Genomic DNA, 71,570 nt, shown 5'->3' with positions numbered 1-71,570 from the left:
GGTGCCATGCAGAGTGGACTCTCAATGGATGCTTTTTGAATGAATGAAGGGAGCCCAGATCTATCAGAAATGGAGCGATAGCTCCTTCTTGTTTCCTCACATCACACATGGGCATCAGCTGACCTTTGTGGCAGGAAGTGGAGTTGCTGGATGGAACTTGCTATAATAAGCAACTACTCAGTTAAGTGCTATCTCAAGAAGCACTTTGAATTGATCTGCCTGGAATTCTAGCATTAAGAAGGATGAACACACATTGGCCCTGACTTGACTTAACCCCTTGGTTCCAGGCAATCCACACATTCCTGAGTTTATCTTTCAGTAATCTGAGATGTAGAGCCTATGGCAATGGTCTTGAATGAATGAGTAACGCAAGAAGTTACAAAGTTCTTAAAAGAAAGTTTGAGGATATGTCCTTATTCTCTTGGGCTTCTCCAGCCTCTATTCATTGCATATGGTGGGGGGCGGGGGGGGAGGAAGGATTTATATAAAGCAATAATCAATTATTCTTTTTTTCCTTTGTTCCTACCCCTCTCACTTTATTTTTTGAGAGAAAGAATGAAGAGCATAGGACTGGAAAGGTGGCAGATTTCTAATGAAATCACAATATTTTTCTAAAAGAAAATGATAACACTACAACCATAAGGCAAACCAGTAGGGGGTATTAAAGATAAAATTACCACTCAGAAGTCAATGGAAATGTAGTTATAGGCAATTATTGCATGTTCTCTGTGTCCTTTGTAAGTGAATTGACCTTTAAAAACAAAATTGCTCTTGATTGTGTTTTATAAATCTCATTTTCTGTGCTTCTGAGATTGTTTCCAACTGTTATCTGTATATTTTTTAAATCTCCAAATATACTGTTATAAATAATAGTAACCAAAATTTCTTGGATTATTAACTTTCCCTTATATTTTTAAAATATTCATGTTGTATATCTCACCATGAATAAGCAAATCATGCTATTGCCATAAAATGGAATATTATGCAGCCATTAAATAGTATTTTTAAAGAAAATTTTAAGATTATGGTAATATAATCTTATATTAAAAATCAGGATAGAAAACTGCATATAGAGAATGTTCTTCAATTGTGTTTTGTTTAAAATAGTGATTGTGGGATTATGAGTGTGATTATGGGTAAGTTTTATTTTCTTAATTATATAAATATTTCTCTGTAATTTCCATATTCTGTTCAATAATTGTCACTTTTTTTTTTTTTTGCAGTACGCGGGCCTCTCACTGTTGTGGCCTCTCCCATTGCGGAGCACAGGCTCCGGATGCGCAGGCTCAGTGGCCATGGCTCACGGGCCCAGCCGTTCCATGGCATGTGGGATCTTCCCAGACCGGGGCACGAACCTGTGTCCCCTGCATCAGCAGGCGGACTCTCAACCACTGTGCCACCAGTGAAGCCCAAATGTCACTCTTATAATCAGAAAAAAAATTATTAAAATGCTCAGATATCTTTTCAATAGAATTTAATTTGTCTTTAAAGTATCTTTAGAGGTAGGTAGGGAATAGATACAATTTTTCTATTTTAAAGTGGATATACTGAGGTGTCATGAAGTGCCCTGCTTCAAATCATATAATTCATGACAGAGAACTGGAATCTAAAAGAGAAGCCAGGACTTCCCTGGTGGCGCAGTGTTTAAGAATCTGCCTGCCAATGCAGGGGACACAGGATTGATCCCTTGTCCAGGAGGATTCCACATGCCGCAGAGCAGCTAAGCCTGTGTGCCACAACTACTGAAGCCCACGCGCTCTAGGGCCCATGTTCTGCAACTACTGAGCCCATGTGCTGCAGCTACTGAAGCCTGCACGCCTAGAGCCCGAGCTCCAAAAAAAGAGAAGCCACCACAAATGAGAAGCTCACTCACCGCAGTGAACTGTAGCCCCCACTCCCTGCAACTAGAGAAAGCCTGCATGCAGCAATGAAGACCCAACGCAGCCACAAAAAATTTTTTAATTAAAAAAATAACAGAGAAGCCAATCTCTTGAGTTTGTATAAGCTCCAGGGCTGGTCTCTCCTCGGAGACTCTTGGTGGCTGGCTCTCGGGGACTGCCTTCCTCTCAGCACTGACAGCACCTGGAGGAGACCCCAAGGCTGAGCAGAGGCTCCCCTTCCCTGGGTCAGCCCTCTCCAGCCTTTTGCCAAGGGAAGGGAAGAATCCTGAAATGTATCTCTGGGTTACCACAATTTCCAAATAACTGGATCTACCTGGTTGAGGTCATTTCAGATATAAATGCTATCATCAGCAAAGGCCAACATTCCATGTTTTAAATTACTGGAAGCCTAACTTTAGAATCATTGTGCTCTTCTCACCTTGACCACCTCTTAAGAACGAGACTGTATGTATTATTTTCCAGAGTCTCCTAGGCAAATTCCTCATACAGTGATATTACACTTGCCGTGGAATCTTTCTAAATACTCATTAACTCATTGACCATCAGCCTTAGAACATTGTACTTTGAGGGCACTAGATCGCATTCAGACTTGGTGGACAGTAGGTGCAATATGCAATGTCTTATTACCATGTGCGATGACTCATTCATCAGTGTGGCATCTCTAAATTTCCACTTGGAGAAGCAATAAATCTTATGATTTGCTCTCAGGTGACTCTTTTTTTTTTCTGAAGTGCCAAATGACAGCTATTTCTTTCCTATGGTTATGGATCTTGACAAACAAACAAAATATATTGATTACCTGGGCTCACCTATAAAGATTTGGCTTCAACTGGGTGCCAGTGGGGCCCAGGCACTGGTTTGTTTGTTTGCTTGTTTTTTAAAACTTCCTTGATAATTCTAATGCTCATCCAGGGTTGAGCACTACTAATTTAAACTCTGAATCTTTGCCTCTATGATATATTTAGTATCTCTGATTTATCTGATGCCAAGTCTTTGGTCAAGAATGCAACATCCAATTAGAACACAGATTCCATGGGTAAGATCAGATTTAGGACTTTCCATGTGGTTTCCAGAAATGTACTGCAGCAACAACCAAGTAATTTTGGATATTTTATATTTGTCTAACACCCCAGTACCTTCAAAAGAAGCACCTAGGAGAGGCGTGTTTTCTTAAATCTATAGCTCAGTTTAGGGAGAATGACTTCTTTGCAATAGTGAGTCTTCCAATCCATGAACATTATTTATTCCTGCATTTATTTAGGTCTTGTATCAGTCAGGGTCCAGCGAATTGCTGAAAACCAGACCAGTACTTTGAACAGAAAAATTTTAATATAAAAAATCTTTTACAGCTAGTAAAAAGGTGAATAACTACTCAAAACGGTAGAAGATGCCTCTAAGGGGTACAGAAGGAGCCACTGCAGAGAGTAGCTGTGACCTCTGGGGCAGAGGGATAGCGAATGTGAAGATACTTGGAAACTTAAAAGGACCCCCTTAAGGGCTTCCCTGGTGGCACAGTGTTTGAGGGTCTGCCTGCCGATGCTGGGGACGTGGGTTCGTGCCCCGGTCCGGGAGGATCTCACATGCCGCGGAGTGGCTGGGCCCGTGAGCCATGGCTGCTGAGCCTGCGGGTCCGGAGCCTGTGCTCCGCAACGGGAGAGGCCACAACAGTGAGAGGCCCGTGTACCGCAAAAAAAAAAAAAAAAAAAAAAAAGACCCCCGTAAAAGGGGCTGAGATTCAGACTTCTTTGGAGGTGTGGCTGCCATAGAAACATGCAGTCCACCAGTGATGGAAAAACAGGAGGGTGTGAGCTACAGCTGAGTTGTAGGAATAGCCTGCCACTGAGTGGAGGGGAAAGTTGCTAGAGGCATTGGCCTGAACAGCTGGGCTCAGGACTTCTGTTATGATGGTAGAAGTGGTGGTAACGGGTAAGTCACTCATTCCCAACCTTAGGGTGAAAATGTTCAATATTTCTCCAGACCTGTTTTCTTAATGTTTTTTAGAGGCTGTGGGCAACACCCAGGCAATATCACAATATGGTTCTACCACAAAAAGGCAACCTTTTATTATCAGTGGGGTGTGATTTATGGTAAGAAGGGCAGCTTTAAATAGGAAAATAAGGTTACCAGAGAAATCTCTGATCCCTGCGTTGAAAAAGGTAGGAATTTTGCTGCTATACCAGCAACTCTTGCCCCCAGGGCACTGGGGCTTATAGGTCCCACCAGCCCCCTTTGCAAAAGGATCTAGAATCAGTACTTCACCATCCACCACCACTATTCCAAAGTGTGGGGATCTGATTTTCTGTACATTAAGCATGATCCAGATGCGGGTAGATGGAGTTCTGCTGATTAGAATTTTCAGAGGAGCCAGGAGGAGAGGCTGCTCTGTGGAAAGGCAGGGCTGTGGGTAGCTGGCTGTTGTAGCAGCAGAGAGAGAAACAAGAGTGGGCGAAGGAACAAGGAGATCTGAGACACTGTCCATTTGGCAAGAAACAGGAGAGTAAAGAGACAATAATGCCTTAGAGGCTATAAAATATTAGTGATTCTAGATCAATATCAAAAGAGCCCTATCAGACAGAAACTAGTTTTGAAGAGGAAATTGGAGCTTAACTGCTTCAGGACAGGATATGGTGGATGAAATAATCTTATGGCACCTTTTCAAATTTAAGCAAGTGCCCCTTTATTGGATTAAGAAAAGAGATCTGAGCCAGGCCAAGGGAGCAGAAGGGAGCCTGCTGGGAGTTGGACCAGGCTACTGGAGGCTGCTCTGGCTGCCTCGGACTCCCCCCCTCAGCCTCCACTATCTGCCCAAGCCTTACCCCAGCTCCACTCCCAGGCCCTTGCCCCCATGCTACTGCCCTCCATGTTCTCTTCAGCATGCTCCTCCATCAGTTGGCAGAAGGAAGAGAAAAGTCTGTGGATGTTGGAGCCAAGAGGGCCATGGAGTGGAGCTGGTCACCCAGCAGCTCGAGGAAACCCCATACAGGTGTGTTGCAGAGTCCAGGAAACTGTCATTGGACAGAGAGCAGGCTTCCCAGGAAAGGAGTTAGAGGAGTCTCGTCCTGAGCCTGGGACCCCTGCAAGAGATTTTAATTTAATTTTACCTTCAAGGAATTCAAGGCTTCCTTGAATTCTCTCAAATTCAAAACAGCAGTGTGTGTATTTGTCTCTGTGTGTGTGTGTGTGTGTATTCAGACGTAGCTCCATTGAGACATGAGTGAAAAGAGGTCGAGCGAGATTTTTAAGATGAACCTATATGAGTACCCAGAGGAACGTGGAAGATTCTATTATCAAAAAGTTGATCCTTTAAATTGCATGTTTTGGATAACCCTCAGTTCTTGGTTTGGAAGCAAAACATCTCTGTCCTTAAGTAGATGTTTCCGAGTTGTCCTAAAGCTAAGGAAACAGCATGGTGTAGTGGAAAGAGAAGGGGCTGGGGTCTCGATTTGACATTAAGCAGGTGGTTTGTGACCCTGGGAAAAGCACATGCAGCCTCACAGACTCAATTCCTCTGTAAAAGAGGAGAGCAGACCAGGTTATCTGTGGTGTAGAATTCTCATTTCATAAGCTCAGTGTCCCTTGTAAAACCCAAACTGCCTGCGAGTGAGATTTCTGTCCAATGCAGAGCTCCTCTCCCAACTCAAGCATCCCATGTTGCCTAAGCACGGTTCCTAATTGTACTCAGTTCTAGACGTTTCAGATACAGGGAAACAGACTTGAAGGAAAGTACAAGGACTCGCTCAAGACCACCCAAGGTCCCAGCATTCTGCTTCCTTTTATATCTTGTCCTCGCCAACCGTCCTGCTTGACACCAGCTCTGCTGTGCACGAAAACAGAAGGTGAGGCTGCGAGTTGTATGCAAAGCTAGTGACTCTCTTCCTGGCATGCGGGCATCTCAGGTCAGGGAACGGGACTGCAACCCCATTCGTGCTGCTTGATGGTGCCTCCCTTTGGGGAACAGGAGTGGCTGGCAACCGTGAAGCCTGCTGAGAAGGGCAGGGCATGGCATCCAACCCATAGATGGACACCTGATATTCCTCCCAGGCTGCCCACCCCTCTTTCCACTATTTGAGGAGCTGGACACACTCAGACTCCTGAATCCTCTAAGAGAGCAAGGTGATTTCAGTCATACATATTTCTATCACACGGATGTCCAAACAGGAAGACAAAGAAAACTGGCTTTTCATTTTTTGTTTTTTTAAGGCAGCATATGACCAGGAATGGATGAGACCAACATGACTGCTTTCACTCTAAATGTCTGCATTTAGAATCTACCTAAGAAATCGACCATGCATTGAGGTAACCTGATAGAAAACCGCTTTCCCTATTCAGGAATTAAGGTTTCTGTATTGTGCATGGACCATGAGCTTGCGTTTAGAAGTCAATGCAAGACTTCAGCTGACACTTCCATACCTGTCAGGAGCCACTGATGAGAACCAGGTGGGCTGCTTCAAGCAGAATTCAATTACCCAGATGGCAACTGTTTCTTAATTCAAAACTTTAACATCACTTTTTTTTTCTTCCATTATGAAAAAAGCAAAGGGGAAAGAGAATACATTGAATTTGAGCACTCTGGTTGATAAGGTTAAAGGCGTGAGAGGGAAGTGGATCCCTGGGCCCACCTAGCTCCCTGCAGCTCCAGTCTGAGCATGGTGCCTGGCAGACTTAGCTGCTTTTTCCAGGATCGGGAGTGATGGTCCCGAAACACAGCATTCTCTTGGGCCTGTTCTTAGGAAGAGGAAGAACTCTCCCTTGCCGATTAGCAACTGCATTAGCAGATGGTATCTTTCTTTCTTTCTTTCTTTTGTTTTGTTTTTTGTTTTTTTAAGTAAAAAGGAAAAAATAAGAAAAGGCTTTGATGGTTTTAAGTTGCACTTCCAAGTGCTTTCTTAAATGCTTTCTTTTTCCCAAGGAGGTTGTGCTGTATCAACCCCTGCAGTCCAGAACATGGATAGTCAAGCTTCTTATTCTTTTTTTTTTTTTTTTTTTTTTGCGGTACGCCGGCCTCTCACCGTTGTGGCCTCTCCCGCTGCGGAGCACAGGCTCCGGATGCGCAGGCTCAGTGGCCATGGCTCACGGGCCCAGCCGCTCTGCGGCATGTGGGATCTTCCCAGACTGGGGCACGAACCCGTGTCCCCTGCATCGGCAGGTGGACCCTGAACCACTGCGCCACCAGGAAAGCCCAAGCTTCTTATTCTGAAAGTGAAAATTTCTCCCTGAGGCCAGTGCTGCAATGCTTTAGTGCAGGGCTTATTTCCCTGGTCCTCACCTGTGGTTTGGTGATAACTAGACCAATTCATATAGGTGGAGTGTTGCCCTACCCTTGCTCACGTAGCTCCTGCACTCTGTACTCTGCTTTCTGCTACAAGCTGGCTGTGTCCCCGCAGACAGGCCCGCTGTTGGATACAGGAGGTTGGTGGGGGGAGAGGAAAGCCAGCAAAAAGCAGATTCTGTTCTCACTCCCTCCTCCTCTAGACAAATTTTCATGGATGCCTTCATCCTTCCTTGAACCTTGTTTCTCCCAGGCTGAGTAGGAATTTGAAATCAAGACAAGATCATTCCTTACACTTTTTGAACAGTTACTATGCGACAGGCCCGATGTTTCCTTAAGAGTATCATGTCAATTGACTCTCACGGCAGCCCGCTGATATGGTTACAGATAAAATAGACTCAAAAGCTTCATGTGAGGAGGAAGATGCAATTGCTTGAAGGAGTTATTCGATTGGGAGCCTGTTATTGGATCAGCTGTTTTGGGTCTTCCCCCTTTAGTATCATTGCCTCCCCTCCCCACCGCCTCCGTCATCACCACCCCACCAGCATCTCCACCCTGCCTCTATTGCCATGCCCACTACCAGACGCGAAGTGTCAAAGCGACAGAGTTGTCAAAGAAATAAAGAGCTGAAATTTGTTGACACTGGGACACCTGAACTGTCTCGACCACGGAAGCCAAATTATTCATTCATTTGGCCTCTTACTCTATCGTCACTATCCTTTAGATTGCTGGTCCTTATATGTGAGATGGGGAGCCAGGCAGCTTAAATTTTCTTTAATCAGTGGAACTGCATCAAGAACTGGTCTCTGAGGGAGACGCAAGAGGGAAGAGATATGGGAACATATGTATATGTATAACTGATTCACTTTGTTATAAAGCAGAAACTAACACACCATTGTAAAGCAATTATACTCCAATAAAGATGTTAAAAAAAAAAAAAAGAACTGTTCTCTGGGAGAAGTGGAAGCCAACCAAGTCCTTGGTCTATTTGGAATTCGGCATAGCAAAAAAACATTAGGAAAACTGGGTAAACTGCTGGTACCGTCCCTGCAAATTGAACCATCTTCCAAGGTCAGAGACTTGTATACTAACAGATTGTTAAAATTATGTCCAAATCCCAGTTTTCCACTGTGTCCAGCAACTTGAAATCCTCTGTTTGGGAGAAGTGGTGAATGATTGGGATTATAATGGGGGATCAAGACATGCATGTGTGTACACAAAAAAGGAAGAAAATAAACTTAACATGCCATCTCAAAGCTATATGGGGAAACGTGGATGTCTTGAGATTCTGAGTTCAGTAATACCATCAAAAGAGCTTTGGTAAATGCACTGATTGTGAAAGCTTATCCCACGGTTCTGGTACTACCAGCGGAATATTTCCAAAGCACAAATCTGATCATGCCACCCCCCTGCTTAAGATCCTGCAGTGTCTCCCCGTGGCCTACAGGATAAAGTCCAAGCCCTTAGAATGGGCATCCAAGTCCTCCACAATCTGGACCCTGCTCACCTCTCCAGGCTTATCTCCTGCTGCATTCTCTCTCACAGCCTACGCTCTAGCGATTTTAAACTACCTGCCAGTCTTCCAACAGACTAAGTTTGTTTAGGTGCTGAGGGTCTTACCCATGCTGCTGCTTTTGCTTGCAACCAACCCCTGCTACACAAACACATACACACATGCACCCACACGAGGCTCCACTTAGTGAACTCCCACCCATCTTTCAAGATCCAGCCAAGGGAGCCTTTCCAGCTCCGCAGGCAGAACTGACCACTTCTTCCTTTATGCCTCCATGATACGCTGCATAGATATAGCACCTCTCACTGTGTTGCTAAGATCTCTTTGCATGTCTTTCTCTATGCCAAATGGTGAACTCTTTAAGGGTAGAGAATGCGTCTTAGTTGTCGTTTTATGCCAGCACCAAACACCATGTCAGGCTCAGAGTAGATGCCCAGTAATGGCTATTCTTGGGGTTTCTCTGTTTTGTTTTGTTTTTTGTTTTCTTTGTTTTTTTTGCATGAACTAGCTCTTACTTCTGTTAAACAGTGTAGAGTGCCAGAGGTAGGCGTTGGAGAAGGGAAGAAAGAGAGGGGACTTTCTTAGGGGCTTATCAGTAAGAGTTCACATGTAGAGGTTACCCATCAACCAAACGGCAGACTCCAGAGTAAAACCTAAGCTGTTAAAAATGAATTGAGCTGGTTACTATTTTCGTACCTGACCTATTTTGGGGTTACTTTCTACAAAAAACTCCCAGACTCCTGTAAATGAACCAAACCACTTTTGGATGGTTTTGTATTCTCTCCTATTATGGTGGCTTTTCACTCCGCTGAAGGGAAACTGCACAGTCCCTGAAACCCAATTTTAGTGCAAAGTCATCTATGGAAGAGTGCTGTTCTCAGTGGAACCAGCTTTCACGGAACTTTCTCGATCATTTTTCCATGCAAGATTTAAAGGCCAAGAATAGCAAATCTATCTACCCCGATGGTAGCACTCATTTCCTTAGTGCTCATGCTGTATTCCCCTGAGAACAAGAAGGGTTCGATGACAGTTATCTGCTGCCTCTTCCCTGCCTTCAGCTTGCCCATGCTGGCTTGTAAGCCTGCCTGAAGCCACATCTCTACTGCCTGGGCGCAGATAGGACTCTGGCAATAGACTATTTTAAGTTCCAGATCCCTTGTTTGTTGCCATTTAATTTTTGTTTGCAATGCCCCAGTGGTTGTTGATTTATAGAGAACAAGGGATGAGTTTTTACATTGAGTTTTACGAGGGATGAGTTTTTACATTCCAGGATATTGTAAAATTTAATAATGTTTTCCACTGGGGTGAGGGGAGTAGCAGTGTACTGTGGGGAGAGTGCTAGAAAAGAAGAGTCAACCTGACTCTGAATTTCAGGACTCAGTGTAGAACACCTGGGGAACAACTTTATAATTGTTTCATTTACAAAGACTGCTATTAATAAGAGCAAATTATTTAAGTGGCAGTTGTGTTAAAGGAATGCTGAGGAAAAGACTGAGGACTTGACGTGTTTAATAACAGCCTCCAAGACAGGGACCAAGAAAACGTTGACTTTTCTAAACGTCCAGAGGCAAAACCTAAGGGCTTCAAAAATCATTAACAGAAGAAAATATGTTTACAAGCGTACTAAAGAGCTTTTATAGGGAGTTAAGAGATGACTGGAAAACGGAGTCAGGGAGGAAAAGTTTCAGGGGTCAGAATTCTTTAGCTGACAGATTTCTGATGGTCAGTGGTCTGCCTAGAACTGTGCTTTTAAAGCAGGAGGTAAAATGTCTGCTGCTAGACAGGAAAAAAGAGATTTGCAATGGCGGAATAGACATTGGCTAGGAGGAACTTTGGAATGGTGACAAGGGGTGGCTTTAATACAGTGATAGTGGCAGCTAAGTGGCTTTCTGGGGTACCAAGGGAATGGTAAGAGATAAAGATGCACGCTTAAGATTGTTTCCATGCAACCTTTAGTGCAAGCTGGGCCAAAGAGACTTCTGTCCTTCCAGATCCCTAGCTCATTGATCTCGCAAATGTTTGCTTCCAGTGGAAGATGCTAACTTCACGTAGTTTCCAACTCTTATTCTAAAGCCCTTAATTGCAATGGCATGTTTATTCATTTCAGCAAGTACTTACTCAAAGTGCTAGCACACTTGGCTCAAAATACTGACTTGCATCATATTTTTCAGACATCTGCTGACTATTCACAATGACTGGGCCAACCCTCCATGGTGTGTCAAATCCTCCTCAAAGCCATCCACACTTGGCAGCCTTGAGGGCTGTAAATGCTGAGTCTCTGGACCAATCAGTTTAATTGTTTCCCAAGCTAGGAGCTTAATAAGAGCTGATAGAATAAGAGGTAGATAGAATAGAGAGGCAGAATTTGCCCCACCTTCTCTTCTGGAAGTTTCTTTTATCCTCAGCATTGCTCTGGGAGCTTGAAAAGATGCACAATAGTTCTGCCAGTGTCCTGGGACTATCCAGTGCCAATCACTCCCTGGGCCTCAGTTTCTTCATGTAAAATAAGGGGAATGTTTGCTCTCCAAGGTTCCATTCAGAAACCTCTCCCAAGAGGAGGAAAGAAGCCTGTCCCCCCAAAAGGATATTTCCCCCTTTGGTCACCTATGTCCCAAAGCATCTCTCTCGCATCTGAGACTTCTGCACCTCAATTCTGGCCACAGTGTCCCTTTTTCTTAATTTTATAGGCGTGTTCAGGGCTCCATAGTACCACCTGGCAGGCGTTCTTTACATCATTCTTTCCCATAAAAAGTTTTCAGCTCCTGCTTCCTTATCATGTTTTTTCCCTTCACCTCTTAAAATTTGTCCTCAACACCTGGCAATAAATTTTACACCTAAAAGCACCCCTGAAAATTGCCCAGAAGTACCTAGACCATAACACTTGGCTGTAGCATTTGTAGAAACATCAACTTTAGAGGAGTAATAGCAAGGCCCTTTCTGATATTCTGACCCGTTTTTGTCGAATTATGTTTCTTTCAACAGGACTGCAATGAAAAATGCATTATCAAATGACTTGAAAATGGAATGGGATTTGCCTCTAGAGGTGGGATCAGGTGGGTCAGAACAGTGGTGGAGTGTTTGTTGATCTGTATCAGTCATTTTTATGAAAGAAATGGTTCTCTGCCTCACGATGATGCACACAGTAGACTGATGAAGAGTAGGAGTAGGCAGAAGAGGCTCTTGCCGAGAGGAGAGGCACGTGGAAACCCTCTCTCTGTGAGGACAGCCATGTTGAAAGCAATTAGTATTCTTTCACCAAAACTTCCCTGGTGCTATGCTCAGAGACCACATTTTACAAGCAGGAAGATGGGTTCCCATCTTGCAATTTTGAGGCCAGGCTCCCCCATTGCTAGCTGAGTGGCCTTGTTAGAAGAAAGTCCTCAAACCTCCAGTTTCCCATGCTGGAAAATGCGGCTAAAGCCCTTTACCTTTTGGACTTGTGAGAATTCTGGTGGATTTTATATGTAAGAGTGCTATGTGGAGGTGAAGACAAATTTTGGATTTTAATATTTCTGATTTTTATGCCTTTTCCCCTCTCTGGCATATAGCCAGAACTGTGAGGTCCTCCTGAAAGGACCTTCAGTAATCTTCAGCTACCAAATGAACAGCTGTAGAGACCAAGGGAAATGCCTTGATTTACCAGGTTTATGTTGTTGAGTGGGGAAAAAAATGATAATTTTACTCATGAAGGGAGGAAAAGGTGATCCGCTAGCAGGAGGAACCTACATTGTTCAGACTCCTCTGCTCTCCACATTTTGTTGTTGTTCCTGCTGTGCTTTTTCCATTCAGACCAGGGCCCAAGGGATAATGAATCTCAAACAAGCCGAGAGATCTTTAGCAAGCAAGAGCCTCCTACAGGTTAGCGGTAATGGTGGATGTAGGGCAAGTAAATAAAGCATTTCCTAGACCCTTGGAGACAGAGCCCTGATAACTCTTCATAAATTCTTTCTGTTGAATTAGCAGCATTGGGAACTCTGTTCTGGATTTGGGGGTTCTTTCCCCAGCAGTCACGAATTTGAATTCAGTTGGCAATTCCTCTGCTCTTCAGGGCCCGCACTGATTTCACCAAGCTTGAAGGTCGCTGGAGGAGGCACCAGCCCTTAATGCATTCTTGGGCAAGAGGAAAGAAACAGATTCTTCTAAGGAGAAACAAGACTTAGGCTAATGGTCTAACTGATAACACAGTTGCTACTTTTTCCCCCTTTGTTTTTCTTTTCTTCCTTCCCTCCTTCCCCGTTTCTTTCAAGTTTCACATCTTTACTCATGTTAAATTAATACTTGGGAGTTGATAGGGCCGGTTTTAACTTGCTTAGGAGGTTAATGTTTTCCTTGTTTCTAGTCAGAATTCCCAGAGACATGGAGTGACTTTCTCCTGCAAATCGTGCTTTCCCAGAGTATGCTTGACTTCCCCAAAACGTTGTTAATAATACTTCGTTTTTTAACTGTAGGAGACCTTCAGCCATTGCAGCCTCTGCAGAAGCTGTAATGGGAGAAAGCCACACAGCGCAGCCAGTCCAGGGCCCTCTGGGCCCCTCTGGGGGGTTCCTGGACTCCTCACCACACTCCAGGCCCAGGTCCCTCACAGCACCAAAGGCTGCGGTGAAAGAGGCCCTGCTGTGCCAGGTGGGGGGCAAGGAGAGGCATGAGACAGGCCCTCAAACATCTCCTCCTCGGAGGAGCCCCTTTTGCTAAGGATATGCATTCCCTTAGGTTTCAGTTATTCCTTCCCCCCAAAATGAATCCCCAAAGTGGAAAAGCAGCTTTCATGAATTCACAGCAGGCCCTTTGGATTATCATTTGGGGGTTCTTGAAGCAAAGGAGGGAGAAGGCACTTGGGACCTCCGGCAAGGCCAGCTCAGGCCCTGTGGGGATATGGATAACGGGGCTACCAAGACCACAGGTGGCATTCGGGAGGGCACCAAGAGGCTGGCCGGGGAGGCCATCGCAGGTGGGCGCGAGGGCCTGGACTCGGCAGGGGGGCGCAATCCCTCCTGCGGGCGCTGGCTGCAGGCACATCCGACCCCTCACCCCCATCCCGGTACTTCCCTTAGTCCCAGAGGAGCTTTCCGATGCCCAGAAAGGCCCCTCCGCGCAAGGTTTCTGCCCCGGGTCCGCGGAGATTCGGGGACCCAGTTCCGTGGACGTCCCCGCACCCACCGAGGACCTTGCGTGCCCTCCAAAACAGGCCGGTCACGCAGGGCGGCGGGAGGGGGGCGCGGGAGCTGCATGGCCGCCGAGTCGCCGCTGCCTAGCCAGCCGGCGCGCCCGGGAGTGGCGCGGCCGCGGCCTCCCAGGACGTGGGCACGCACGCCCCAGGGCCCGGCGCCCTCCTGCCGGGAGCCCCGACCAGCCGCAGCCGGCGCGGCCCCGGCCTGGGGGGTGGGGCTTGGGGCGGGGGGCGGAGCCAGGCCCGCGGCCGGTGTCAGGTTGCTCCGGTAACGGTGACGTGCCACGGCGTGGGCGGGGCTAGCACGCAGGTTGCATATTTTAGGAAGTGAGGAGGAGGCGCGGGCTTGAGCTGCGGCTGGGTCTGGGGCGCAGAGCAGCGGCGGGAGGAGGCGGACACGTGGCAGCAGCAGCGGTAGCAGCCCCGGCAGCGGCGGCAGAAAAGGCATCGGCCCGAGCCGCCGGCCGTCTTCCCTCCTTCCCGCCCCGCGGCAGCCCTAGCTCCCTTCTCTCCGCTCCCCCGGTCGCGCTTGCTCGGCCGGGAGCCGCTCTCTTCGTTTCTCTCTGATTCTCAAGCAACAGGACCCGGCGCGGGGCACAGACCACCGCCAGTATGGGGAAGGGGGTGAGTGTCCGGGGAGCCAGGGGAGGGGCACGGGGAGCCCTGGAGGGGAGGAGGAGGAAGAGGAGGAAGTCAGGAGGGCGACCACAGCCAGCGGGAGGCGGAGGAGGAGGAAGCGGCGGGGCGCGGAATGGGTTGGCAGAGCGGCGAGGCTTAAAAGACGACGCACTTTGGAAATGGAGGAAGCGCAGTAATGAGGGGCGGGCGGGGGAAGGGAGCGCCGGGGGGACGGAGGGCGGCAGCGCCGGGCAGCGCGCACACCCTGGAGAGGGGCTGCGGGCCCTCGAGTCCGAGCGCGCCCGGGGTCCGGGCTCCTGGAGGCGGCGCTCGGGAGCCGCGGGCCCGGGAGGAGGTGGGAGGACGGCTGTTGGGCGGCCCCGGCAAGGAGCGGGCCGCCGGCGGCATCCCCAACCCGCTCCTTCCCTCCCTCCCTCCCTCCCTCCGCCCGCCCTCACCTCGCGTCTCTCGCCTTCCTTTTTTTCTCCGCCTTTCTTGCCCCGAGGAAAGGCGTGCTCCTCCCCTTCCCCTGGGCCGCTCTGGTCGGCCCCTTCCCGGGCTGCCGTTCCCGCCGCGGCTCCGGCCCGGCGCTGGGGGGCTTGCGACGCGGGGGCGGCCTTAGGGTCCCAGGCTCCTTCTGGAGGCTCCGGGCTTAGCCAGTTGCCCGCAGAGGCGGCCGCCCTCCCCTAAAGGAAAAAATTGGCTTCCCCCTTACTGTGGAGCCGGTCGGGCAGGCTGGTGCCAGAAAGGGTGTGTCTTTGCCCTAGGATGGCCTTTAAGGTATACTTTTGAGAGCTTTAATGGGCCCCTTTCCATAAACATGGGATACGCCCGGGGCCGCTGGAGCAACTGGAATGGTTATCTTAATGGTGGGGAGGGTGTATGTAGATTTTTTGGAGGGATGATCCAGGAAGGAGCACAGGCTGATCCACCAGGGTCTCCGGGCACTATAAACACGAAAAAGGACGGGAAGCCGGGGCAGTACGCGGTAGGAGTGCCGACCTGCGGAAGAGGGGTGTTCCCGAAGGAACGAGGGGGTCCCCTGGGCAGGAGAGGCGAGCGCTGTGGGGATACCAGAACGACGGCTGGTTCTTGCATTTCTGTAACTTGGAGCTGTGATAACCCGTAGCCACGGCAAGGGACTGGGTGCCAGACCCCAACGGGGCCAAAGTCCAGTTGAGAAAAGTTTATACAAAAGAACAATCAGAAGTATCAGTTGATGGGATAAAATGACCAGGTCAAGAGAATACTGGTAGGAGAGAATCCGCTCCATTGTGTCCAGGACTTGCACAGTGTCTTGGCGGTTAGTAGGTCTTTGAAGGTTCTGAGGGCTCCTCGGTGTGGAGTGAGTGATGGGCGAAGAGGGACGGTGCATTCTTCGGGGACTCTAAATGGATTTTGAAGGAGGTCATTGAAAGGCTTGGACCTGGTCGAGAAAGTAAGGAGAAGTGGGAATGCACAACTTGCATCTTCTAAAAGCACAAAATGTGGAGGGCTGGCTCAGGTCAAGTAGCTGAAAAGAGCTGAGTGCCAGCCTCTGTACTTCCAGGATGAAAACTGGGTTAGTGGCCTGTGCTTGTACCACACTATCAAACCCTAAGTCATTGCAGTAAACAAGCTCTTTAAAGCTCATTTCTTTGTCTCTTTCCCCTCAAAAAAAGCTTATTTCTTGAGCCTCACATTACTGACTGGGGGGCCGTAGAGATCATAGATGTGTACCCGGGGCCTAGGAAGGTGAAGTGATTTGCTCAAGGTCAAATGGTTGGTTAGTGACACACCAGACATTCCTGATTCGTGAACAGCCTGTGGTCTCCCAGCCTGAATACTCACTCACTCCTTAACATTGCCTGATACGCAGAACTCTCAAGTTATTTTTCAGATGAAACTGGGGTGTTTGTGAGGCTGGATTAATGGACCAGAGTGATGTTTGAATAACTAAGTTATGTCAGTAGATCTATATGTCCCTTTCGTAACCACACACATGCACAGTGGTGGTAAAGAAAGCAACATACCTGGGTCGTGGAGGTTCAACCTAGATGTCGTATGGATTTTTAATAAAATGCCTAGTAGCTGGCAAACACAAAATTGAATTGTAACTGGTTAACACAGTCTGATACGCCGCTTATCTGCTGGGTTGTAGTTAGTATTTTGGGTACTCGGATAAATTAAACAAGGGCGGGTGGTGTGTGTGTGTGGGGGGGGTGACTCCCCTGGGATAAAGTTACCCCTTTGTCCCCAGTGACTTACCGTGATAGTCCAAATGTTCAGAAGGATATTTTATGCTCAAATGTTGGGATTTTTCCACATGGGGATTAAAATGTGGGTGGAGTGGTGACTAAAGCCCTGCTGATAATTGGTTAACTAGGAAGCCAGTGCTGGCAGCTAATTTTTAAGGTCATTGTTAATTTCTTCCCCTCCCCTTCCCATTACTGTTGGGAGCCCAGGTTTTGACGATATTTCAGGTGATTTTATTTCTCCTTAAAAATCGATCTCCTAAGCTTTTGGTAAAGAAATGGAAGAACAGCTCCTGCTGAATCATTCCTGGATGAAATAGGATTTTGTCCTTTTTTTCATAACGGGGCGTTTTTGCCAGTCACTTGGCTTAAATCCACAGCTAGGCCTACCACCCACAATCCTTTAGCTCACCAAAGGTATGCAAGAAACTTTCTTTTTTCTCAAGTTTACAAGAGATGAGGGGAGGGGAGATGTCACCTGCTCCTTCACTGCAGTTCTCCATTGTTTGAACATTAACTTAGTTACCTAGAAAAGAAACCATAGTTGACGGATAGTGATTTAAAGAGGAGCCTGGAAAAAGGTGCAGGTGAAGGTTGCACAAGGGATACAGATGTCAGCAGAAATCCTGATTGTATGGTAGCTCTATCAGCTGCCCTTTGGGAGCTCAGCTTGAAAGCGTGACTAAATTCCCTCTGGCTGCTATAAAGCTAGTACTTTAGACTGAAGACATCGCACAGCAGAGTCCTCAGAGTGGAAGGTTGCCCAGGCCTGGCCCGAGCAACTGGAGTGGTTATGGGAGGAACTGGTGACTAGCCCTAGGGACAGAGAAGAAGGTCGGGGATGCATCACACCCTTTGCCCCCGTCAAGTGTTCAGTGTATGAGTGACGAACAGCCCCCACCCCCCTCGCCTTTCTGTACCCTGCTCTGAGGGTGTATTCTCTTTGGGTAACTTACTGTTTGTTAATTTGTAGTTTTCTCTGCCAGTAAGTTTGTAACACTCTGGTGACTCACCTTTGGGTGGGAGGGTAGGAAAGGGGGAGGTCTGCATCATAAGTCGGAGAAGATTGAGAGTAGGCTAAGCCTGACAACCCCCGTCCCCAAAAGGGGGCAAGGAATTTTTTGAAATCCAGTAAAATGTTTATTCAGGTGAGGAATAAAACTTGAAATATCCAGACCCCTGGAAGTGTTATTTCTGAATTGCACTTAAAAAAAGTGAATTCAACATTATAAAGCCCAATAGACTGGATACCCATCCATTCTCCATCCCAGAACCCTTCTAAAGCATTGTTTTCTGATTATTTTAGCAACAAATGAACAGATAAGTGACTTTCTGTTCAGTCAGGCTATGTTCCTTTTTGGGGGGGGGACTGCATTGGGTCTTCGTTGCTGCGCGCGGGCTTTCTCTAGTTGCGGCGAGCAGGGGCTACTCTTTGTTGCAGTGCGTGGGCTTCTCATTGCGGTGGCTTGTCTTGTGGAGCACGGGCTCTAGGCATGCGGGCTTCGGTAGTTGTGGTGAACAGTCTCAGTAGTTGTGGCTTGCGGGCTCTATAGAGCACAGGCTCAGTTGTTGTGGCACACAGGCTTAGTTGCTCCGTGGCATGTGGGATCTTCCCGAACCAGGGCTTGAACCCGTGTCCCCAGGCAGATTCTTAACTACTGCGCCACCAGGGAAGTCCAGGCTGTGTTCTTTCACGTAGTATATCCAAACTTAAGAATGAAAGAGGCTTTAAGGAAGATAGTTTTCGAAGGATTTTGTATGGAAAAGTAAGTAAAATTAGTTTCTTTATTTAAAACAGAAAGTATTTTAAAGCCCTGAAGTGTCAGTTTCTCATCTGGCCCTTAGGTAGAATACTCACCCAAGTGAAAGTCACCTGTGTTCCGTTTAGAGGGGGTACAGGGCAAGTGTGAGTGGCAGCTGTTGTTGGGTTTTTAAAAGCATTTGGCGTTGAGAGATCTAATCTTTATAAACTATGGGTTTTTGCTGTTTGTCAGTCTTAAGTCTTTTCAAAACTAGAAAACGGTTTTTCTTTCAGCTGAAAAAAAACTACTGAAGATTGAAAAGAATGGGACATATTGAATACTATGAATTACCCTCCGAAGGGAAGCTGAGTGGAAGTGTCATTGGACACTGCTGGGATGCTGTTGAATGGCATCTTCGGTTTCTCGTTTACTTTCACTTTCCAAGTAAAAGGCTTTACATTTTTAGAGTCTTGGTCAAAGTCTTGTGAAATAAAATGGGCTTTTCAGCCCTCCGTGAGGGACAGGAGGGTGAACATTTGTGCTGTGGTGCCTTCTTCTAGTCGCCCAGGGCGCTCTGCCAGCCAGCAGGCCAGAAGAAGAAACACGAGTGTCAGATCAGATGGGCTCACAGTAATCAGAGTTGCTGCTTTTGGCCAGCAAAGCACTGGGCAGAATGTTTCCCCATCCCTGCCAGAGCTGTCCAATTTTGGATTCCGCTGAAATTACGTGTCCAGTAAGTGATAATGTGAAGGACAGAGAATTTTAAAATCCACTATTTTTTTAAAACTCTCCTTCGTTTATATATTTTTGGAAAAGGAGCCATAACCAAGTCAGGTCTGAACTTTCTCACGTTGCTATGAATCGAATGTGTGTGAGAGGAAGTGTATTCTTTGGCTGTAGTCTTAGAGAGACTGTTCTTTGCCTATGAGTCACCTCCTTAGTTGTGTTTAAATCTGTTGTCAGGAATCCACAAGCAGTTCTTCACATTTATTTGACTAATGTTTCAGATAGCAGATTGTGTCAGTGAGAATAGAAGCACCCCTCTCTACCCCCCCAACCCACCCTGCAGTTTTTCTCTCTGGTTTCATTTGGATCCTGAGCCAAGGGAATTTTGGCCAGTGGACCCCATTCCTTAGTTCCTTTGTGACTTTACAATGGATTATATCTGAACATTAATTATCTCTGTACCTGGTTTTATTCAAACCCTGTTCAGTAACAGCTGTTAGATGTTTTTGGTTAGTGATCTGAAAAGTTGATCCTTGATGGCTTGTGTTTTTGTCTTTGGGACCTGTATTGTTTGGGGGCCTGATAATCAGTGTGTTAAGGTTTTGTGGATCATTGGGACTTGGTGCTTGGTTTATCTTTCCAGTTTGTCATCATGGTGAGGGCAGGGCCTCCCGCACTTGGGGTGTTATCTTCTTGTGTTTTTCCTTTATCCTCCACATGATGCTTCCATGGTGCCATATTGATTTTATTGGTTTCAACTCAGGTGGCATTTCTCTAGGGCCTGTCACTGCCTTTGTCCTCTTCAGCCCTGCAGCTGTTTTACTTCCCACCCTAGGCTTCAAGGTACCAATTGAGGAGTGATCAGGACTTACTGGAAATTGATTCAGTCCCCTTTTAATGCTTGTGCTGGTTATTAAGCCAGGGTCTCTCAAACCAACAACTTCTTTTGAGTAGCACCAGCTAAAGAGTGGCCTGACAAAATGAAAGAAGGCATGAGGAGGGCAGCAAATGGGGGGAAACAGGCAGAACATTTTAACTCTTCATAACCTAGGCACCTAATGTAGAGGTAGAAAACCCCATTGAAAAAACAAGTTTTTTTTATTTTAAATAACTGAAAAAGCACATTTTTAAAGAGGTCGTAAATCTAAAGTATATTGATTATTTAGATGTTTTAGAATCGTTTTTTGTTTTTTTGTTGCGGTACGCGGGCCTCTCACTGTTGTGGCCTCTCCCGTTGTGGAGCACAGGCTCCGGACGCGCAGGCTCAGCGGCCATGGCTCATGGGCCCAGCCGCTCCGCAGCATGTGGGATCTTCCCGGCCCAGGGCACGAACCCGTGTCCCCTGCATCGGCAGGTGGACTCTCAACCACTGCGCCACCAGGGAAGCCCCATAGAATCGTTTTGAATGATCATGGATGTATACTAACTATTGCAGGTAGGGTGGACTGGTAGGCTCGTTGAAATTTCACATGCAGGCAGATTGGGGAGGAAGGTTAAGCCTTGTTCATTTTGGGCTGAGGGAACCCTCTGGCTAGAGCTGGAGCTGTTTTCTTTGCCCCCTGCTGGCTGATGGGCTGCAGCCCAAGTTTGGAGGGACTGAGCTGGGCTCACAAAGAGACCCACTGCTTTGGCCTGGCTACTTGATATTCCCCACCTCACGGCAGGTTTAGGTGAGTGAGAGAAGGACTGTGAAGGCCAGGTGTCCCTCGGGTCACATCCTCTTCCTTCTCTGCCCTAAACGCTGCTCTGGGCTGCAGAGCCCTGCAGTGCCGTCCTCTTTCAGCCCCAGCCATCTCCACCCTCAGCTCCCTGGCTGGAAAATCCCTTGTACATGAACTAAACTACTTAATCATTTAGGAGCCATCGGAGGTGTGATGAACTGCGATTGGTCATGTCTTATATCTTTGTAAGTTTCAATTGATGAAATAAAAAATGCCCTAAATGAGGTTTTTTTTTTTAAATTCATAAAGACTTTTCATAGTAAGTGACGAGTGGCAGTGATTTACATGTTCATTAAAACCAAGTTATAATAACCTTTGTGTAGTGCTTTGCAGAGTACTTTCACATACACATTTGTATTTGATAATGATTAATAATATATCATCCCAGGGAGACTGGAAAGCCTACCCGCGCCCCCCTTTTTACATAAAGGAAAGATGTAGCCCAGACTAGGCAGTGCCTCTAGGCAACCAGTGGAAACAGTGCTGTTTTTAGGTGTTTTGTTTTTGGATTTGATGGCAGCCCCTTGATTCATCTGACTATCAGAATGCCTGTCTAGAGTCTTTAGTAGTTACACCAAGTGTTCCCATTTTAGGCAGCGAGGAAACTGAGGCTGTCTGTTCAGGGTCGTCTAGCTGGCACATGGCAGAGCTAGAATGACTTGGGACTGACTTAAAAGTACCATCCATAGTCCTGTCCAAAGGGTGTGGACATCTCTGCTTCCAAGTACCCTCCAGACTTTATCAGCAGCAATTTCTGAAGTCTGAAGACCTCTGACCTCCTGGCTGGCCACAGGGCATTGTGCTGATGTGGTGGGAGCTGTGGCCAGACATCACACTGCACAGTTGAGAAAGCCTCTAAGGCCTGACGGGGGCCAGTTGAGATGGGTCCGAAGGCCTCGGGGCAGCTTCAGATTACGCAGACATCAAGTGACTCACCTCTAGGATGGAAGCTTGTCTCCTAAACTCATTGCAGCTTCTTTGTGTGCCTTTATAAAAATTTTTGGGATGTTTCTCTGTACCTTTCAAGTCCGCTTCCCACTCCACCCACTTTAAATTGTTAATTACTGAAGAAGAGGAAGGAGCATCTCCAGCTCTAGCAGGCCTTGCTCATTGTAAGGATTTGGTCTATGTTTTTAAAAAAGTGAACGTTGGGGCCTCAGCCCTGGGGGCTGAGGGTAGGCACCTTCCCAGCGTTGCACACCAGCCCCACTCCGTGTGTAAATTCACAGACAAACGTGAATGGATGACAACAGAGAATAGTGTTAGAATAGTGGGAATCAGCAATTTTGCACAGGAAGCTTTGGGAGATGTTTACTGACTGTGTAGTCTCCCTGAAGTTGGGACAGAATTGAACAAATGAGGAGTTTGGTGCTTTGGAAAGTGAAAAAGCTGCTAGTGAACTCTTCTCCTCTATCAGGAGAAGTCACTGAAATTAATGAAGCTCTAGCAGAAAATCCAGGACTTGTCAACAGATCTTGTTATGAAGATGGTTGGCTGATCAAGATGACACTCAGTAACCCTTCAGAACTAGATGAACTAATGAGTGAAGAAGCATCTGAGAAATGCATAAAATCCATTGAGGAGTGAAAATGGAACCCCTAAAGAAACTAGTTTGGAACAACTAAAAAAAATAAATAATAAACAAGCGCACCTTGCTCCAGGTTTCAACCTTGGTTCCTCCTGTCAAGAATTTTCTCACCCCATCTCCTGAGCACCCTTTCCCTCTACCCAGATCAACTGGTGGCAAAACTCATAGTGAACCGTCGAGAGGATGAAATCCCCAGGAAGCACAGGGCGAAGTAATGACACTTTTTATTTTAGGCTGTGTCACACTGGGCAAGCCCCTGCCCTTGTTGTGACCTCCCACTTCCTAAATTAGAATGGGAAAAACAAATGTTCACAAGTGGCCCTTTGGGGGGGGTGGTATGACAGTGGCCTTGAGCCTCCATCGTACCCTCCCCTTCCTCAGAGACCGCACAGCGGTGCCCAAGGGTGCTGTCGCAGGGAGCCCGGTCACTGCCCGTCTTCCACGGAGGAAGGAGAACTGACCTGCATTTCCTAATGGAAACAGTGGGAATTGTGTGCCCAGTGCCCAGAGGAGTGGGCAGGTCATCGCAGTAGATGTGGGAGACCATATTATCATTCCCCTTTTCATGACCTTTGTTTTTCCCAAATGCTTTTAAAAGAAATAATAAAGAAAATCCTGTCTACCCAATTTTAGGTTGTTCCCTGTCCTACCCTGCACCACCGCACCCCACCCCAAACACACACACACAGATTTTTTTTTTTTGCTTTGAAACTAGTAATTGAGATTGGTAGGGACTCGAGTAGTATTTGGTTCCCATCAAGATAAGCTAGTAGTATTGTTTTACTTGTAGGGAAGCACTGAATTGCATAAGCTGCCTGGTCTTCTGGACATTGCCTAGTGAAACAATTAAAACTTGAAGGAGAAGAAATATCACTTGTTAGCACTTCCCCTGTCTCTTTCACAGATACCCTGTTTTAAACCACCACCCCTTCTATGCCCTGAAGGGATGAAGAATGGGGAGGGTTATTAGGGAATCTTGATTTCCAGCTACCTTAACCATTGACAACTGAGAAGCTTCAGGCAGGAGATCTGTTTTGTAAATGGGGATAAAACTCTGGAACATGTCCAAGGTCTAGCTGCTCCAATAATTCTCTCCCCCTCTTTTGGAGTGGAAAATAGTGAAAGTCGGAGAATAATCAAAGCCTACAGATGGTGAGGCAGAGGGCTTTTAACTCTGATTTTCATATATTGAAATTAAATATGTTTTAATGATACTCAACTTGCTTAATGAGAATTTGTGAACTGGATTTAAGAAATCAATACAAACGGGCTACCTGAGTCTTTTAGAGATCCCTAGTCAATGTCTTTAACGTGATTTTTCAGTGTTGTGCTTCCTTATTAAATATATGAAGGAAGTCCCACTTTAGTTCCTCTCTGGTGGGAGCCCTGTCCTTTGTTTTGTTTGTCTGTTTGCTTCCAGTGTGTGTGATGATGTTCCAGTTTAACTCTGGCCCCAGGGCTCTCCCAGAGAGGCTCTCAGCAACGTGGTTGCTCCTTAGTGGAGAGAATGTGGAGAATGTTGACTATCTTTAGACTTGCTTCATTCTTAACAGATAAGATACAGAAACTAAAGAACACTCTGAAAAAGTTAATGGGCAGGGAACACTGTAAATGTGACCACACAAGTTGAGCAATGTGAATACTGTACATGTTCTCTGTGTTTTGGCAACACTAACTAACCTGGGGCCAGGATCTCTTTAGAGTCTTAAGAGGGTATTTTCAAATTCAAGTGAATATTGTATTTATTTGCAACCATAACAGCTATGACTGAAAGACACGTATATGCTTTGATTTTTTAAATTTATTTTATATTCAGCACAGTACAATTTTAATTTAGATGGTGTTTCTACTCGTTGCTCTAGTAGCTGGTGAGGTACTCCTGAAAATCAGAAATGATTAAGGGAGAGCCACAAATGAATACAAATAGCACCGCATAGCATCCACTGTAAGAAAATTGCTAATATAATTGCCTTTCTTTGCCCTTCTTAGGTGATAGTGGCAGTTTGTGGGCTGGGGGGCCTCTGGAGTGAGGGGCGTCTTCTCTCCAGGGACTGCTAGCCTTGGGGGCACCAAGTTCAGGCTTTGTATAGCTGAGCTCAGGCATTTTCAGCAGGAGGTGGGGGAGTGGAACAATCTAAATTTAAACTGTGGAATCAACGTTTTCTCTAAAAATTGTTCCAGTTTTCAAGAGGCATAGGTGGATCCTTCGAATTGTGTGATAATGCACATGCTTTTTCCTACATCCTGCTTATGTCAAAACATTTCCAGGGACTTTCATTTGGGGGCTTTATTCTCAGGCTGCAGATTGGGGTGGGGACTCCCTTTTTTTGTCTTTCACTTGAAGAATTTGAAGGATCCTTGGGCTGACTTTTTTTTTTTTTTTTTTTTGCGGTACACGGGCCTCTCACTGTTGTGGCCTCTCCCATTGCGGAGCACAGGCTCTGGATGCGCAGGCCCAGCGGCCATGGCTCACGGGCCCAGCCGCTCCGCGGCATGTGGGATCTTCCCGGACCGGGGCACGAACCCATGTCCCCTGCATCGGCAGGTGGACTCTCAACCACTGCACCACCAGGGAAGCCCTGACTTTTTTTTTAATAAGCTGAAAAGGTCAGTGCTCTTAAGGCAAACCCTAAAGATATTTAAAGTTGATCAGAAATGACTTCTTTGCAAAGGTAAGAATTTAAACATCATCATAAAAGTCATTCGCATTTAGGTGTATATATCATTTAATCCTCTCAAACCTCTAAGGAGGTAGGCGCCATTAGCTCCATTCTAGGGAAGAGAACAGAAGAATTTCAGAATTAGTGACTTGCCCAAGGACACACAGCTATTAAGTGGTGGAGCCCAGGGTATGAACCTGTCTGATTCAGAATCCAAGTGCATAAGTACTATACAGTACTCTAAGTTAGAGATGTGAAGATAGTTTCCTTGTTTCAGTGGGGAAGATGGAGGGCCACGGCATGGAAATGTTGACAGCACAACCCTCTCCCCCCATTTACTCCAAATGGAAGCAACTGGCAGGGCCATTCTGAGGCCTGACAGGACTTTCCCATTGGTCTTAATGCCCTAGGGTGCAGATGGCCTGACCTGAGCTAATGATGGCAGTATTCATCCTGGACTGCTGTTGAGTGTGCAGCATTAGAACATATATTTCCATGGATATTAGCCCAGTGACTCTTCAAAATGATGGCTCTCCTAAAACTGCTGAAAATCCTTTCTCCACAATCTTGAGTTTCGAAATGCTGTTCTGAATTCACAACCACACGTTTCCCACATTCCTCTGTAGGTTGGACGTGATAAATATGAACCCGCAGCTGTTTCAGAGCATGGCGACAAAAAGAAGGCCAAGAAAGAGAGGGATATGGATGAGCTGAAGAAAGAAGTTTCTATGGTAAAGTACTAGGAGGAAGATTGCTCTTTGTTCGTCTTAAAAATTGTGTCTTACATCCTTTGAGTGTTATGGTACCCCTCCCCCCAGTCATCCTTCAGTCAGAGACTTGCTTCGTTTTTCAAAGTAAAGAGATTACAGCAGTTGTACAGATTTTACTGAATTGTAGAGGTTGCTATGGAAACTTTTCATTATAAAAGCCATTAGAGGGTTGGACAAGTTACTCAACACTCCGGCATAACCAAAGGTCCACAGAGGAACTGTGGATGATATTATCGTGGGCCTTTGCTTTTGTGTTTCTACATCATACTGCGGAGGCGTCCACAGATGCAACCTGTCTATAATCTGCCTGGTCATCAGAGAAGGTAGATGAGGTCTCGTAGGTCTCTAAGACTGTTGGGTTTCTCTGATGATAGGTGGCAGACAGTCGGGCTCCATCACACAGCTTGGGCCATTCTCCAGTGAAGACTATTCAGTAGGTAGCTGTATGGCTGCCAAGCCATTGGGCAACAATGGTGAAAGTATACTAACTTGTGCACTGAAGAAAAACTTGTCTTCTGAGCCTAATGATAGTGAGGAGTGATGATATTGATGCTTTTTAAAATCTTTCTTCTTTTTTTTTTTTTTAATGGTACAGTGAGTGTTTAACTCTTTTCCTCTCTTTTCTCTTAGGATGACCATAAACTTAGCCTTGACGAGCTTCATCGCAAATACGGAACGGACTTGAGCCGAGTATGTTCTAATTTGTTGTATAGAATCCTGATTTTCCCTATCCTGTTTTCCCCAGTATCACAGGCCTAACCTTAGGGACTCAAGGAGAACAATGACAGCCACCATCTGAGTGTTTGCTACATGACGTGCACAAAGCTTGGGCCCTTTTTTTTTTTTTTTTTTTTTTTGTGCGGTACGCGGGCCTCTCACTGCTGTGGCCTCTCCTGTTGCGGAGCACAGGCTCCGGATGCGCAGGCTCAGCGGCCATGGCTCACGGGCCCAGCCGCTCCGCGGCATGTGGGATCTTCCCGGACCGTGGCACGAACCCGTGTCCCCTGCATCGGCAGGCGGACTCTCAACCACTGCACCACCAGGGAAGCCTTGGACCCTTTTTTTTTGTTGTTACAACATTGCTTCTGTTTTATGTTTTGGTTTTTTGGCTGCAAGGTGTGTAAGATCTTAGCTCTCTGACCAGAGCTCAAATCCATACCCCCTGCATTGGAAGGCCAAGTCTTAACCATGGGACCACTAGGGAAGTCCCAGAGTCTGGGCTCTTATATGCTGTTTACTATTTTGTTTCCCCTGAAACTTTTTGGAAGTGCATGTTATTTTCCCCATCTTGTAGCAGGTGACAGCCAATAGGTGGGAGTCCCACGATTTGAAACTGAAAAGTTCCAAAGCCATGCTCATCCCCTGACCTTGTGATGACAAATCTTCTCTTTACTCTTCTACATTTGTTAAATTGATTATTTCAACTAGTTGAATCTTGAACGATTCAGATTTTTGCACTTTTATCAGCTAGCTCATTGCTGTATGTCAGAGCCTTTGGTTTATTCTATCATTTATTTGAAACTTCTTTTTTGAACAGCTCAAAGAAACTTTTAAATAAAGTATGTATTGTGTATCCTTGTTACCGAGGGGATTTTGATATTAACTTTGCAACAAACAATATAAAAGTAAACAGGCGCAGGGGTGGAGTTTGTTATTTTCTAGACAATCACTAAAAAGTCTGAGGAATGACTAGAGTGCCAGCTAATATGTAGCTATTGTTTCAATAAATTATCAAGAAGTTCTGAGAAGTCTGAGGCCCTTAAGCTCTGAGAGGAGGCCTGACTCTTAAGACCCAGCAGGCAGTTCCTCTCTGAGCACATCACATGGGTTATCTCACTGAAGTTTTCATTAGATTCCTATGAAGTATGTTCTTTGGGACCCTAAGTTACTTATTCAAATGCTGTGGGTCTGTTTTCTTACTTGTAAAATGGGTTGTGGTGAGAATTAAACAATTGGAAGCACTGGATTGATTCAGTGCTCAACAAGTAGAGACAGCTCAGGTGGCTGGTGGTGGTGGTTATTCTGTCCAGGGGTCACATCATGAACTTGAGGCGGGGGAGGGTCCTACATAAGTCCTTGTTTTCCTTGAACCATTTGATGTTCTTTATCCCTTTCCCTATACTCCCTAGTTAACTCCAATATTAAAAATAACATGAAAACAAAATATATATACACACTTCAGGCAAAAATGTGTTTTATGTCTTTTTTTATGAGTTGGTATTCTATGATGAAAGTAATCACATTTCCCCCTCATGGCGGGAGCCTCATGTCTCTTGTCTGCTGTCATTGCATCTTGGTTTTAAGGCCCGTTAGAAAATAGCAGGGCCTCAGTACAGTGGATGCTTCTTCCAGTGAATACTTTTCAACTGACAGGTGTCCAGGGGGTTAGCTCAAATATGCACATATGTGAACCCTTCCCTGCCAGACAAGTTTTTTTTTTCCTCCGGTACACGGGCCTCTCACTGTTGTGGCCTCTCCTGTTGTGGAGCACAGGCTCCGGACGCGCAGGCTCAGCGGCCATGGCTCACGGGCCTAGCCGCTCTGCAGCATGTGGGATCTTCCCGGACCGGGCACGAACCCGTGTCCCCTGCATCGGCAGGCGGACTGTCAACCACTGCGCCACCAGGGAAGCCTCAGACAAGTATTTTAATTGCCGTCCAAAGAATAAAGTTCTATACTGAAGCTTGGCAAGTTAACCCAATAACAGGTTGGATTCTGACAGAGATTTTTTTTTCCTCCTTTGATATTTATAGAGTGATTCCTTTTTCCCCCCTTCCCTGACAGATTCAATACATAGGAAACTCTTAAGCTTTTAATTTGCAAAGCTGAATCGATTAGTTAAGATTGATATCTTTTTGGTAAAAATGCAGTTTGGCATGAATCCCTTATCTAAAACTCGGAAGAGACCGGACCAGATTCCAGTCTGTCCACGGATCAATTTTAAAATAATTTTAGTTTGGGTGTTGTAGGTTCCTCAGGAAACTTGGGCTGTTGTTTGCCTGAACCGTTGCGGACATGGACGTGGGCAGGGGTTAGGCGGGGAATCATCAGAATTTTCCAGCTTCTACATTGGCCTGGGACATTTAGTTTTCTCCTCAACTCTTTTATTGCAGCTTCCCAGCTGTCAGGTGGCTGTATTAGCTTGTAAGTCCTGACGCAGTTTGTCTTATTTACGTTCCTCTATTTCTCAGGGCTTAACAACTGCCCGAGCTGCTGAGATCCTGGCCCGAGACGGTCCCAACGCCCTCACTCCCCCTCCCACGACCCCCGAATGGGTCAAGTTCTGTCGGCAGCTGTTCGGGGGGTTCTCAATGTTACTGTGGATTGGAGCAATTCTTTGTTTCTTGGCCTATGGCATCCAAGCTGCTACAGAAGAGGAACCTCAGAATGATAATGTGAGTGCCATAGTTTCTCATTTGGATTATTAGGTATGCATAAAGTATCCTCTGTCTTTGCCACCTACTTATTTTCAGTTACCGCTGATTACTTGATGGTTTTAAACACTGGGGAAAAGTAGCATCAGCAACGATTGCCTTCAGGGCCCATCTGTTCTTCCTTCTTCGTTTCAAGTTCTCTTTCCCATCTCCTGCCCTGTGTGTAGATGTTCTTCCCAGCTGGACATCTGCCCTGCGTGTTGTTTCTGTGAACAAGCAGCTCTGCTCAGGCCCTGGCTCAGGTCTTGCTGCCACTGAGTGGCAGAGCACAGCTTTTATTTATTTTTTTAAAAATTTTATTTATTTATTTATTTATTTATGGCTGTGTTGGGTCTTCATTTCTGTGCGAGGGCTTTCTCTAGTTGTGGCAAGTGGGGGCCACTCTTCATTGCAGTGCACGGGGCCTCTCACTATCACGGCCTCTCTTGTTGCAGAGCACAGGCTCCAGACGCGCAGGCTCAGTAATTGTGGCTCACGGGCCTAGTTTCTCCGTGGCATGTGGGATCTTCCCAGACCAGGGCTCGAACCCGTGTCCCCTGCATTGGCAGGCAGATTCTCAACCACTGCGCCACCAGGGAAGCCCCACAGCTTTTAATATTGGAACATTACACACATCCAGAAATGCTTGGTAGCCATTCTTCAGAAGTCACAAGTTGTCTTGAAAATATCTTTCTTTAATAAAGCAGGAGAAACTGATTCATGTAGAATATTTCCCAAAGTCTGTCAAGCTAGTGACCAAGTGTCAGTGTGACTCCATTTCTGACACTCTTGTACACCGTCGCTCAGAAGATAAACATGAAGACATGAGTTCTGTATTTCTGAAGCCTTGATCTCTGTTAAAAGTCTGGTTTTTATTCCGTCGAAAATTAACTGAATGTTCCCAATTCTTTACTAAAAGCCATGCATCCTAACTTGTGTGTTCTGTCCCAGCTGTATCTTGGTGTGGTGCTGTCTGCCGTCGTCATCATAACTGGGTGTTTCTCCTACTATCAAGAAGCTAAAAGCTCAAAGATCATGGAGTCCTTCAAAAACATGGTTCCTCAGGTACCTGCCGCTTTGTCCTTCCCCATCAGGTGACTTGACAGCCCCAAGAATGTGAGCTGGTGTGAGGTTAAGGTTTTCCGAATATTCAGTGGCTCCATCAGAGAGAAGGGGATGCCTTCTCCCCACACCCAAAACCAGATCTGTTTTTCTTACACCCCAAAAAGTGAGTGTCTTCCCTCTGAACGTACACAGCACGATGGCAACATGCGGACTGCCTCTTAGATAACTTGAGCAAGCTTTTGTAACTTGTATAAGTAAACAGATTAATATCTTTGCTATACATTCAGATAATTAGGATTACAGATCATTTTGTAATTTTGACACTCCCTTCTTGCTGGTATTCGTTTTTATCTGATGGAATGGTGTAAACTGTATTCTCCTTCCAAAGCAAGCCCTCGTGATTCGAAATGGTGAAAAAATGAGCATAAATGCAGAAGAAGTTGTTGTTGGGGATCTGGTGGAAGTGAAAGGAGGGGATCGAATCCCTGCTGATCTCAGAATCATCTCTGCGAATGGCTGCAAGGTAGGTTTAAACAGAGTCTCCATAGTTCCGGACAGAGTGAGTTGAGTGGTCCAGTAGCCCGGGATGAGGCTTGTGTTGCTCACGTGACGCGTCTTACTTTTCTCACGGGCAGGTGGATAACTCCTCACTCACTGGAGAATCAGAACCGCAGACCAGGTCTCCGGATTTCACCAATGAAAACCCCCTGGAGACACGGAACATTGCCTTTTTTTCAACCAACTGCGTTGAAGGTAGACCATTTTCAAGCACTCTTCAGCACGGCGTGGCATTTGTCTTGGGCATTAACAACCACCACCAAAAAAACCCACGGCCACAATTTCTCTTTTTGTCTTATTGGCCCCATTCCTGGCCACTTCAGTTAGGCACAGGGCAGAAGCAATTGACTTGCTGGCAGGAAGACCCAGGAGGCCTCGGGGCTGTTTTTTACCCTCTTCCCTCCACCTCCTGCGTGCCTCTTCTGTTGGCAGTGCTAAGCTAGCATGGGGTTTGGAGCCGCTGTTCTGCTCATGGAGAGAAATCCCTCTGCCAAAGTCCCTGTAGTTTAAACCAGACGGCGTATACCACCGAGGAGCTGGCCCTTAAAAACGTGTGTTTCTGTCTCTTTTTTTTAAACCCTGCCAGGTAATTGTGCAGATTCTGCGGCTTCATTGGTAAAATTTAGTACAATTCCCCCTCCTCCTCCTTTTAAGGTACTGCACGTGGCATTGTCGTGTACACGGGGGATCGCACCGTGATGGGCAGAATCGCCACGCTCGCTTCTGGGCTGGAAGGGGGCCAGACTCCCATCGCTGCCGAAATTGAACATTTTATCCACATCATCACGGGCGTGGCCGTGTTCCTGGGCGTGTCGTTCTTCATCCTTTCTCTGATCCTTGAGTACACCTGGCTTGAGGCCGTCATCTTCCTCATCGGCATCATTGTAGCCAATGTGCCAGAAGGTTTGCTGGCCACCGTCACGGTAAGAGGCTTGGGGAAGGCGATGCTCGCTCGCTCTGACAGCCTGCCTGAGTGTGAGACTCATCTGCTACCCTTTCCTCAGGGACTGCGGGGGCTGCCGACTTAGGTTTCTTTTGCATGTGTTTGTATGTGGGTTTTCTTCAGAGCCACCTGGTAGGGTTAGACAGTGAAAAGACCTCAGCATGTTTTTATACGGAAGATAGTAACCCAGAAGCATACTTTTTTTTTCCTTGAATTTTATCACATGATCCAGAACAGTGTAGCACAGAAAGGAGAACTTGGGGGTAAGTAGGGAAAACAGACTATGGTAAATCCTGGCTATTTTCACTTTTCTCAATAGTCTGCTTTTTGGGGGGGGGTGGGGGAAGCCCCATATACACGTTACCATTATTATTTCCTCCAACTTCAGAGGAAGCTTGGAGAGATTTAGTTTTAGGCAAATTTCCCCCATGTTAGGGGGTAGCCAGAGTTAGTATGGAATGGCCGCCTGGTCGAGTTTGAAGTAACCTGGCTCCAATGCTTTAGGTGTGCCTGACCCTGACCGCTAAGCGCATGGCCAGGAAGAACTGCTTAGTGAAGAACCTGGAGGCTGTGGAGACCTTGGGGTCCACGTCCACCATCTGCTCAGACAAAACTGGAACTCTGACCCAGAACCGGATGACGGTGGCCCACATGTGGTTCGACAATCAGATCCACGAGGCCGACACGACAGAGAATCAGAGTGGTAAGACCAGGGCCTGGCCCACACCTGAGCCTGCTTGCTTGCTTTTTATCATTTGGTAAAGAGTCAGGGTTTTAGATGGTTTGGGTTTTTTTGTCTTTTGGGGTTTTGTTTGCATGTCAGTACAAACGTGGTTGGAAAATATCTAAAACCTGACTAGTTTCGTTCATTAGGAAATGAGACGAGTCACCTCACATTTCTGTGGGCCCTTAGTACAAAGCTAGTGCGTTATTTTCCTCTCTTTTTGCCTCCACCAGGTGTCTCATTCGACAAGACCTCGGCCACCTGGCTCGCTCTGTCCAGAATTGCAGGGCTTTGTAACAGGGCCGTGTTTCAGGCTAACCAGGAGAACCTGCCTATCCTGAAGGTCGGCTCAGCAGTTCTGTTAAGGTTGCCTTTGAGGTGTGCAGATGCCACCCAAGAACCACTACCTGAGGGTTCTCTTTAAATAGCACGTGATCTTTGGGGGCTGTAGAGTAACTGGGACACTTGGAATGGTCCATGGGATGCTTTGCTATGTGTAACTTGAGTTGTGTTGCCTGTAGACCCCAAACACTTTCAGTACCCTGCGGTCAGTATAGGTCAGTAAAGGGGTAATATACAGTAACAACTGACCAAGAGGAGTTGGGGGGGGTGGGAGGCAATCTTTACTGGTGAAAAACCTAATTAGTAAAATCCAGCTTTACTACTCTTGAGTTTATGTGATGATCACCTAACCTAGCAGACAGCGAGGGCTACTTTTGTGAGTTAATAACTGCATTTGCATATTAGGATACAGCAGATTCCAGTCAATCCCTTAAGCCATTTATTTTCTTAAAATAGCTCAGCTATTTCTCTTATCTTATTTGTTCTTAGCTGGCTACTAATGTTGCAGAAATAAGCTAAGCGTAGCCTCGTGGAATTTGCATGAAATTTGAAATGACTGAGAGATTTTTCTGTGTGGCTTAGTAAAGACTTGGTCCCAGAAAGGTCACGAGCTGCACAAGGTCCTTGCGGACAAGAGGAGCTGCATGGGGCCCTCTGGGCGGCTCCCTCTCCCCAAAGCTGCCTGTGGTGGTTCTGGGTCGAAACTGATTGTCGAAGAGAATGTGGCTCCGATGGAGCCGAGATGGCTTCTGTTGTGAAGATAGGATTCCTTTATTCTTTAAAGGAGATTCTCTTGGCATTGAATTGATGTTATTTTGAGGAGGATGTTGTTGATCTTGGGATAAAACTTGAGATGCCAGCTTCATCGTTTTTCTTACCTCAAAGTGGAAATTTTCTAGGGTTTGAGCACAGGGACTCATAAGTATCCAGTCTTTGCTCATTTAAAAGCTCCAGAAAAGTAGCATGAGATGTTATTTCTAAGTTATTTCAGGGGGTTGGGGCCACGTTATATGAGTGGCATTATCAAAAAAAAAAAAAAAAAGACATGCAGCCCTATTCTACTTTAGTAACTGGCGTTTATTAAAGTGATCCCACTTATTTCATGCTTCTTACCAAACCTCGCCAGATTTCTTATTAAACAGGGCTACTATATTTGTAAGTGAGCATTAACTTGCTATCTGCACACGCGGCCTGGCATGCCAAAGTTCTAAAATGTTTATCTGTGTAAAAGTTGGCTGTAGCCGAAAATGTTTTTAGTATGTCAAAATATAAGTGTTACAGTGTATCACACACAATATATGTATTACTGAAAATGTATGCATTAACTAAAATGGTGGCTGATTACATTACCGTTGGAGCTAATAATAGCTTTCAGTTTGCATCATTCAGGCCCAGACAATCCTGCACAATTGAATTAGTTTAGAATGTGAAGTCCTGTTTTGCCCTTGACACAGACAGCTTGCCCTCCATCCAGAGAACCCAAGGTGTTTTCTTTTTTAAATTGCAGGGCAGTGAAGGGGACCGTAAATATTTACATTCTCACTCTGTATTTTCAGATTCATAACTAGAAATAGGTGGTTGGGAATGGTTGGCTTTGAGACTTCTCAGCAGGCCCAGGGAAGGTAAAAAAGGCCGGAGTAGGTTGGAAGAGTGTGTTGTGCTTCTCCCAAGCGTAGGTGACACCTTCTCGTGCCGGTTTGTGGGGGGGCCTCTGGGTGGGGCAGGAGGCCGACAAGGAGGAAGTTGGAATTTAGGGGCTGTGACGCCGTGGTCACTTGCCACAGCTGTGCTCCTCCTCGCCAGCTCCCCTCTCCTCCTGACGGGTGGGAAGACATTCTGAGTCTTCTCTGGCTTTCAGGGATGCCTGGGTAGAGCGCTTTCAGGGTGACTAACAGAGGCGTCTCTGTTCACAGCGGGCCGTTGCAGGCGATGCATCCGAGTCCGCGCTCCTGAAGTGCATTGAGCTGTGCTGTGGTTCTGTGAAGGAGATGAGAGAGAGATACACCAAGATCGTCGAGATACCCTTCAACTCCACCAACAAGTACCAGGTCTGAGGGTCTGGGGACCTTGTGGGGGGCCCGAGGGGACAGAAGAGAAGGACATATGCTGGGAAAAGATCCATCATCCCTTTTGGAATTTTCCACGCTGAAATGCTTTCTAAAAATGAATGAGTCACACTCTTTATGAATGCTTTAACTTTACATCTTACCCTGACTCCGTATAGAAAATGCTAATTTATTTGAGTATTAGTAGGATAAATGAAGCCTCTTCTAATACGTTGTCCGGGCCCTTTTGAATTCTCATTTGTCGGTTGGAGTGGGTGTGGGCGTTTGGAGAGGGGGCTGGTTAGGGCTGCAGGTGCACACATGTGTGCCAGTCCCTTTTCTGAATTTTCTTCGGGAAAACTGTGTACGTGAACATGTGTCAGGGATGTATGAGCACCTCACCACGTTTGTTTCTTCTGTAGCATTCAAAGTGTGTTACAAGGTGCGAGACAGTTCAAAGTTCAGAAATAGGGGATCTTGGATATTTTTGAAAACAAGTACTAGGGACTTACCTGGTGGTCCAGTGGTTAGGACTCCACCCTTTCACTAACGAGGGCCCGGGTTCCATCCCTGGTCGGGGAACTAAGATCCCACAAGCTGCGCGACGCAGCCAAAAAAAGAAAACAATTCCCTCCCTGGGCTGCCCGGCCCAGCCATCCAACGTTTGCATCTCCACCATCCTTCACAGTTGTCCATCCACAAGAACCCCAACACAGCTGAGCCCCGGCACCTGCTGGTGATGAAAGGTGCCCCGGAAAGGATCCTGGACCGCTGCAACTCCATCCTCATCCACGGCAAGGAGCAGCCCCTGGACGAGGAGCTGAAGGACGCCTTTCAGAACGCCTACCTGGAGCTGGGTGGTCTTGGAGAGCGCGTGCTGGGTATGCAGATAGCCTGGCAACAGAGCCGCAAACAAGTCCGGGAGACGATTGCAAGTTACTGGGTTAACCTCTGTTTCTTGTTAACTTCCCTTTATTTGCCCCCTATTGTTTTGAAAACAATAAGCGCTGAAGACACTGGGCAGCAAAATGCTGCTGGTTTGCTTCTGACTCAGACTTTGACCTTTGGTCTCATGCTGGTCAGTTCTGTTTGCTCAAAAAAAGAGGGGAAAAGAATTTTATTATCTGGCTTTTGTTGCTGTGCCCATGATCTGTAAACTTAATGAAATGAAAATGAAGTCCCTAGGGCATCTAGAATAAAGCCACTTCCTGACTGCCACAGAATGGCTGTGAATTTACACGGGCACTTGTGCCGCCAGCTCATAAATTAGATGAACGGTAAACTCGGGGCCCAGGATGCCACCTGTCCTTCCTGCTCTGTCAGCCACCTCAGGTTAGAAGTACATTCACCCCCTGTGTCATTGAGAAAGTGGCATTTATAATCGTGTAGGTTGACAGATAAAAATTCATTATTGATGTAATTCTTCTGTTCTTAGTTTGGGTAACTTAGAACTGGTGCCTTACTCATGTTCTTACCTGCTCTCGTCTAACTTGAGGTGTCTTAGGTCTCTATCCAACTGAAAGGTCGCTCTTAAGTGGTTTTTGTTTCTGCACCTCCCACCCCAGAGTAGAAGCAGCCTCTCTTATATGAACTCCACTCGATACCACTTTAAAGTACACTGTAACCTTCACACAACATTGAAAGAAATATCTTGAATATCATGATTCTTGTGTGAACAATAATACTAGATATAAACCCCTTGGGCAGGACGTGTCTGATCTGCATTTATCCTCAAAGAAGCTGGCACGATGGCCCACGTGGGTGCTCAGCAGTATACTTTGGTTAGATGAACAGTGAGCAGAGATGTGGCCTTGATTTTTCCCAGAGACGGAAGTGGAGACAAATAACGACATGATGTGCCACGTCTCAGTAACTGAGTGGGCAGGTCTAGGAGCCGGAAACCCTGGTGCCAGAGTCCGTCTGCTCTACATTGAACAAAGCCTCTTCCTCTGAGGCTTAGTGATGAATTCTGTCTTTTGTGCAGTTTTTCTTCTAGGCATTCTGTGTCATTCATAAGCGATCGATAAAACTCACTTGGTTATAAAAGTAGACTTTAAAAAACCTTCCAAACTAAGTGAATAATAAGCCGTTGTCCTGCTGCTGCCTGTCACTAGAAGCCCTCACAGGCTCTCTGCCCTCCTGCAGGTTTCTGCCACCTTTCCCTGCCAGATGAACAGTTTCCCGAAGGCTTCCAGTTTGACACCGATGAGGTGAATTTCCCTGTTGATAATCTCTGCTTCGTGGGGCTCATCTCCATGATCGACCCACCACGGGCTGCTGTCCCTGATGCCGTGGGCAAATGTCGAAGTGCTGGAATTAAGGTAATGCCCCGCCCCCCTTTTTGGCATCACCTCTCAGCAGCTCGGGGCGCCCTACTTAGTGACGTTGCCTTGTGGGATCCTTGTGGCAGCTGGTGTTTCTCACCCGGAGTATCAATTTCTCACCTCCAAAGCTTTTTAGTTACCACCAGAGAAGACCAAATGGTATTAAAATGTTGGGGTAAACTGCAGATGAGGGATTGAAAAAAAAAAAATCAACTTTTTAAGGGAAATGTAATGTAGCAAATTAAAAAGAGCAGAAGACTTGGTAAGTTTTTTTTCTTTTTTAAATAAATAAAATAAATTTATTTTAAAAGTAGTATGGTTTAACGCATTCAACAAAATTACATTGGCACTTTTTTTTTTCTTTAACATCTTTATTGGAGTATAATTGCTTTACAGTGGTGTGTTAAGTTTCTGCTGTATAACAAAGTGAATCAGCTATACATATACATATATCCCCATATCCCCTCCCTCTTGCATCTCCCTATCCCACCCCGAGCTGATCTCCCTGTGCTATGCAGCTGCTTCCCACTAGCTATCTATTTTACATTGGGTAGTGTATATATGTCCATGCCACTCTCTCACTTCGTCTCAGCCTACCCTTCCCCCTCCCTGTGTCCTCAAGTCCATTCTCTACATCTGTGTCTTTATTTCTGTCCTGCCCCCCCCTTTTTTAGATTCCATATATATGTGTTAGCATACAGTATTTGTTTTTCTCTTTCTGACTTCACTCTGTATGACAGACTCTAGGTCCATCTACCTCACTACAAATAACTCAATTTCATTTCTTTTCATGGCTGAGTAATATTCCATTGTATATATGTGTCACATCTTCTTTATCTATTCAGCTGTCGATGGACACTTAGGTTGTTTCCATGACCTGGCTATTGTAAATAGAGCTGCAGTGAACATTGTGGTACATGACTCTTTTTGAATTATGGTTTTCTCAGGGTATATGCCCAGAAGTGGGATTGCTGGGTCGTATGGTAGTTCTATTTTTAGTGTTTTAAGGAACCTCCATACTGTTCTCCATAGTGGCTGTATCAATTTACATTCCCACCAGCAGTGCAAGAGGGTTCTCTTTTCTCCACACCCTCTCCAGCATTTATTGTTTGTAGATTTTTTGATGGCCATTCTGACCGGTGTGAGGTGATACCTCACTGTAGTTTTGATTTGCATTTCTCTAATGATTAGTGATGTTGAGCATCCTTTCATGTGTTTGTTGGCCATCTGTATGTCTTTGGAGAAATGTCTGTTTAGGTCTTGTGCCCATCTTTGGATTGGGTTGTTTGTTTTTTTGATATTGAGGTGCATGAGCTGCTTGTGTATTTTGGAGATTAATCCTCTGTCAGTTGCTTCGTTTGCAAATCTTTTCTCCCATCCTGAGGGTTGTCTTTTCATCTTGTTTATGATTTCCTTTGCTGTGCAAAAGCTTTTAAGTTTTATTAGGTCCCATTTGTTTATTTTTGTTTTTATTTCCCTTTCTGTAGGAGGTGGGTCAAAAAGGATCTTGCTGTGATTTATGTCATAGAGTGTTATTTTGAAATATTTGCCTTGTTCTAAATTAATACGCTTCATGCAGTGAATGGCATGTGTTCTGTGTTTTCAGTTAACTGGTTTTAGAGGAATGTTTGGCGTACTCTATTGGTCTTAAGTTGCAGAGTATTGTTCAGGTACGCTGATACAGTGTGGTTCAGTGTAGTTCGTGTAGTCTCTCTTGTTGCTGGCTGTTTGATTCTCTGCTTTCTCATTCTTATGAGTACTACTGCCCTGAAAAGCTTTGTAAAAATTATTCTCCTACCACCTCGACTGTATTCTAAATATAATCTGGGGCCAAAAAGAGCAGTGACTGATTTGAATTCTTGTTACTTACTGCTTTCCCTCCAAATTGGGCCAGTTTCAGGATGCTGACCCTTTACTCACCAGCATCAGATTTTTATCATTTTTTTTGTTGGTTTCAGTAAATTTGAGTATTTTTCTGTGATGGTGTAAAAGGACAAAGATATTGTTTATTCTGTGTGATTGTGTACCAAGATAAAAACTGGGTATTGCTTTGTGTCTTCTGTGAACTCATGTCTATATTTTGGGCTAGTTCATGTTTATCGGTTTTATATTTGCATTTCTTTCCCTTTGATATTCCAAGCCGAGTCATCCTTGACCTTTATTCTTGTGTACTTGTAAGACTTCTCAAGGTCATTTGCTTGGCAGCTGCATTCAATAAATTGTCCTCTTCCTTGTCACAGGTCATCATGGTCACCGGAGACCATCCAATCACAGCCAAAGCCATTGCCAAAGGTGTGGGCATCATCTCGGAAGGAAACGAGACTGTAGAAGACATTGCTGCCCGCCTCAACATCCCAGTGAGCCAGGTGAACCCCAGGTAAGGCAGGAAGGTCAGAGCACTGTTGCCTTGAATGTGCAGATGCTGGTAGTTGGGCGTCTTCAGCTTGGTTCTACACAGTTTTCTTCTAGGCTTGCTCTGGGTTAGGGATGCCCCTCCAGTGCCAGAAAACAGCCTTGTTGTTCCTAGGGAGGGTTTTCAATAAGAAGAGCGGTCACCATAAGCAACACTTAGATGGTGCCTACTGTTCTAAGTACTTGCTACAGTACCCACGAAGGTAGGTGATACTCCCACCTTGCAGAGCAGGGAGGCTGAGGCTGAGCCACGCAGTACACTCAGTACACTCAGCAGTCTAGCTTCTGAGTTCACACTGTTAACCACTGCGCATACTGCCCCGCACCCAGCACCTTGTCATTTTCAGGTCCACCCTAACAAAATAAAATTGGCAAGGCACAATTGTCCAGGTAGCTCAGGCCAGAAAGGGAGATTTTGGTAATAAAGTAAAATAGATAACTTGAGACAACTTTGTTTTTAATGTTTTGTTAAGGTTTAGGGCCACCCCCACTCACCCCCAGCCAAACCCTACTTTGGGTTTGGTTTTCCATCAGCTCTGTCACCGCCTAAAACTTAGTTATGTTATTTCAATGCGTCTTACAAAGATGGGGAAAGGAAGATGAGAGACAGGCCTGCCCAGTGATTACTGTGAGTCTTGAATGAGATAATATATATGAAAATGCTTTGTAACCTGTAAAACACTGCACAGATAATACATAATGGGGACAGTTCCCTCTGGCTTTGTGGTGTTCACGAAGCGATCTGCGTAGTATGGCAACATTCCTTCTTGGGGATGAGCATCGTGCTGGTGAAGTGACTTGTCTTTCGGTCCTAATGGTAGGGATGCCAAGGCCTGCGTGGTACATGGAAGTGATCTGAAGGACATGACTTCCGAGCAGCTGGATGACATTCTGAAGTACCACACGGAGATCGTGTTTGCCAGGACCTCTCCGCAGCAGAAGCTCATCATTGTGGAAGGCTGCCAGAGACAGGTCAGTGCACAGCCGGGGCCGGGCTCTTTCAGGCGCCACTGACCTCGGTGATGGCAGTTCCAGTAGAAACAAAGCAACAGTGGTGGAAACATGAGCCAGTTTCTCTCAGTCTCAGTATACACGTGCCAGTAAGATGCTCCAGGCATAGAGAGAAGGGTGGTGACTGGATCACTGTTCAGCCGAGACATGAACTCCACTGTACAGGTCTCCGCTGTGGCCCAGAGTCGGAGCTTCGGCACTCGCCTGGAATAGCAGACCAGGGTCCTAATGTGTACACTGGAGATGTGAATGTCCAGGAGACTCACATCCCATACCTGGGAAAGACCTGGGGGTGGGGGTGGGGGGCTTTCCAAAGCGCCACTCACCCAAGTCATGACTTTGAGTAGCCCTTGTGAACAAGGTGAGGGACACGTTTGCTGTCACTCCTGGATTCTGGCTGAGGTGGTTCCGCGTCTCTGTAGAGTCTCACTTGGGAAAGGAGCAGTGTCCGTCTTGAGAGGCGACTGGAGGCTGCACCTCCCTTATACCCATCGCTAGGCTACACGATTCGTAACCCGCATCCCTCCTTTTACTGGCAGGGCGCCATCGTGGCCGTAACTGGCGACGGTGTCAATGACTCTCCGGCTTTGAAGAAGGCTGACATCGGGGTTGCCATGGGAATTGCTGGCTCAGATGTGTCTAAGCAAGCCGCCGACATGATTCTCCTGGATGACAACTTTGCCTCAATTGTGACTGGAGTAGAGGAAGGTGAGAGTGCTGCACGTAAAGCGACCACCAAAACCTCATCCAGATGCTGCCGAGCCGTGTCCGTACGCCTAAGGGATGTGTGCAGTGTCTGGTCCCTCTCATTAAGCTCTACAGTAAAAACAATCTTTTGCTTTCGTAGGTCGTCTGATTTTTGATAACTTGAAGAAATCCATTGCCTACACCCTCACCAGTAACATTCCAGAGATCACCCCCTTCCTGATATTTATTATTGCCAACATTCCACTACCCCTGGGGACTGTCACCATCCTCTGCATCGACTTGGGAACAGACATGGTGAGTGACTGTCACGGCTTCCACACATCATCATAGTGTTAAGGTGTGGCATTAGCACTCACCGCTGTGCTCTCTGGGTCCCCGTGACCACTGTAAGGAAAAGAAATTCTCGGTAGTGAATTTCCAATGTGTGGCAGCCTCAGCATCAAAGATTGAGTGTTACCATTCCTCAAGACAGCTGACAACATCTATTTATCAGATAGAAATCTTCCCTTTTGTATAATTTTTCCCCTTTTTTTTTTTTGAAAGTGGGACTCATAATATCTCATGTTACGAAAAACATTTTTTAAAGGGAGGGCAAGACTTTTAAAGCAAAAGGTTCACAACATCAGCTTGCTGGTTTCTGATAACTTTAACTCCCTTCTCGCCCCTCCTCCCCAGGTTCCTGCCATCTCCCTGGCTTATGAGCAGGCTGAGAGCGACATCATGAAGAGACAGCCCAGAAACCCCCAAACGGACAAACTCGTGAATGAGCGGTTGATCAGCATGGCCTACGGACAGATTGGTGAGCCGGCAGATTTAAAGTGTCTGCAGGGGTGGTGTCTGCCTTCTGAGACTTCAAGTGTTGGGTGACTTTCAAATCTAGGATGAGCCATAACCTAGGGTGAGACTGGGGATTTTTTTTTTAGATTCCCTTCCAAGTGAGAATAAATCTTTTGCTGTCTGCCAAGAAACCATAGTTCTTTAGACTGGGCACCTGCGACTGAGCTCATCATCTGCCTTAGAACTGAGGATGCCCCTGCTCACAGAGCCTTTCCAGTGCCAGGCACAGTTCCTGGGAGCTGCACTATTAACTCAAAGGCGGCTTTTCCTGGGGAAACCTAGTATCTGTCACTCATTTGACTCTGCAAACCCTAACTTACTGTCCAGAGATTGCAGGTTTGGCTGATAGGTCACCGCCAAGTGGCTACTCTGCACGCCCTCTCTCCCCGCCCCCAGTGCTTGATTTCTGTTCCACCAGTGGCGCATGACCAGCTAACGGATGGTCTAGGTGGTGGGCAGTGAAAATACCCTTTGATCCTAAGTCCTCTGCCTTCAGGAAAACTTGGTGAAGCCACCATTAGCAACTTGTTCAGAACTTCTGGAGTAATGGGTTGCATCACTGCGAACACTTGGGTAAAATGGGACAGATTAGTGCATCATGGAAATGTGGAAAAGATTGATTTGACAGTTGCTGACAACAAAGTAATTGGCTGATGGCCAGAAAGACCTAATTTTGAGCAGAAGGAAGACCATGTCCAGAGCGTGGGATGAAATCCCACCCCAAGAAGTTGAGGGCATAGTGATTGGATTGGATCCTGGGGAGAACGATCCTGAAAGTGGGGGAGGAGAAAGATTAGGTCAGAAAGTGCCACATTCATGATTTCCACGGTGGCTGGCAAAAAGGCGATGGGTAACAATTTTGAGACATGGGAGGGGAAGTCATAATTTTTCAGAAATTAAAATGTAGGGAAATGGATTTTTACCCCCCAAGGTCGTGCCCTTATAGAAGCAGATGATCGAGTAATAGAGCTGGGTGTTTAAGAGCAAGGCCCGGGTACCGTCTTTTAAGCTCTAAAAAGTGACTCCTAGTGGAGCAGGCGTGAGCGAGGAGTGTCCCGGGTCGTCCTTCCCACCGGTCATAGCCTGTGAGTGATCAAGACCCCCTGGCATTCAAGTTGTCTTTCCAACCTCTCAGGTATGATCCAGGCCCTGGGGGGCTTCTTCACTTACTTTGTGATTATGGCTGAGAACGGCTTCCTCCCGACTCACCTGCTGGGGGTCCGAGTAGACTGGGATGACCGCTGGATCAACGACGTGGAAGATAGTTATGGGCAGCAGTGGGTGAGTGAGGGCTGCCCGCCTGACCAGTGCTGGGCGGAGCTCCTCCAGCCCCAGGGGATGGGGCCACACGGCCTCCGGACACGCATGCTCATCTGACTGCCTTATGCATTTCAGACCTACGAACAGAGGAAGATCGTGGAGTTCACCTGCCACACAGCCTTCTTTGTCAGCATCGTGGTGGTGCAGTGGGCCGACTTGGTCATCTGCAAGACCAGGAGGAATTCTGTCTTCCAGCAGGGGATGAAGTGAGTAGGGCCCAGTCAGGGGTCCTGGCTCAAAGAAGGGGTCTGGTGACGTCTAAACCCTTTGCCAAAAGCCCAGCACCTGACACACAGGGCAGAGTTTCTGGAAACTTATTTGCGGAGCAAATTGAGGAAGCAAAATGTTTTCTAGGTTTTTTCATCTGACCTCAATCAAGTTCCTAAGTACAACTAATAATACATAGACATCGACCTGCCATTTGACACGTAGCGTTAGAAGATACACTTCTGTTTGTGTTTTTTAACTTTTTCCCACTCCTTGTTTTTTTAGGAACAAGATCTTAATCTTTGGCCTCTTCGAAGAGACGGCCCTTGCTGCTTTCCTTTCCTACTGCCCTGGAATGGGTGTTGCCCTGAGGATGTATCCCCTCAAGTAAGTCCATCCTCTTCTAGCTCCAGAAAGTGGGAAATAGTAAGTGTGGCTTTTCCTGTCATGACACAACGTTAGTAGCTGTTATTTTGGGAACTCTTGGGTGATGTGTACAAGAGTTCCTCTGGATTGGAAAGTGAGGAAAGGCTGACTCAGTAATGCAGACCAGCAAATCCACAGACTGTGTTTAGGATTTGCCGTCACTAGGGCCAGCCGGGCTCTGGCCCTTGGGCTTGCTCACCAGCCAACTGCACTGAGCACTCAGGTCCCCCATGGCCACAGCCCCGTCGTCTTGAGGCCAGCGGGGGATATCCTGGAGTTTGGGGACACAGGTTCCGGTCTTGACTGGCTCACCCAGTCACTGCGTCGCATGGCAAGCCCCTCACCTCTGTGGGCCTCTGACTCTTCTGCTCTCGCAGGACAGTGGTGGAGCAGATCTGAGGTCCTTTTACTGTACAGTCGAGCACGAGTAGTGTTAGGAGATCATGGGTGGAGGATCAGAGGAGGCTGACCACTAGTCTTTGGCCAGAACCAGACTGGCCTTAAACATGGTGAATGACTGCACTTTTGATAGACCTGAGTTTTCACATACAGGATTTGCCACAAACTCCAGTAGTGTTTTGAAGCATTGAGCGTGTTTGTGGTGCCTGCTAACTGGTTGAGGTTAGGCAGCTGCAACCTATTAAAATAGCTAAACCACAGAAAATGGGACCCTACGAGTCAAGCTTTTGATCTAACTAAACATCAGTCTTCCCATGCTTGCTCAGACCCATATGGACTCTCTCGACTAGCCTGTTGCCCTTCACCTCCTCTCACTGAGCTCATCCCAGAAGTAACCAAACCCTGTTGGCTTCCCTGACTGCCCATCTGTGGTGCGAGGGGAGCCTGGCATCCAGGGTCTTGTTACTGTGCCAGCCTGTCTTCCTAGCCTTATACCCATCCAGGCTTATGTTAGGTGAATTCAGTACTTCTCTTCTGCCTACATATTTGGGAAGGCTGTTCCCTTCTCACCCCATCAATCCCGATAGTTCTTCAAGGTTGGTTTTCTCAGGGCTTGTCCCCATGTGATCTCACCCTCCTGCGCGTGTGCAGCTGCAGCCCTCCTTTGCCACTGTTGTCACTTCTGCTCGCATAGATTGTTATTTTTCAGAGCATGGACCACGCCATCTGTTTTGACTTTGTGTCTCCAGCCCCTTGCACAGAGCTGGCACACAACAGGGGCAAGTCTTATCCAAGGTGAATTCTATCATCTTGGGCCCTTGTTTGTTAAGAGGAGGCTAGGAGGATCAGAGGTCTCTAAAAGGCCAAAATGGAAAATCTCTGCAAAATCTCAGCCTACAACGGGCTGGTGGTGCCTCAGGGCATCTTTTGCTATGACTAGAGAGCTTGTTCCCAGTAGGTTCTACCCAGTGTGGAAGGTGGCTTAGTTACAAGGGTCCCCAAGTCAAACGAGGTCATCTTCTAGCATGTGGAGGACACACGAGACAGGAAGAGGAGATGCCAGAGCTCTCTCTGGGACAGTCATCCTCCAGTGGTTGCTGCGGGAAGCTGGTAGTCAAGAAAGCATCAGCCTCCTTTGGAGGCCGCCTAGGGAGCCTGTCTCCAGGCTGGAGACTGTGGCAGCAGCCCCTGGGCCCCCAAAGGCCTCGGATCTCTGCTAGGGTTCAGCTTCTTATTCCCCAGGTCTGGGACTCAACGCACTCCTGACTGTCCCAAGCCCCACTGTCAGAGACCACATTCAGGGAATGATTAAACTGGTTGTGACCCACACCGGCAGTTCTTTACCTTCAGATGCCAGGACATCAGACAGATAAACTTGAGTGAGCTTCTTAAATACTTTAGAAACAGAAGAAAATGTCCAGTTGCTCTGGAATCGTCAACAAAAAAAACCTAAGCTGACCTACAAACCAGTTCTCATGGAAAACCCAACTGAAGGTGGCAGTCCGCTTGCTTCTGTGTCTCCGGGCCCTGAGCACACAGCAGCGGGCTGTTTTTATCATGTGTTCTGTGTTAATGCTCGGCCAGCTACCCATGACTGTACTTGGCTTCTCCTTTCAGGCTGATTATTTCATTATCACTATGCTGATATGCAGTTTCTTTTTCCTTTGAGTTGTGCGTACACGTATAAATTGTCACTTGATTCTATTTGCAGACCTACCTGGTGGTTCTGTGCCTTCCCCTACTCTCTTCTCATCTTCGTGTATGACGAAGTCCGAAAGCTCATCATCAGGCGACGCCCTGGCGGTAAGAACAGGCATTTTTAGTTGGGGGTGTGGGCTGCGGAGGGGCGCCTGTGGGTCTACTGGCTTTTGCTCTGTTTCCTTTGAAGTGTTTGGGCTCCTCCACAATCAGTCTGCTTGGCTAAGTCCTTTGGAAGCCAACTGTAAACTGACTTGAGTCACAGCCCATCCTCAGAATGGAGATCTCAGTTGAGGTTTCAGAACTGACCAAATACAAACCAAATAGGATGCAGTGGGGAACTTGGTCAGAAATCTGAACCATCTTGCCCATTAACACGTTACTCTTAAAAGCATTTAAATAAATACAGTTGAGGGCCCAGATTGAATTTGGGTCAAACACCACCCCCATTGGGTTTGTTCCCCTGAGGTCCATTCTTTCTGTCTTTCCCTCTGCCCCCACCCGAGGAGGAAGACTCACTGTCGCTTATCTCTGTCTCTTTCTATGGCCCCCCCAGGCTGGGTAGAGAAGGAGACCTACTACTAGACCCCATCCTGCACGCCGGGGAGCATCACGCCACACACTCTGCACCCACCACCCACCCCCTCTTTGTGTACTTCAGTCTCGGAATTCGGAATTCTACCCTGGTAGGAAAGCACCGAAGCATGTGGGGAAGAAGCGAGATGTCCCGGAATGAAGCATGTAGCTATATGGGGGGGAGGGGGGAGGGCTGCCCGAGAAACATCCGTCTGTGGGAACAACATCGGGGAAGGTTTTTATGTGCCTTTTTGTTTTTGTAAAAAGGAAAACTCGGAAAGACTGAAAGAATACATTTTATATCTGGATTTTTACAAATAAAGATGGCTATTATAATGGAATTGGTCTCATGCCCTCATCACTTCCACGGTCCAGATTTTCTTGTGTGATCAGTCTGGAGCCGTGGTTCCCAGCGCACGAGTCCCTGGCCAGGAGCTTCATCGGCATCACTTGGAACTTGTTAGCACAGCAAAGCTGGGGCCACTGAACCAGAAGCTAACCAGCAATCTGTTTGTTTAATAAGTCTCCAGGTGATTCACATTCAAGTTTAAGGACCACAGACTAAGGGGAAACTTTCCGCCCGTGCTTTTGTGGTCAGAGTAGGTGAGCCTACCTCCCCATTTTCCCGTGGGCTACTGCGGGTGGTATGGCTGGAACTCCCCCTGCTGCCTTCACATCTGCTTCTTGACGGACACACCCGTCCGGAGAAGGATTTTCAGACCCTCAGGGGAGGGCCTCCTCCTCCCGTCCTGGTCACAGCCCCACCTGTGGTCTCTCAGATCATCACCGCCACCACGACAGCCTCAAGTTTCTCTAGACCAAGATCTGTCTCAGAAGCAGAAACCTACCTATACAGTCTGTTGGGACATCACAAAGTGCTTCCCTTGCACGTAACTTGTTCCTAATTTAGCATCGAATAGCTCCATTTCAGAGAGTGGTTATGTTCCAGAAGCTACTTAAGAAAAAAGGTGAAAGATCTGTTTCCTTCAAGGTCAAGTATACCTCCGACTTTCAAAGAGTTAGTGTAAAAGCTCCCCTCAAGTCCCATCGCTCAGTAATCCATCCTGTGTGCCGTAACTACCTGTACTTCAAAGCTGTCCTTGCTTCAAGCCAATGTGATGAGGAGTCCTTACTTCTGGCACCAATGATCATGGTCCGCCAGGTGGTCATAGATTGGGCTGGAGTATTTTTTCTCTGAAAAGCTTAATTCATTGCTCATGCCTCTTGTGCTCACTTCCAAGCTGTGCACATGGGAAGGGAATGGCTGACGCCCACATACCAGCCAGTCATTACCCCCAGCCTCTCCTGCTAGGGGCACTGGGAGGGCCAGGTGGTCTGTGCCTTTTTAGTCCAACCCACCAGTCTTCCCTTCTTTCTCGGGGCACTTTCGTCCAGGATGATCTCTATGCCTGCAGGCAAGTCATTTTTAAAGAGACACTTGTTCAGCCGAACATAAGGAAACTAGGATAAAGCTAAGAACCAACAGAGATCTCAGGCTCAGGGCTGGTGGTTACTGGGTCCTCCCTGAGGACACAGCTCTGAGGGCAAGAATGAGGCTGCCCCGCGTGCTTAGACTGGCACAGCCTTGTCAGAGGCTTGCTGGCCTCCCCTACTCCCTACACGTCTGTTCTCTGGCATGCCTGACAGCTGACCAGTGAACATACCGCTGATGAAGGTCATGGGTATTCCCTACTTAGAGGCATTTGAAGCAGCCTGAGACTGTAGACTCTGGAGGTGACCCCGGATAGCTTTCTGGCCAGGCCTCTGTGCAGCCCTGGACTTCTGGGGACACGGCGGGGAAGGCAGAGCAGGAGAAGGGCAGAGCGGAACCTCCCGCCGTCTTTCCACCGGAATACCTCTGCCCTTTCTCTGTTTGACAATCCCCTGAATAAAAAGTTTTACAAGCCAAGCGTTTGATCTAGAGACCGCAGATAAGCAGCAGGCAAAGCTGGCACCAAAGCCAGGCCTCCCAAAGGGCCAGATTTTTCCAAGCTTCCTACAGGCAGCAAGAGTAAGTGCCCGGGCCTCATCATACGCCTTTACATTCACCCACTAACTTTAGCCCTGTCCGGAGGAGCTAAAATTTGCTCCAGAACAGTGGAGACGGTCTACCCCACAAAAATGCAGCTGAGCCCCCTTGACTCCCACCTTCCCCTCCCCTGCAATGCCCTCCAGACATCCCCAGGGTAATGCCCTCTTGGTCACCCTCTGTGATGCCCTCCTGACACTTTCGACCACCTGCCCCTTTGGCCACGTCGATATCTGAGCTCTTGCCATTTTCAACGTCCTTACAGCTTCTTTATCTCTTTAGCTCTCACCCTCCTTCCTTTGATGGACAAGCTTCTAAGGAGAGTGCCCATCACTTCTTCAGCCCTCTGCCTCCTGCCGGCTCCCATTAACACTGGGCCACTGAAGTTGTCCTGGTTGAGGTCGTCACTGATCTGACTGTTAATCCACTGGGCACTCCCTGGTCCTTCCTTGGCCTCTGCAGCACCTATGACTCCATCACACGCCTCCTGAAACAGCCGCTGTGTCTTTGCAACATCACCTCTGCCCTCTCCTCCTCACTTTTCCCCTCATCTCCACCTGCCCCTTGGCTGCTCGTTTCTTCAGGGAGGTCCTCACCCACCCCCGCCTCATTCTTCCTGGGGTTTCACAACAGATCACCTACATGATGCTTTCCAACTCTCCAATCTGGTCCTCCCTCCTGAGCCCCAGACCCATAAATCCAGTTGTCTCCTGGACATGTGTATTTTTTCAGAAAGAGCACAGCACACTATAGAGTCTTAACCCCAGTGACAAGCCGGGGTCTGAGGTCCCTCACAATGAACATGCTCTAGGCAAAGACATCTGTCGCTCTGTTGCCACTTTAGAACCCTGGAAGTCATGTGAGGCTTCTCTCCCCTACCTTGCTGTGGCCCTGCAACCCTGCCAGTCACCAACCACTGCTGGTTCCACTTTGGTGGCTGAGAGCATGGGCTTTGTGTCTTAACACCCTGGACACAGTGGCCCTGTCACTGACTGACCACAGGCACAGAATTTAGTCTCTGTGCTTCATTTACTCTAGAATAAGGGTGGTGTTTCAGAGTTGTTAAAAGGATTATGTGAGATTATATGTAAAGGGATTAGCACAGTGGCTGGCACTATAAATCCTTTTCTCTGCCACCACTGCCTTTCACACCTGGGCATCAGCAACAGCTTCCTGACTGCTCTCCTTACTTTCTGCCTTCCTCTAGTTCAGCAGCTCTCAGTGTCATTTCTAGGTCAGCATCACCTGGGAACTTATTAGAAAGTGCATTCTAATTCAGACCTACTGAATCAGAAACTCTGGGGAGTGGGGAGAGAACCAGTGATCTGTTTTAATAAGCCTTCCAGGTGATTCTGATGCATGTCAAAATCTAAGAACCATTGCTCTACGCCATCTTCCAAACTCCACTTGGCTGCCTCTCACCATGCGTGTCTTCACCCTTGACCTCAGCACAGAAACCCATCTCTGCTCAGCCACCCAAACTCGTGGGCAGTACAAATGTGCTCCACCCTGCTTCCCCTGCCATCCTACAAGTCCCCTTGGCATCCCCCTTCCAACCCAACCTTGGCCCAATCTGCATTCTCCTGGCTAATCGACTCACCTTTCCAGATACTATTCAGGCCTTTGTTCCTTGGGAAAGGTTCAGTGGGCCCTCGTTTTTGCACACTTTACTGTTAGCCCCTAGGCCTCTGTTTATTGGTTTGTTCCCTTATCAGGGAACTAGAGTTCCTGAGTGTGTGGATCAGGCCACACCCACCCCAACATCTGGCACAATCAGTGCTTGTTGAATGAATCAAAGCATGCTCATTACCAGGCTTTTTTCTGCTGCCCAAGCAGCCGTATTTTTAACATTTCACCCTCATCTCTTGAGTCTCTGTTTTTGGATCAGAACTGATACCATCTAAGGGAAATCCATGCCCAGGCTTGCCAGAGATCTATGAGTTAGGGTCTCTCCCCATCTCTCAAGACTCTGAAGTTGGAAATCAGAGAGTATTAAGAACGAGTCATAGAGGGAATTAGGATGGCCAGAAATGGACTAGGACACCACGGCAAGTGACACAAGAAGGTAAACAAGGTGAGGAGATCTACACACAGACACTGAAAGAGACACAGGTCCTCGGACCTGCCTGGGTTCCAGAGCTTTCAAATCCCTGTCCTGAGCCTCAAATAATCCCACAAGAAACCCTTCCCACCCTCCAACTAGGTTGGAATCTCCTATTAGGTAGTTGATTAGTACTCTGCTTCTTCATAGAACTCACAGTTCTAACTATTTATTACTCAATTATGTAATAATCTAACATCCATTTTTGCCTGCTAACCTATAAGCCCTATGAGGTCTGGGAGCTGGTCTGTTCTTTTCCATTTTATCCCTGGTGCTCAGTTCAGTGCCTTAAAAAGAGAAGTTGGCACTTAGCACAGTGGCCAACACTCCCTATTTAAAGAGAAGGGCGGGTTCCGGCTCAAGAGGACGATGTAGGAAGATCCTGAATTCGCCTCCTCCCACAGACATGCCGAACCTACAGCTACATATGGAACAACTTCCTCTGAAAAAATACCCCTAAAAACTAGCTGAGCAACTCCTACACATCAGGCAAAGCACATTGAAGCAGAGAGGAAAGGCTGAGACACAATCTGGCCGTAAACTCTACCATCAGTGTGATGACCCACAATCAGGAAGGAATCTAAAATCCAGAGCTTCTCCCTGAGGAGCAAAGGCACCCCAACTTTAAGACCTGCATCTGAGAGACAAGCCCGCAAAACGTCTAGCTTGGAAAACCAACAGGGCTTGCGTCCACAAGACTCACAGGCTATAGTGAATGGAGAAACAGCTCTTAAAGGGCTCGTATGTTTGGACTCACTTACCCCAGAGAACAGTGTGGAGCTGATTGAGAGGCGTCCAGACCTTATGTGAAAGAGGCTTATTTGCTTGCCTTAAAGCATCAGCCTGAGGGCAGACATCTAATTTAACACACACCTAAGGGCCTGCAGGGTTCTTTCTAGGGATGAAGGCTGCTGGCAGGCACCATCTGCGCTCTTCCTCTGCCTTGCTCCAGCTTGCTAGTATCTCCCGGGAAGGAACCTGTACGCTCATCCAACACCCTGATTTTTGGGGCTGCCACCCAAGGAACACCTTTAGATCACCTGGCTCTGGTGGCCATTGAGACTTATGCTCAAGGTCCCACAAAACTGTAGCCAAGGGAGAAAGAGTTTTTAAACAGCCACCACCTCCGGGGCACGGCATGAGGCAACAGTCCAAGGAGCCCAGTCTTCCTATGAAGGAGGCCTATAGGCTGTGGCCTGAGGGTTCTAATTAGACATACATCTAAGGTCCTACAGAAATCCTTTCCAGAGATCTCAGAAGATGGGCACTGGCTTTACAGTCTCCATCTGCATACTTTAGAGCATCAGTATCTCCTGGAGGGGAGATTTTGCACATGACAGGTGCCCCAGGTTTTAGGTCTGGTGCCCAGGGGACACTCCTTGATTGCCTGGCTCTCATGGCCAGAAAGGCTTGCATCCTTGAGCTTCACAGGCCTATAACAATCAGAGAGAATGTGTTTGGCTGGCTACCACCCCATGGCACAGCACAAACAGCAGACTGAAACATACACCCAATCGCTCTGAGGAAGAGGCCTATTTTCTTGTCCTGGATCTTTAGCCTGAGGAGCAGACTTCTGGTCTGGCACACATCTAGGAGCCCACTAAGGTGCATTTGAGGGACGATGGAGGCCATCTTTGTGCTCTCCCTCTGCCTTGTTCCAGGTAACTGGTTTCTCCCAGAAAGGAACTTATACAATCATCTAGCACCCCCATTTTTGCAACGGCTACCCAGAGGACATATCCACATCGCCTGGCTCTAATGGCCAGTGGGACTTATGTTTGTAGTCCCACAGGACTGTATAGTATTTTCATACTTTAGAAGCTGCTGCCTGAGGGTCTGGCTTCCAGTCATCCTGAATCTAGGTGCTGAGATCCTTTCCTCTGGGACACTAACAGGTCTTGGCATACCTTTAACTACTGGGAGCCACTAAAAATAGACTGCTTAGGCAATCACAGAAGTTTGAGAGACAACCGAGAGCTAGGGCAAGTTTGAACAATAAGTTCATCTCCTACACGAGGCCACTCTTTCAAGACTGGGAGAGGTGGCTGTTTTATCTAATGCATAAAAGTCAACAGAAAGTCAAGGGAAATGAAGGAACAGAGGAATATGTTCCAAATGAAAGAACAAGAAAAAATCCCAGAAAAAGTTCTTAAGGAAATAAAGATAAGTGATTTACCTGAAAAGAGTTCAAAGTAATGGTCATAAAGATGTTCACCCAACTTGGGAGAAGAATGGATGAGCACAGTGGGAACTTCGACAAAGAGATATGAGAAAGTACCAGATAGAAGTCACAGAGCTGAAGGATACAATAACTGAACTGAAAAAAAAAAAACACTAGAGGGGTTCAACAGCAGACTAGATGAAGTAAAGAAAGGATCAGTGAACTCAAAGACAGGACAGTGGAACCTACCCAATCAGAGCAGCAAATAGAAAAAAACAGGAAACAAAAACAACAATGGCTTAAGGGACTTATTTAGGGACTTATTGACTTAAGGGACTTATTAGTCCACTGGAAAACATCCAGTGGACTAATATTCACATTATAGAGGTCCAAGAAGGAGAAGAGAGGGAGAAAGGGGCAGAGAATGTATCTGAAGAAATAATGGCTGAAAACTTCCCTAACCTGTGGAAGGAAATGGACGTCCAGATCCTGGAAGCCCAGAGAGTTCCAAATAAGATGAACCAAAGTGACCCACACCAAGACACATTATAATTAAAATGTCAAAATTTAAAGACAGGGAGAGAATCTTAAAAGCAGTAGGAGAAAAACAATTTGTTGGTACAAGGGAAGCTCCATAAGGCTACCAACATATTTTTCAGCAGAAACTTTGCAGGCCAGAAGGGAGTGGCATGATATATTTGAATTGCTGAAAGAAATACTTCTAAACAAGAATACTCTTATCCAGTAAAGTTGTCATTCAGAATTGAAGGAGAGATGAAGAAGAGTTCTTTAGACAAGAAAAAGCTAAAGGAGTTCATCATCACAAAACTGGCTTACAAGACATGTTAAGGGAACTTCTTTAAGCTGAAAAGGGTACTAATTATAACAGGAAAACATATAAAAGTATAAATCTCACTAGTAAAGGTAAACATATAGTAAAAGTTAGAATAATCTAATGTTGTAAAAATGGTGGATTAATCACTTATAAAGCTAGTATAACAGTTAAAAGGTAAAAGTAGTAAAAATGACTATAAATACAAAAATTAGTTAAGGGATATACAAAATAAAAATATGTAAAATGTGACATCAAAAACATAAAATACAAGAGGAGGAGACTAAAAATGTAGAGCTTTAGAATGCATTCATACTTAAATTATTATCAACTTAAAATAGACTATTATAATTTTTGTATGTAAGCTTCATGGTAACCACAAAGCAAAAATCTGTCCTAGGTACACAAAACATAAAGGACTTTAAGCACAGCACTAAAGGAAATCATCAAATTATAAAAGAAGAGAACAAAGAAGGAACAGAGAAACTACAAAACAGCCAGAAAACAATTAGCTAAATGGCAATAAGTACATACCTATAAATAACTCTTATAAATGCAAATGGACTAAATGCTCCAATCAAAAGACATTGAGTGGCTGAATGGATTTAAAACAAAAACAAGACCCATCTGTATGCTGCCTACAAGAGACTCACTTCATATGTAAGTGACTGAAAGTAAAGTGATGGAAAAATATATTCCATGCAAGTTTAGGTAGCTGTACTTGTGTCAGACAAAACAGATTTAAAAAACAAAGACTGTAATAAGAGACAAAGAAAGACATTATATAAAGAGGTCAATCCAACAAGAGGACAACACATTTGTAAATATTTATGTACCCAGCATAGGAGCACCTAAATATTAACAAACCTAAAGGGAGAAATAGACAGCAATACAGTAATAGTAAGGAAATTTAAATACCTCACTTTCATCAATGGCTAGATCATCCAGACAGAAAATCAATAAGGAAAGACTGACTTAAACAACATGTTAGATCAGATAGAGTTAACAAATACATACAGAACATTCCATCCAAAAGCAACTATCTTCTCAAGTGCACGTGGAATATTCTCCAGGATAGATCATATGTTAGGCCACGAAACAAGCCTTAATAAATTTATGAAGATTGAAGTCATATCAAGCATCTTTTTTGGCCACAATGGTATGAAACTAGAAAACAATTATAAGAAGAAAACTGGAAAATTCACAAATATGTGGAGGTTAAACAACATGCCACTGAACAACCATGGGACAAAGAAGAAATCAAGAGAAATTTAAAAATACCTGAGACAAATAAAAATGGATATACAACATACCAAAACTTATGAGATGCAGCAAAAACAGTTTTAAAAGGGAAGTTCATAGCAATAAATCACTATATCAAGAAATAAGAAAAGTCTCAAATAAATGACCTAACTCTACACCTCAAGGAACTAGAAAAAGAAGAACAGGGCTTCCCTGGTGGCACAGTGGTTAAGAATCAGCCTGCCAATGCAGGGGACAAGGGTTTGAGCCCTGGTCCAGGAAAATCCCACATGCTGCAGAGCAACTAAGTCTGCGCACCACAACTACTGAGCCCATGTGCCACGACTACTGAAGCCCTCATGCCTAGAGCCCATGCTCTGCAACAAGAGAAGCCACTGCAATGAGAAGCCTGTGCACTGCAATGAAGAATAGCCCCGCTCACTGCAACTAGAGAAAAGCCTGTGCACAGCAACAAAGATCCAATGCAGCCAAAAAAAAAAGAACAAACAAAGCCCGATGTTATTAGAAGAAAGGAAATAACAAAGATCAGAGCAGAAATAAAGGAAATAGAGCCTAAAAAAAAAAAAGATCAATGAAACTAAGAGCTGGTTATTTGAAAAGATTTAAAAAATTGGTAAACCTTTAGCTAGACTTATCAAGAGAAAAGAGAGGACTTGGATAAATAAAATCAGAAATAAAAGAGGAGATATTACAACCAATACCACAGAAATACAAAGAATCATAAAAAACATGAACAATTATACTCCAACAAATTGGACAACCTAGAAGAAATTAATAAATTCCTAAAAATATAAACCTACCAAGACTGACTCATAAAGAAATAGAAAATCTGAACAGACCGATTACTAGTAAGGACGTTGAATCAGTAATCAAACACCTCCCAATAAATATCCAAGACCAAATGGCTTCACTGGTGAATTCTACAAAACATTTAAAGAAGAATTAATACCAATCCTTCTCAAACTCTTCCAAAAAATAGAAGAGGAAGGAATACTTCCAAACATAATTTATGAGGCCAGTGTTACCATGACAACAAAACCAGACAAGGATGCCACAAGAAAAGTACAGGTCAATAACCCTGATGCACATAGATGCAAAAGTCCTCAAAAAAATTTTAGCAAACTCAATTAAACAATACTAAAATGATCATACACCATGATCAAGGACGATTTCTTCCAGGGATTCAAGGATGGTTCAACATCCACAAATCAATAAATGTGATATACCACATTAACAAAATGAGGGGTTAAAACCATACGATCATCTAAATAGATGCAGAAAAGGCATCTGACAAAATTCAACATCAATTTATGATAAAAATTCTCAGTAAAGTGGGTGTAGAGGGAACTATCTAAACATAATAAAGGCTGTATATGACAAGCCCACAGCTAACATCATACTCAACAGTGAAAAACTGAAAGCTTTTCCTCTAAGATTAGGAACAAGACAAAGATGCCCATTCTTGCCGTTTTAATTCAATATAGTATTGGAAGTTCTAGACAGAGCAACTAGGAAAAAAAAAGGTATCCAAATTGGAAAGGAAGAAGTAAACTGTCACTATTTGCAGATGACATGATACTATACATAGAAAACCCTAAATATGCCACCAAAACCTGTTAGAACTGATAAACAAATTCAATAAAGTTGCAGAATAGAAAATCAACATAAAAAATTTTGTTGTGTTTGGGCTTCCCTGGTGGCACAGTGGTTGAGAGTCTGCCTGCTGATGCAGGGGACACGGGTTCATGCCCCGGTCCGGGAAGATCCCACATGCCGCGGAGTGGCTAGGCCTGTGAGCCATGACCACTGAGCCTGTGTGTCCAGAGCCTGTGCTCCACAACAGGAGAGGCCACAACAGTGAGAGGCTCGTGTACCACCAAAAAAAAAAAAAAAAAAAAAAAAAAATTCGTTGTGTTTATATGCACTAATAAACTATCAGAAATAGAAATTAAGAAAACAGTTCCATTTACAAGGGCATCAAAAAGAATAGAATACTTAGGAATAAAATTAACTAAGAAGGTAAAAGACCTGTACATGGAAAACTATAATACACTGATGAAACAGATTGAAGAAGACACAAATAAATGAAAAAATATTCCATGCTCATGGATTGCAAGAATACTGTTAAAATGTCCATAGTATCCAAATTAATGAATAGATTCAATGCAATCCCTATCAAAATTCCAATGACATTTTTTGCAGAAATAGAACAAATAATCCTAAAATTTGCAAGAAACCACAAAAGACCTAGTATAGCCAAAGGAATCTTGAGAAATAAGAACAAAGTTGGAGGAATCATGTGTCCTGATTTCAAACTACATTACAAAGCTATAGTAATAAAAACAGTATGGTATTGTCATTAAAAACAGACATATAGATCAATGAAACAGAAGAGAGAGCCCAGAAATAAATCCATGCATATATGGTCAATTAATTTGCAACAAAGGAGCCAATAGTATACAGTAGGGAAAGGACAGTCTCTTCAACAAATGGTGTTGGGAAAACTGAATGGTCACATGCAAGAGAATGAAACTGGACTACTATTTTATACTACACACAAAAATTAATTTAAAATGGATTAAATATTTGAAAAAGACCTGAAACCATAAAACTCCTAAAAGAAAGCATAGGTGGTAAGCTCCTTTGACGTCAATCTGATTTACTGGATTTGACACCAAAAGCAGAGGCAACAAAAGCAAAAATAAACAAGTGGGACTACATCAAAGGAAAAAGCTTCTGCACAGCGAAGGAAACCATCAACAAAATGGAAAAGGGAAACTACTGAATGAGAAAATATTCACAAATCATATATCCGATAAGAAGCTAATATACAAAATAAAAAAAGAACTCAATAGCAAAACCAGAAATGATCCAATTATAAAATGGACAGAGGACTTGACTAGACGTTTTTCCAAAGAAGACATACAGATGGCCAATATGTACTATTAAATGTACTCAACATCACTGAAACATCATCAAGGAAATGCAAATCAAAACCACAATAAGTTATCACCTCACACCTGTTAGAATGGCTATTATCAAAGAGATAAGAAATAGCAAGTGTTGGCAAGGATGTGGAAAAAAGGGAACCTTTGTGCATTGTTGGTGGGAATGTAAATTAGTGCAGCCATTATGCAAAACAGTGTGGAGTTTCCTCGAAAAATTAAAAATAGAACTACCATATGATTCAGCAATTCCACTCCTGGGTATTTATCCAAAGAAAATGAAAACACTAACTTGAAAAGATAAATGCATAATCTTGTTCACTGCAGCACCACATTTGACTCTTGAACATGGGGTTTGGGGTGACAACTCTCCACACAGTTGAAAACCCAAATAAAACTTCACAATTCCTCCTCTGTATCCAAGGCTCTACGTCCATGGATTCAACCACCCACAGATGGTATAGTACTGTACACATATTTAGCAAAAATAATCCACATGTCAGTGGACCCACACAGTTTGTTCAAACCCATTTGTTCAAGGATCAACTTGTTAGGTAATATATGGAAACAACCTAAGCATCCTTTGATATACACACATACACATGCACGATCGAACACACACACACACACACACACACACACAATGGAATATGACTCCGACATAAAAAAGAGTGGAATCTTGACATCTGCAACAACATACATGGACCTCGAGGGCATTATGCTACGTGAAATGATTCAAAGACAAATGATCTCACTTAAATGTGGAATCTGCAAACCAAACCAAAACAGAGCTCATAGATAGAGAATAGATTAGTGGTTGCCAGAGGTGGGGGAAGGGAGGCAGTGAAATGGGTGAAAGAGGTCAAAAGTTACGAACTTCCAGTTATAAAAGAAATGTCATGGCAATTATAGTCAATAATATTGTAGACCACATTTGAAAGTTGCTAATCATATATCTTAAAAGTTCTCATCACAAGAAAAAAAAAATTGTAACTATGTAAGTCTAAATAAACTACTTATTGTGGTGATCATTTCACAATACATACGAATACTGAACCATTATGTTGTACACCTGAAACTAATAATATGTTTATTATACCTCAATAAAAAATAAATTAAATAAAATCATTTGATGTATCATAAATAAAGAGAAGGTCAGAGAGGCAGAGAGACTTGCCACGATCTCGTGCAGCTGAGAAGAAGGGGCAAGGCTTAGCTGGTGGGTCTCCTGCTCCCTGCCCTCCAGGAGGCCGACCCGGGCGTGCAGAGATACAGAGGTGAAGAGCCTCCTGGGTGGGCTTGCACTTGATTGTGGGGCTGCCTGGCATCTGGGCTCAGAGAGTTTCAGGAGCTGGGTTTCTTTTCTTTTTTTTCTGTTTTTTTTGGTTTTTTTAAAATTAATTAATTTTACTTTTGGCTGTGTTTGGGTCTTTGTTGCTGTGTGTAGTCTTTCTCTAGTTGCGGCGAGCAGTGGCTTCTCTTGTTGCGGAGCACGGGCTCTCGGCACGTGGGCTTCAGTAGTTGTGGCACTCGGGCTCAATAGTTGTGGCACATGGGCTCACTAGTTGTGGCTCACAGGCTCTAGAGTGCAGGTTTCAGTAGTTGTGGCGCACGGGCTTTGTTGCTCCACGGCACGTGGGATCTTCCCGGACCAGGGCTCAGACCCATGTCCCCTGCATTGGCAGGCAGATTCTTAACCACTGTGCCACCAGGGAAGCCCGGGTTTCTTTTTTATTCCTTGTCCCTCTCAGCCTGTGTGCCTAGAGAGAAGCAGTCTCAGCAATGTTTGGGAAGTCTGTTTCCTCAGCTTGTTAAATGGGAGATCTGGACAAGTAACGGACTTTCTCCAAACCTCTCTTTCTGCCTGCACAATGGAGGCAACTGCCTCCCCTACCATATGAGGGTGCTGTGAAGATTAAATGAAAAGAGCCCGGCGCTTCATCAGCGTTCATTAAAGGGTAACTCACTTCCCATACTCGCCCACCAGCGCATCTGCACTGTGCTCCAAGTGTCCTCTGAAGACAAACCTAGGAGAGCAGACTTGGTGTTCCCAGAATAGAAATAGCTACATGGGCTAGGCAATGGCCCATACTACAACCATTTTACAAATGAGAAAACTGAGGCTCAGAGAAGTGGAGTAACTTGCCTGAAGTCACACAGCTAAGAAGTGGCAGAGGTGGGCGAGTCTGCCTTGAACCCAGACAGTTGAGCTCAGAGCCCAGACTCCTAAGACTTTGTACCTGGCCCATATTTAGCAAGTGCTATGGATGTGTTGGCGTTGTGACAGAAGGCTAGTGCCGGGGCCAAGAACTGGAGAAGGGCAGTTTTTATGAAAAACAAATAATAGGGAAGGTTAGAGTTGGTGCTAAAACATAAGATCGTGGAAAGTTTCTTGGAAATTAAGCACACACTGTTGAACAGTTACTCAAATGGATTTGCCCCCAGGAGGTGCTGGGTGACTAAACCTGCAGTTTGCATAACTGGGCAGCATGAACGCAGGCAGCTCTAATCCCGGCCAGCTCTGTGCTGCCTCTCCCGTTAGGCTAGTGGCAGATCTGCTTCCCAGGCTGTGGCAGAACAGTGAGCTGAAGGATGGCGGGTCCCTTAGGTCCTGCAGGCTCTGCGTTGATGACTGCTCTTCAGCGGTCAGGAGCTGACACTGCCCTTCCCAGCTCTGCCTTCTATAGAAAGGAAGGATCCCTCCCTTCCAGCATTCCTGGCTGCCCTGGTGTGCTTAATTTGTGCGCAGGAAAGCAAAGCTATTTAAAGAGGCTGTTGAGTAACGCAAAGAATCTTTTTGTAGTATAAATAATTGCTCCCTTTAAAACTAGTTGCAGGGTTTTACTTTTTTCCTAAATTGACAGACATGTGAGGACATTATTGCCAACAAAATACTGTCCGAGAAATATAGTTTCATCCTTTACTATAATGAGTTCTGTGAGGGTTTCTCTCCCAAAGAACAGAGAGCCAGTGCTTCACTCCAACATATGCGTGTGCCGGGGGAGAGACCCAGAGTCTCGGCAGTTCACCTGTTTCAGTTCCCTTATCTCTGGTGCTAACAGGGCAGTATTTTCTAAAGGAAAGGGAACTGACGTTTATGGAACAGATACTATACACCTACAGCACTCTTTGGGCTTTATACTAATTTCACTTAATCCTCTGAAGCAGATAGATAGATACTGTTCCCACTTTACAGAGAAGGGACACGGAAGCTCGGAGAGATTTATCACTTGTAAAAGGTGGTTGAGGAAGGGAGCACAGGTCTGTAAGCCTTGACTCTTTCTACCACATCAGGCTGCCTTCCTCTAAGGACATAAAAGCACCCCATGTTGCCATTGGTAGTTTTTATCCAGACATACCCTAAAGCCAGGGACTCCTACACGCTCATGTCGGCTCACAGAGACTCGTGGATCCACATGTGTGGGCATCCCTCCAGGTATACTTGTTCCAAAGCAGCAGGTAGGAAGTTGTTATGGCAGCAACTCACTAGTTTTTCAGCAAACCATGCCCCCTTTCCTCCTGAGCTCCCAGTGAGACCACACTTCCCAGCCTGCCATGTGAGATGCAGCCAGGCTCCGATAGATCACTTCCAGGCCTGGCTCATAAACCCTTCCATGTAAAGTCCTCACTCTCTTTCCACATCCACCTGCGAATGGAGGAAGTAACAGTAAGGCCCTAAAGCAGCGGTTCTCACCCTTGGCGGCACAATGAAATTACCTGGAGAGCTTTAATGATCTCCAGGAGCAGGCTGCCTCCTAGACACGTTCAATCGGGAGCTCAGGAAGTGGAACCCAGCCATCAGGAGTTGGGTGATCCCTCTCTGCAGCCAAGGTTAAGAAGTATTGCCCTAGAGCGGTGGTTCTCAGCATGTGTACCCTGTCCGGCAGCATCAGCATCACCTGGGAACCTGTAAGAAAATGCACATCCTCAGGCCCCATCCTAGACCTGCCGGGTCAGAGCTCTGGGGAATCACATTTTCACCTCTGCAGCTGATTCTGATGCACACTGAAGTCTGAGAGCCACTGCCCTAGAGGAAGGTAGCCGCAAGACAGAAGGAGCCTGGGTCCTGAGCTGCTGTATCAGGAATACCCGTATTGGAGTATGAGTGAGAAATAGACTTTTATTTGTTAAGCCACTGGTTCAGTAGGTCAGTGTTTGCGTAGCTTAATGGAGAAAATGGAAGATTTGAAGGTGGGACCAAGCAGTGGCGTGTGAGAGCTGGCTCCTGCCAGCTCACTTGATTGATCCATTTTCGGGAATTTTGCAAGTCTGGTGACATCACATCAGTAGCTTGAAATTGGCAGAGGCTAGAATATTTACACCACGAAAGTCGTCAAATGCTGCAAACCATGGCTTGTTTTGCCAGAGAGCCAGCTGTTAAACATTAACCAGCACACTGTTAGGCCCAAGTATCAGCATGAGAAGGCAGCACGGTGCAGCGACGCTGGGCTGTAATGAACCATCAGAGAAATGCCACCAACGTGTGAAGCTCCCTAGGCCCAGCCAGCACTCGGGCTTTTCTGACAAACCCTGTCTTGGCCAAGTCCTTGTATTTAGAGCTTCCGGAAGCTGAGAGAGGGGGACTGTAGGAAGCAGAGGGGGTGAATGGTCAGAACTTTCTTACAGGTTAAGAGTGATTGATAGATTCACGGCAGGGTTTCCCAACCTTGGCGCTGTTGACATGTTGGGTCAGGTCATTCTTGCTTGTGGGGACTGTCCTCTGCCCCGTGCACCACTGCATGTTTAGCAGCACCCCTGGCCTCTACCCGCTAGATGCCATCAGTCACACCCTCTCACCCCAGGTATCGCCAAATGTCTCCTGGAAGGCAAAGCCACGCCCAGTTCAGAAGCGCTGATTAAGAACAACCTAGAAATAGGGAGGGTGGGAGGGAGGAAGACGCAAGAGGGAAGAGATCTGGGAACATATGTATATGTATAACTGATTCACTTTGTTATAAAGCAGAAACTAACACACCACTGTAAAGCAATTATACTCCAATAAAGATGTAAAAAAAAAAAAAAAAAGAACTACCTAGAAGGGAAGAGACACACCAAGGGGGAGGGCTGGGCTCAGCCTACCATCTCAGCCCCACAGCAATTTCAAGAAGATGCTCTTGGGTTCAACTGCAATCACGTGCTGGTCTCCCACCGCTGTCTTCAGCAAGCTCTTTCCCTTGGTTTCCCATCTCCCTAATCAGGCCCGTTCCTTCTCAACCATGCCTGTACCCCAGAGCCTTACCACCACCTTTAACTCTTGGTTTGGGAGTGTCTTCTGGTGCTTGCAAAGTGCTGCAGGTGTGTTTGCTTCTTTTTTTTTTTTGCGGTACGCAGGCCTCTCACTGTTGTGGCCTCTCCCAATGCAGAGCACAGGCTCCGGACGCGCAGGCTCAGCGGCCATGGCTCACGGGCCCAGCCGCTCCGCGGCATGTGGGATCTTCCCACACCGCGGCACGAACCTGTGTCCCCTGCATCGGCAGGCGGACTCTCAACCACTGCGCCACCAGGGAAGCCCAGTGTTTGCTTCTTGTAACACAAGTGGCCTCACTCTCTCCCTCAAGACAGTGTGGTACAGTGATTGAGGGTATTGGTTCCAATGGCAGATGGTCCAACTGGGCCCTGCTCTGCCGAGCTTTAGCTGTGTGACTTTGAACATGTTTCTTAACCTCTCTGAGCCTCCATTTCCTTGTTGACCAAATGGGGAAAGTACTATTTCCTACTTCATAGCGTTGTTTGTGAGCATAAAATGAGACAATGCTCAACAAGCCTTGGCTATTGTTTTTTAATAAATGGAAGTTGTAGAGTACACTTCTGTGGTGGACCCTGTACCACGTGCCAGGGATGCACAGAGATGCACTACTGTGCAAAACACAACACACAGCCCCACACCCTGTAACTCCCAGTCCGCTGGGGAAGACCATGCAGTCAGAAGATCTTAAGATGTTGTGAAGTAAGTGCCAGAAAAGACCCCTCCCCACTCCTGTGCCCTTGCCACCCGACCCCCTTGCTGCAGAAACTCACAGGAGGAGCCTAACCAAGCCTTGGCAGTTGGAAGGAGGCCCCGTGAGGAAATCAGCACGGGCACTGTGCAGATCCTGCTGTTTGCCTGCAAACATACATCTGCCCCCCACGCACCCATTTGCCCTTATGCATCCCAGGCTCCACTGGGGGCATCCAGAGTTTTCTGGGCCTTCCTGATGGAACACCAAAGTTTCTCTATTTTCCTTTCCCTTTTATTCACCATCTCCAACTCCCATTCCTTTCTTCTGCCTTATAGGTACCATTTTAATGTGTATCTTTTTATTTCAATGTCTTCCCACAACATGGGTATTGTTTTTTTGTGTGTTGCTTTAAACTTTAATTATGAAAAATCTCTAAGATACACAAAAGTAGAGATAATATAACAAAGCTCCACATAGCCATGACCTAGTTTGAACAACTACCAATATTTTGCCAAGTTTGTTTCATCTCTTTACCCCACTCCATGCTCACTTTTTTCTTTGAGGAGTATTTTAAGACAAATTCCAGACATCATGTCATTTCATCCAGATATACTTCAGTATGCATCTCAAACAGAAAATGACCTTTAAAAAAACTCACAGCCACCAAGTAGATTTTTTTTCCCCAAAATACACTGTTTTTAAGATCCACGCATGTTACATGGGTACCTCTGATCCATCACTTCTAACTGCTGCCTAGTGACTTCTTGGTGCACCCACATTTGACCTCTTCCTTCTCTCAGTGATGGACATGGGGTTCTGGACAACGTCCCTCCACCACAAGTAAAGCTGCAGGGAATACCCTCACACCTCTCCTCTCACAAAGTGGCCTTTGTGAGAACTTGCCTGGGAGTGGAATTGCTGGTCACGTGGTATGTGCATTTACATAATTTGACCAAGAAGACCAGACTGCCCTCCAGAATGGCTGCACTGGTCCACACTCCTACAGGCAGCGTGTATGGGTTCCCATGTCCCCACATCAACAACTGGAATTGCCCAGCTTTTTAATTGTTAATCTAATGTATATAAAAATTCATTTGAATTCATTTCGTTGGTGATTAGCAATGATTTTGAATATTTTGTCATCTGTTTCTTAGCTTTTAGTGTTACCTCTTCTGAAAATTGCATGTTCATATCTTTTGCCCATTTTTCTCTTGGGGTTGCTCTCTTTTTTCCTGGGTGTGTAGGAATTTCTTGTATATTCTAGAAATCAGTTTCGATATTGCAAGCGTCTTCACCCATTCTGTCCTCTGGTCCATGGTCAGAACGCTACTTTGATCAGGTAGCCACCCTTCCCTCCCATCTCCAGCTCCAGGGTGACATCCTGCTCAGTCTCTCTATTCATGGGAGTCATATACTTCTTGCCAGTGATACATTTAGGAATACGGTTGTGACCAATTCCCCACTGAGCTAGAGAAGTCAGCCAGATTTCCTCACTCTTCAGAGCCACAAGAGCCATTCTCTGCTTTCCGTGATGTTCTCGTGTTGTGACGTGAAGCTCCCGTAGCCATGTTGCTACCAGCCTGAGGACAACCAAACCCTCGTGAAGGCTTGCCATCCTTGGTGGCACAGAGGAGCCTGAATCAAAGTGGATCCTGTATCCTGAGGCCTGCCCCACCTTTGGACTTCCTTTTAAGTGAAATAATAAATATCTTTCTTGTCCAAACTAGATTGAGCCAGGGTTCCTGATGCCTGTAGTGAGAAGGATACGGACAGATATAGCCTCTAAGCCAAAGGCTTTCAATTTTTTGAAATGACCAATGAGAATTCATTTCATACACGTAACTGAAACAACAGGTATCTTTATTACATCTGATGTGCTCAGATGGTCTATGCTATTCCTTTTTTTTTTTTTTTTTTTTTTTTTGCAGCACGCGGGCCTCTCACTGTTGTGGCCTCTCCCGTTGCGGAGCACAGGCTCCGGACGCGCAGGCTCAGCAGCCATGGCTCACGGGCCCAGCTGCTCCACAGCATGTGGGATCTTCCCAGATGGGGGCAAGAACCCGTGTCCCCTGCATCGGCAGGCGGACTCTCAACCACTGCGCCACCAGGGAAGCCCTATGCTATTCCTTTTAATGCTGGGTGTGACCCACTAAATTGATTATACAAGCGACTAATGGGTCATGACCCACAGATTGAAAAACGCTGCTCTAGGTCTCAGCCCTCTGAGCTGAGGCCTGAAAAATAAGCATTAGTCAAGTAAGATAGTGGGCAGGGAGGGTGGCAAACAGAGTTTTTTCTACAAGGCCCCCAAGGGGAAGGGGCCAATCAGATACCTCCCTCCCCGAAGGATGACCACAGAGTGAGCCCTTGATAAGCCTTTGCTGATTAGCTGTGTTCCCTCCCACGGCTCTCCTCCCCCAAGAATTCTGTGAATAGATGAGGCTGGAGCTCTTATCTCACCTCTGCCGGGCCCTCAAGATGCCCTGAAGCCTGCTAATTAGAGATGGCTGGGAGGATTACCAGGGCCCTGTTCTGGCAGCTGTGCCCAGCTCTAAATTCAATATCCAGTGCCCCACAGGGTAAGGGTTCACCTTGATAAGCCCCCAAGACAAAGCAGGGAGACAGACAGGGTTTGTTCTCAACAGAGCCCTCACTCTCTGAATACAGTTTTTGTTTAAGCCCCAAAGCTGGGAACATTCCATGGCTTGGCCAACTCCCCATCTTCTCAAGGTCAGTCCTTCCTCAGCATTCCTCTTTGGAGACATCTCCCACAGCTGGCCCTGCTCCTGCCCCCTGGCTTCGGGGGCAGTTATATAACCCTTAGGAAGACCTAGAAATGCAAGCATACGGTGTCCTCAATTCCCAGCACACACTGGCTGCTTCACATTTTTAGCTGCTGCTGAGAGACTGGCTTCACACACAGAGGAGCACACACATACGCACGCATCCCAGACTCACCACCACATTTCTGCTGCAGAATTTAAAAAAAAATTAAATCCAACATCTGGAGACACATAAAGGTGAAAGCATAGGACATTCTGTCCCAATAACTGGTGGGGAAGGGGAAGTGCATTCACTTAACAGGCGAATGGAGGGGCCTCTGAGGCAGGACCCAGGGAGGCCATATCAGGGTGTCATTGCAACTGCAGAGCTAAGGGGCCTTGTACCCCCTGGATTTCGCTCTGAGGACTTGGCTGGGCAGCCGGTGGTTTGCAGCTGAATTCCCTAACCAAACCCTGCTTAGCATGGGTGATCAATCATGGTGCTGAGCTTACCAATTCAGCATGCGTGTATTATGTGCTTACAATGAATAAAAGGTTAGTGAAGGAAGCCTGGTTTCAGCGGGTGAAGGAGAATCTAGAAAATGTGTTCTGCAAAAGACTTTATGAGAGGCCCCGAAAATGAAGATACCGAAAGCATTTTATTTAAAGTGGAGAATATGGGTATACATTTAGAGTAGTGTAGTTGTTAAGAGCATACTGTTTATAAATCAGCCCAATTCACATTCTGGCTCTGCTATTTGCCAGCTGTGACCTTCAACAAGTCTCTCAATCTCTGAGTCTTAGTTTTCCAATATGTAAACTGGATAGGACATTGTGAGGGTGGTTATGAGAGTTAAATGAGATTACAGAGCAGTTAGTACAATGACTACAAAGAGAAAGCCTTCTATAAAAGTAGCTGGTACTACAATTCACTTTAAAGGCAAATGAAACGTCTTTCCTTTGGACAATGGAATAAAAGCATGCCAATGTTCTTTTCTCCAGTACCCTATAAAGTCTGATTTACTGCAGAAAAGGAGGGACTGACCTTGGCAGGCCCCTGAGCTGGCTATTTCCAAGAAGCTAACCTGGAGGGCCTCACTGACCTGGAGCTTACGGGACCTTCACCTGCTGACTTTGAGGGATACTGCCGTGGGTGTGTGCTGCACTCCCTGCTCAATCAGGACAAGCTGTCCTCGTGCTCCCTGCCTCAGAGAACAGGTGTGGGAACTGATGGGTGCAGCAAATGCAAACAGCAGGCAGGGCCCGGCAGAGAGCAGACACACTGCTGGCTGCCTGGGCACGGCTCTCTCCCCTCTGGCTCTCTCAATTCTCACAGCATCTGCCTTCTCGCTGCCCCAGCTCCCAACTCATGGGAAGCAGCTGTTAAGGGTGGGTGTTTCCAATGGTGCCGCTTGTGTAGTGAAAAAAGAACTGCTACCATTTCCTGAGGCCTAATTAAATGCAGGTTCTGTATGTGTATTTTCTCACTTCATTCTCACAGCACACCTATTGACTTCAGCTTACAAATGAGGAGACCCACCAGGAGGCTGTTGCAGATGTAAGCGGCGGTGGCAGCAGAGAAAATGATTTATTTTAGCATCAGCCACGGGGCTAACCCCTTTAGATATAATCTCGTTTATTCCTTTTCACACTCCAGAAGCATCATCCTTATTCTAGGGTAAAGGGATTTGGTATCTCTTTGGAGAGCCCACACTATCCCCTGGCTAGTGCCGGGAATGTCCCTAACGGGTGCATCTGGAAGCTCCTCTTTAGGCTGGCTGCCCACATCGGGCTTGCGCACTGTGACAAGCACTTTACTACTGCATATGCATTACCTCATTCAGTCCTCACACGGCCCATGAGGTAGGAAGCCATTTTACAGATGGGGAAAGCATGGTCCCGAGGCTCTAAGGATGCACCCGAGTCGCCCAGGTTGGTCCAACAGCGCAGCAACAGCAGCGCTCGGGATGCGCGGGGTCGGCTCCGCGCTACGGCGGCCGCCGAGGGTCCTGCCGCAGAGCCCCGAGCTTCGCGGCGGCTCCTCCGGCCGTGGCCGTGGCCGCGGGAACGCCGACCTAGGGTCTCCAAAGCCACCCCGGCCTCGGCCAGCGGGGAGTGCAAAGGGTCCTTTGTCCCCGCTCCGGGCCCTCGGATCCCTCGCCAGGGCTCCTGCGCCCACGGCCGCCACTTGACTTTGGTCGCCTCCCCCTAGAGAATCTGTTACCCGCTCCAGGAGTCGTGCTGGGAACCGACTGGCGGGAGAGTTCTGTGCGCTTGTGCACCAGGCGTAAAACCGTAGTGCAGCACAAAAGCATTCCAGTCATCACATCTTGGAAAATACTGAGAACAATAAAATGATTTTACGAGCTCACCTAATTCTACCACTAAGCAAATCACTGTTGCCGTTTACATATATTTTCGCTTCATTCTATTTCTATGTATATGGATTTATTTTTTACATAGCTGTGATAATGCACCTACTAATGTGAATCAGGGCTTGTTTTCACTTTTATAACATAAATATTTTTGTTATGTTATTACAGACTCTTTCTAACTATAATTTTTGACGACAGGATATTTTTTCATTGGGTGTATATGCTAGTATTTACCTGAGCGACAAACGTTTAACATTCAAGTGGTTTCCAGAGTTACACCATTATGAATTATTTTGACGTTCTTGTGAACAAAGTCCTCTCAGTATTTAGACCAATTTCCTTAGGTTATATACACAGGAGTAGAATTACTAGGTCAGAGGGTATGAACGTTTGTAAGGGCTTTTTCAGTATTCTTGCCAAATGGCTTTGCATGGGAAGAATGCACCACTCCAGAACTGATGGATTTACCCCCTAGCTGCTGGGGGTGCCTGGCAGATAGCCCTAGGTTGTCAGTCTTCTCTAGGAAGTCTCTCTGCAGAGTGAGAGGCCTCTTCAAGGTCACACCCTCTTCCTAGGGCAGTCCACACCCAACGTGTATATAAAGGTCTGGTACCCTTACCTCAGCTTCAGAGCTCTCTAAGGGATCAGCTGTGGCCTTTGTTGAGACTGCTTTGTAGTCCAACATCGTTCACTGCCCAAACCACCTTTCTCTCTTCCCGTCCCTTCCAAAGGTTGATCCCAAGAGTGCTACCTAATAAATATCCTGCATGGAAATCTCCATCATCTGGGGGAATCCAACCTGTGACCGAATCCCACATGAAATATTCACTTACTACTCTCTAGGTCCCTCTTCAGTTAACATTATCTAGAAATAATATGAGGACAAGTCACAAATCAAAATAGGCTTATTTATGTCTCTGTAGCTTCTTTTGTGTCACTTCTCTTTTCTCCCATGACCTGCTATGTTGTGATACCTGTTTCTAGGTATGGTAGACAGAATAATGGCCCCCAAAGATGTCTGTGTGCTAATACCTAGGACCTGTGAATATGTTAATTACATAGCAAAGGGGAATTAAGATTGCAGATGGAATTAAGGTTGATAACTAGGTGATCTAAAAACATGAAAATTATACTGGGCTTAATGTAATCACAAGGATCCTTTAAAGTAGAATAGGGAGGCAGAAGAAGAGAGTCAGAGTGAGATATGACTACAGAAGAGGGTCAGAAAGATGCAATTTGAAAAGTACTCTATTCACCATAGCTGGCTCTGAAGATGAAGGAAGGGGCTGCAAGCTCAGGAATACAGATGGCCTCCAGAAACTGGAAAAGGTAAGGCAATGGCTTCTCCCATAGAGCCTCCTGAAAGGAATCCAGCCCTGCCGGTACCTTATTTTTAGCCCAGTGAGGCCTGGGTCAGATTTCCAGCCTACAAAATGGTAAAATAATCAATTTGTACTGTTTTAAGCCATTACATTTGCAGTAATTTGTTACAGCAACAATGGGAAACTAACACACTAAGCAATTCCACTTCTTTAGTGATCCCAAGGGGTCACTTATAGGGGAAGGAGGCCTCAGCAGGAACAATTAGAAGAAAGCAGCTGGTACTGCAGGAATTACCCTTGGTCCTTCTTATAGACTGAATGTTTGTGTCCCTCCCACCCCCCATTCATATATTGAAATCCTAAGCTCCAATGTGATGGTATTTGGAGGTGGGGCCTTTGGGAGGTTATTATTAGGTAGAGCCCTCATGAATGGGATTAGTGTTCTTATAAAAGAGATCCCAGAGAGATCCCTCATCCTCTTCCTGCCATGTGAATGTATGAGAAGATGGCCATCAGCAAGTCTCACCAGAACCTGACCATGCTGGTACCCTGACCTTGAACTTCCAGCCTCCAAAACTGTAAGAAATAAAGCCACCCAGTTTATGGTACTTTGTTATAGCAGCCCAAACTGATTAAGACAGCGTTCTTGTCTTGGTACTATTATCCAAGGAGAGAGATTTTAGTATTTCTCTATAACCTACTTCTTGGAGTGAAATACTAAATCTGAGAACTTTAGCAGTAGAAGAGAGTGTAGGGTTCATCTCTCTGAATCATTTTCAAGCTTGCTTTTATCAGAGGAACTCTTCTTTTCTCAAGTAGGAAATAATGACATTTAATATCCAAGTCAGGTAAAAGTGGAGCTGTTCTGATTGAAGTCCAAGGTTCCTTTTCTTTCCCCTCACCTGAGGGGCTCCAGAAATGAGG

General features: G+C 46.1%; 1 protein-coding gene across 1 annotated transcript; it reads left to right on the top strand.

Moving 5' to 3' along the window:
- The first annotated feature begins 14,186 nt into the window (after positions 1–14,186).
- On the top strand, positions 14,187–47,258 carry ATP1A1 (ATPase Na+/K+ transporting subunit alpha 1). The gene is made up of 23 exons (XM_081224323.1): positions 14,187–14,474; positions 25,766–25,870; positions 26,540–26,599; positions 29,101–29,304; positions 30,274–30,387; positions 30,776–30,910; positions 31,023–31,140; positions 31,600–31,868; positions 32,393–32,591; positions 32,846–32,955; positions 34,868–35,002; positions 35,688–35,880; positions 37,145–37,320; positions 39,564–39,700; positions 40,557–40,707; positions 41,286–41,454; positions 41,594–41,748; positions 42,130–42,253; positions 43,427–43,572; positions 43,687–43,817; positions 44,104–44,205; positions 46,355–46,446; positions 46,898–47,258. Exons 1-23 carry the CDS (start codon positions 14,463–14,465, stop codon positions 46,924–46,926), a joined length of 3,066 nt encoding a protein of 1,021 aa, XP_081080449.1. The 5' UTR covers positions 14,187–14,462; the 3' UTR covers positions 46,927–47,258.
- The last annotated feature ends 24,312 nt before the right edge of the window (positions 47,259–71,570 follow it).

This window comes from Mesoplodon bidens (assembly GCF_964165515.1).
Source record: "Mesoplodon bidens genome assembly, chromosome: 2".
In the NCBI taxonomy this organism is placed as follows: domain Eukaryota; kingdom Metazoa; phylum Chordata; class Mammalia; order Artiodactyla; family Ziphiidae; genus Mesoplodon; species Mesoplodon bidens.
This window is presented reverse-complemented; position numbering and strand designations above follow the sequence as displayed.

Bases quoted from the DNA above. Each gene is read 5' to 3' on its own strand.
- ATP1A1 (XM_081224323.1), top strand. The intron at 40,708-41,285 runs GTCAGTGCACAG...TTTTACTGGCAG, and splicing joins TGGAAGGCTGCCAGAGACAG to GGCGCCATCGTGGCCGTAAC. The intron at 41,455-41,593 runs GTGAGAGTGCTG...TTGCTTTCGTAG, and splicing joins TGTGACTGGAGTAGAGGAAG to GTCGTCTGATTTTTGATAAC.